The following is a 64280-nucleotide window of genomic DNA, read 5'->3' on the forward strand; positions in this document are numbered from 1 at the left end:
TTCAGATCTACACCGATCATAAGAGTTTGAAGCACATCTTCACTCAGAAGGATCTCAACATGCGTCAGAGAAGGTGGATGGAACTCCTCAAGGACTATGATTGTGACATCCTATACCATCCAGGTAAGGGCAACGTAGTAGCCGATGCCCTCAGTAGGAAGAGTGCAGGCACCCTAGCCCATCTGATGGTTTCGGAATGCAGGTCCATTGGGGCTACGCAGCAGGTTCGACTGCAAGATCTGAAGAGGGCCACATGTTTGAGCCACCTAGCAGTCCAACCCGAGTTAATCCAAAGAATAAAGGAAGCCCAGTCAGTCGACCCCGCCCTAGTAAACCGCAAGAAGGATGCAGAACAAGGAGTAAACTCAGAATTTCAGATCTCTGCCGACGGATTGATTCGTTTCAAGGACAGAATGTGTGTCCCAGACGACAATGAATTAAAAAGAGACATCATGACAGAGTCCCATAGTTCAAGGTTCGCCATGCATCCAGGAAGTACAAAAATGTACCAAACTATGCGACCCCGATTCTGGTGGAATGGGATGAAGAGAGATATAGCCGACTTTGTATCTAAGTGCTTGGTATGTCAGCAGGTCAAGGCAGAACATCAACGCCCAGGGGGGTTGCTTCAGCCTTTACCGATTCCAGAATGGAAGTGGGAACACATCACCATGGACTTCGTATCGGGACTACCCAAGGCACGATCGGGACACGATGCCATATGGGTAATTGTTGATCGACTCACTAAGTCTTCCCACTTCCTGGCCATCAGAATGACTGATTCGTTGGACAAGTTGGCAAAAATGTATGTCCAGGAAATAGTCAGACTGCATGGGGTCCCAGTAACAGTGGTGTCCGACAGGGATCCCAGATTCACTTCTCGGTTCTGGAATAGTTTCCAGCAAGCTATGGGAACAAAGCTGTCCCTTAGTACTGCCTTCCACCCCCAAACCGATGGACAATCAGAGAGGACAATCCGTACGCTGGAGGATATGCTCCGAGCTTGTGTCCTTGACTCCGGAGGCCATTGGGACGACCATCTACCCCTGATAGAGTTTGCCTACAACAACAGTTACCAAGCAAGCATCGGCATGGCCCCATACGAGGCGCTATACGGTCGTCCGTGCAGGTCACCGATTTGTTGGGAGGAAGTGGGCGATAGAAGATTGTTTGGCCCGGATTTGGTGGAAGAAACCACGTCCAAGATAGTTAAGATCAAGAAGAACATCCAGACGGCTCAGAGTAGGCAAAAGAGTTATGCTGATACCCGGAGGAGAGACCTGGCCTTTGAGAAAGGTGACCGGGTGTTTCTTAAAGTCACCCCCTTCAAGGGAATTAGTAGGTTCGGCAGAAGGGGAAAATTAAACCCCAGATACATTGGACCCTTTGAAATCTTAGACAAGATTGGTACCACTGCCTACAGACTTGCACTGCCCCCTGAGCTCTCCCGGGTTCACAATGTGTTTCATGTATCTATGCTGCGCAAGTACAATCCGGACCCTTCTCATGTCGTGGCTCATGAACCGCTTTCACTCCGAGAGGACTTGTCTTATGAAGAAGTACCGGTCAGTATCACAGACCGAGAAAGCAGAATACTCCGTAACCGGAAAATATCATTTGTAAAAGTCTTGTGGCAGAACCACACGCCTAGGGAGGCGACTTGGGAGCTGGAATCAGAATTTAGGGCCCAATATCCTCATCTGTTTGATCAAGAGTAATGAGGCAAATTTGGGGACCAAATTTCTTTATGGGGGGGAGAGTTGTAGCACCCGGAAAGGAGGAGGAAAAAAAAAAAAAAAAAAAAAAAAAAAAAAAAAAGGGGGGGGGCCACGTCAGCAGCCGCGTCAGCAGCCACGTTAGCAGTCCCGGCCAACCAGGGCCTGCCACGTGGCAAGATCGCGTCACTCCGAAAGGAGCCACGTTGGCGATCCGCGTGGGTGCGATCCGACGGCCCAGATCAATCACGCGATCGGACGGCCCAGATTCAATCGCACGGACAGCCCAGATTCAATCAAAAACGAACGGCCCAGATTAAAACAAAATGAACGGCTGTGATCAAAAGGCAAGGGGTTATAAATAGAACCCCCACACCAGACCACAAACCCTAGCCGCCAGCCGCTCGCCGGAGAAGACGAACCAGAGGCCGACCGCCGCCACCCGCCGCCACTCGCCGCCGCACCGGGGAAATTTCCGACCGCCGATCGAGGTAAATTTCATACCCCCGACTCGTTTTTCCCCACTGATTCCTCCTATGGCCAAATCGAAGCCGAAATCCCGGCCAAACGGCCGGAACACGCGGCCGAAGCCCAGCGGCGCCGCCGCGCCCCCTCTCGGTTTTTGCCTCCGACGAGGCCCTTCCCGGCCTCCGTTCGATGCAATTTTTATATCACCGTGATCACCATTCTTTTCTCTACAGGTTGACCGGAGCCGAATCACCAAAACACGAACCTCGCCGGAGAGCCGCTGCACCCGAGAGCGCCGCCGCCGGTAAGCTCCGTTTTTCCGTGATTTTTTGGCCCCCCGAGGGCCCTAGGGTTGTTTTCTGACAAGGACCAATGCGAGTGTGGCCGAATTCGGCCGAAAACGGCCGAAAACAGTCAACCCGAGGCGACTCGCCGCCGTGCCGGAGTTGCGATTTGGGCCGAAAGAGGCCCTGGGCCTAATTTGGATTTTTTTTGGAACACGTGCAGGTACTGTTAGTGTGTTTCAGTTCCCCGGGAAAAATTCAGGGAAAATTAGGGACGGCCTGCAGGCGCACTGTGAATCATATTCGGATCCCAAAAACAAGTAAGGACCCCTCACCCTATTTCCTATCACGGTATTAAAGTTCAAAATGATAAAACGGTATTTCTTGAATTAACGCATGTGTGAAATTGCTTAAGGTTGCTAAGGGAGCCCGAGTCTAGTGTAATTGATGATTTACTGTTATTTGGCCTGTTTACAGCTTTAAATGCAAAATGAGGTTTGATGTGTTCATTTTACAGATTTATGTGCATGTACTACGTTTTTATTAATTATGGGTTGAATGACTGAAAAACTGATATTGTATGTTGTCTGTTGGTATGAATTACGATTTGCTTGTTTAAATGTGAATTGATGATGTTGATTGAGGAAAAGGAAAATGAAAGATTGTATAGACTGATAATTGTATTATGGGGGTCAGCCTGACTAGATATCCTGGGAGATGGTGGACGGACCGGGTCCGTAGGGAACCCTACCGGGATTGTGGTCTCACATGCCGGACGGGGTATGGAGATCTTATGGTTTTGGCGCCCATACCGGACGGGGTATGGGGACGGCCCGTTTCACCCTCATACCGGACGGGGTATTGAGGTTTATGGTTTTGGCGCCCATACCGGACGGGGTATGGGGACGGCCCGTTTCACCCTCATACCGGACGGGGTATTGAGGTTCATGGTTTTGGCGCCCATACCGGACGGGGTATGGGGACGGCCCTGGAAACTGATTATGAATGTTAAAGGTTAACGGGTAGCGGAACCCCTATGGACCCCCACGGATACTAGTAGGCTGGTAAATGAGAAAAAAAGGATATGTTGTACAATGATTGAATTACAGGAGGCGTGATAAGTGTTATGTTTTACAGCTTAGATTATTCAATGATTATGATAATGTTATTGTTTTTCTCATATTGTTTTTATAAATTCCACCAAGGTAAGTGGATGGTAAAAGTTTTATTATTGATAAAAGGTTTTGTTGTAAATTATGCTCCATTGGTCTTTTTTGTGTTTTTCTACCCACCTTTATCTCCGTGACGGTGAGATATCGTGATGTTCTTACTGGGCTAGTGTAGCTCACTCCTTAATTAACCATTTCAGATCAGGAAGACATGGTTCCCGAGCCCGTTCCGCAGGAGGACGACGAAGGGGATGCCTAGAGACTCTGTAGTCATACGCATAGTTTATTTTCGAGTTTTCTTTCTTAGTTAGTTTAACCTTTTATATTTTAAGTACGTTTTTGGTTTTTCGTGTAAGGGATGTTAACTGAAATTTTGATCTCGCTTCCGCATTTGATATATTTAAATACTCATTTCATTTTAATATTTACGGGGCCGTTACACTAACAGCTCCGATCTTGTTGCTCGCACTCTCACAACTCCAACTCTAATCTCACCTCTCCTCTCATCACCACTCATCTCCTACTGTAGTAGCAATATGTAACGCCCCGTTTTTTTTTTCTTAACGGCGTAATCTAAACAATTTCATGACCAAATACAAAAGTCTCATTCCAAATCAATCACACACACAGAAACCTTCACACAGTCCATTATTTCAAATCAAGATAAACTTGCAACCCTACATACACTGTAACACCCTAATCCTATTTTTTTATTTTTATTATTGGAATTATTTTTATTTTTATTTTTATTTTTATAATTGATTTTTTAAGTAATAATATATGATTTTAATTTAGTTTAATTTAATTTAATGGAAATAAAAACAATAATAATGATAAAAATAGGTAAAATTATTTTTTGGGTTTAATTAAAAATAATTTTAGAAAAAAGGAGTGAAAATTTAGATTATGTGGGTATTTTTGAAAAGAAAATCAGAAACCGGAGGTCAAAATACAATTTAAAAAAATTGCACTACGTCAGCAGCCACATCAGCAGCCCCGTCAGCAGCTCCGGCCAACCAGGACACGTCGCGTGGCAGAGACGCTGATGCGGGAGGCCACACGGAACGGAGCCACGTGGGCGATCCGTGTGCGCGCGATCGGACGGTTGAGATCTGTTCCCGCACACACGGATGACCCAGATCAAACGCGCATGCGGACGGTCCAGATTGCACGTGTGTGGACGGTCCAGATTGAATCACACACGGACGCCCCAGATCGCATCGTGATGGACGGTCCAGATTCATTTCTAATTTAATCGCGATCGGACGGCCTAGATTAAATCATGATGGACGGCTCATATTAAAAGGAAAATGTTATAAATAATCTCATCCACACCCAACCCTAAACCCTAGCCGCCAGAGCCCTCGCCGGAGAAGACAGCCTGGCCACCGGAAGAATCGACCTCCGCCACCCGCCGCCGCACCAGAGCACTTTCCGGCCTCCAAACGAGATAAAATTTCTCTCATTGGCTTGAATTTCGATGCTGAACCCACCTGTGGCCAAATCGAAGCCAAACCACCAGCCAATTGGTCGAAAAACGCCGCTGAAGCCCAGCAGCGCCACCACCAGTTTTTTTAATTTTTGCCTCCGATGAGGCCCTTCTCGATTCCGGTTCGATGTAATTTTTACACCACTGTGACCACCGTCCTTTCCTCTACAGGTTGACCGGAGCAACATGCCAAACCGCGACTCGCGCCGGAGGAGCCGTCGCACTCAAGAGCTTCGTTGCCGGTAAGTCTCAATTTTCTGTATTTTTTTGCCCACCGAAGGTCCTAAGTGTGTTTTCTCGCAGGAACTGGTGCTAGTTTGGCTGAATTCGGCCGGAAACAGCCGAAAACAGCCAACCCGAGGCAGATCGTCACTGTGGGCGGTGGTGCCATCGCCAGACACGGCAGAGCCGCCGTGCTGGAATTTTGAAATTGGCCGAGGAGGCCATAGGTCTAATTTGGAGTTTTTTGGGGACATGTGCAGGTACCGGAAGTGTGTTTCAGTTCCTAGAAAAAAATTTAGGGAATCTAAGAACTGCCCGTAGGCACAATGAAAAACCGATGTTAGACTTCGAATAAGGTAAAGATCTCTCATCCTATTTCATATCACGACATTAAAGCTTAATAAATGATAAAACGATATTTATGAATTAATAGATATGTATTGTAACAGCCCAGAAATTTAAAATGAAATATGTGTATTAAAAAAAATGTCAATGCGGAAGCGAAGCCAAAATTCGATTAACATCCCTTACACTAAAACCAAAAACGTGCTCAAAATATAAAAGATCAAACTAACTAAAAGAGAAATTCGAAAGTAAAGCTATGAATATGACTTTGGAGTCTTTAGGCGTCCCTTTCGTCGTCTTCTTGCGGAACGGGCTCGGGAACAATGTCTTCCTGATCTGAAATGATTAAATAAGGAATGAGCTACACTAGCCTAGTAAGGACATCACGATATCTCACCGTCACGGAGGTAAAGATGGGTAGAAAACACAAAAAAACCAATGGAGCATAATTTACAATAACTCATTTATCAGTAATAAAACCTTTTACCATTCACTTACCCCGGTGAAATTCATAAAACAATATACGAAAGCAATAACATTATCATCATCATGAAATCATATAAACTGTGTAACATAATACTTATCACACCTTTGCAATTCAATCATTTCACAATTACTTTTCCTCATTCACCAGCCTACTAGTATCCATGGGGATCCATAGGGGTCCCGCTACCCGTTACCCTTAATACTTGTAATCAGATTCCAGGGCCGTCCCCATACCCCGTCCGGTATAGGTGCCAAAACTGTAAACCTCAATACCCCGTCCGGTATGAGGGTGAAACGGGCCGTCCCTATACCCCGTCCGATATGGGCGCCAAAACACATAAGATCTCCATACCCCGTCCGATATGAGAGACCACAATCCCGGTAGGGTCCCCTACGGACCCGGTCCCTCCACCATCTCCCAGGATATCTAGTCAGGCTGAGCACATCATACCATTATCAATCTACACAATCTTTCATTTTTCCTTTCCTCAATTAGCATCATCAATTCACATTTAAACAAGCAAACAGCAGTTTATGCCAAACAGACAACATACAGCATCGGTATCTCAGTCATCCAGTTCATAATCAATAAAACAGTAAAATATGCACACAAACAAAGAAATGAAAACATCGGGCCTCATACTGCATTTAAAACTGTAAAATATGCCAAGTAACAGTTAACTAACAAACACACAAGACTCGGGCTCCATTAGCGACCTTAAGCAATTTCACACATTCGTTGATTCAAGAATTACCGTTTTATCATTATTGAACTTTAATACCGTGATAGGAAATAGGGTGAGGGGTCCTTACTCGTTTAGGGGTCCGAACACGGCTTCACAGTGCGCCTACAAGCTGTCCCCAATTTTCTCTGAATTTTTCCTGGGGAACTGAAACGCACTACTGGTACCTGCACGTGTTCCAAAAAAAATCCCAAGTTAGGTCCAGGGCCCCTTTCGGCCAATATCGCAACTCCGGCACGGCGGCTCCGCCGTGCTCCGGCGACGGCGCTGCCACTTGCGGCGGCGGTTCGCCTCAGGTTGGCCGTTTTCGGCCAAATTTGGCCACACTCGCATTGGTTTCTGTGAATAAACAAACCCACGGCCCTCAGGGGGCCAAAAAATTACGGAAAACCGAAGCTTACCGGCAGCGGTGCTCTCGGATGCGGCGGCTCTCCAGTGAGATTCGTCTTTTGGTGATTCGGCTCCGGTCAACCTGTAGAGAAAAGAATGGTGATCACGGTGATATAAAAATTGCATCAAACGGAGGCCAGGAAGGGCCTCATCGGAGGCAAAAACTGAGGATGGGCGCGGCGACGCCGCTGGCTTTCGGCCGAGTTTTCCGGCCGTTTGGCCGGGATTTTGGCTCCGATTTGGCCATTAGGGAAATCAGCGTGGAAAAACGAGTCGGGGGTATGAAATTTACCTCGATCGGCGGTCAGAAATCTCCCTGGTGTGGCAGCGGGTAGCGGCGGCCGGCTTCTAGTTCGTCTTCTCCGGCGAGGGCAAGCGGCTAGGGTTTTGTGGTCTGGTGTGGGGGTTCTATTTATACCATTTTGCCTTTTGATCTTAACCATCCATTTTGATTAAATCTGGGCCGTCCGTGCGTGCGATTGATCTGGGCCGTCCGATCGCGCGCACGCGGATCGCCAACGTGGCCCGTCTGAGGTCGACGTGGTTTTGCCACGTGGCAGGTCCTGGTTGGCCAGGATTGCTGACTGGGTCTGCTGACGTGACTGCTGACGTGGCGCGCCTTTTTTTTTTTCTCCCTCTTTCCGGGCATTACATGTATAATTAATTAAGGTTGCTAATGGGGCCCGAATCTGATATATTTTCGATCAATTGCTATTTTAGTTATTTTACATAAAGGCATCATGTTGTCTGATCTATTTATTTTATGGTTTTGAATGCATGAATCACTGTTTACTTCACTACTGCTTAATTTTGTGAATCCGATGATATGCCTGCATTGTTGAATGCTCGTTACTGGTGTAAATATTCATGATTATGTGAGAAACAAAAAATTAAGAAAAGAATAGAAAATGTATGTGAATTGATAAATGGATAAGTCGACACCCTCACTAGATATCCTATAAGATGGTGGACGGACCAAGTCCATAGGGAACCTTACTGGGAACGTTGTCTCTCATACCGGACGGGTAGAGAGACTTTAAATGTTTTGGCGCTCATACCGGACGGGGTATTGAGGTTTATGGTTTTGGCGCCCATACCGGATGGGATATGGGGACGGTTCTGGAGTTAAGTTATTAAGGTGAATGGTTCACGTGTAGCGGAGACCCCTATGGATCCCCATGGATACTGGTAGGCTGGTAAAAGAGGGAATTTGTTGCCTGATGATTGAAATATTAAAAGTATGACATGTATTATGTTACAGAGTGCGTATGATTTCATGAAATTATAATGTTATTGTTTTCATAAGTTGTTTTCATGAATCTCATAGAGATAAGTGGACAGTAAATGGTTTTATTATTGATAAATGAATTTGTTATAAATTATTATCTATTAGTCGTTTTTGTTTTCTACCAACATTTACTTCTGTGACAGTGAGATAGTGTAACATCTTTACTAGGTTAGTGTAGCTCATTCCTTACTTGTAGCACCCGGAAAGGAGGATGAGGAAAAAAAAAAAAAAAGAAAGCCACGTCAGCAGGCACGTCAGCAGGCCCGGTCAACAGTCCCGGCCAACCGGGGCCTGCCACGTGGCAAGACCACGTCACTCCGAAAGGTAGCCACGTTGGCGATCCGCGTGGGTGAAATCCGACGGCCCAGATCAATCGCGCGATCAGACGGCCCAGATACAATCAAAAACGAACGGCCCAGATTAAAACAAAATGGACGGCTGAGATCAAAAGGCAAGGGGTTATAAATAGAACCCCCACACCAGACCACAAACCCTAGCCGCCTGCCGCTCACCGGAGAAGACGAACCAGAGGCCGACCGCCGCCACCCGCCGCCGCACCGGGGAAATTTTCGACCGCCGATCGAGGTAAATTTCATACCCCCGACTCGTTTTTCCACGCTGATTCCTCCTATGGCCAAATCGAAGCCAAAATCCTGGCCAAACGGCCGGAATACGCGGTCGAAGACCAGCGCAGGTACCAGTAGTGCGTTTCAGTTCCCCGAGGAAAATTCAGGGAAAATTATGGACAGCCTGCAAGCGCACTGTGAAGCCGTGTTCGGACCCCGAAACGAGTAAGGACCCCTCACCCTATTTCCTATCACGGTATTAAAGTTCAAAATGATAAAACGGTATTTCTTGAATTAACGAATGTGTGAAATTGCTTAAGGTGGCTAATGGAGCCCGAGTCTAGTGTGATTGGTGATTTACTGTTATTTGGCCTGTTTACAGCTTTAAATGCAAAATGAGGTTTGATGTGTTCATTTTACAGATTTGTGTGCATATACTACGTTTTTATTAATCATGGGTTGAATGACTGAAAAACTAATACTGTATGTTGTCTGTTTGGCATGAATTACTGTTTTGCTTGTTTGTATGTGAATTGATGATGCTGACTGAGGAAAAGGAAAATGAAAGATTGTGTAGACTGATAATTATATTATGGGGGTCAGCCTGACTAGATATCCTGGGAGATGGTGGACGGACCGGGTCCGTAGGGAACCCTACCGGGATTGTGGTCTCACATGTCGGACGGGGTATGGAGATCTTATGGTTTTGGCGCCTATACCGGACGGGGTATGGGGACGGCCCGTTTCACCCTCATACCGGACGGGGTATTGAGGTTTATGGTTTTGGCGCCCATACCGGACGGGGTATGGGGACGGCCCGTTTCACCCTCATACCGGACGGGGTATTGAGGTTCATGGTTTTGGCGCCCATACCGGACGGGGTATGGGGACGGCCCTGGAAACTGATTATGAATGTTAAAGGTTAACGGGTAGCGAAACTCCTATGGACCCCCACGGATACTAGTAGGCTGGTAAATGAGAAAAAGATATGTTGTACAATGATTGAATTACAAGAGACGCGATAAGTGTTATGTTTTACAGCTTATATTATTCCATGATTATGATAATGTTATTGTTTTTCTTATATTGTTTTCATAAATTCCACCGAGGTAAGTGGATGGTAAAGGTTTTCATGTTAATAAACGAGTTTGTTGTAAATTATGCTCCATTGGTCTTTTTGTGTTTTTCTACCCACCTTTACCTCCGTGACGGTGAGATATCGTGATGTTCTTACTGGGCTAGTGTAGCTCACTCCTTATTTAACCATTTCAGATCAGGAAGACATGGTTCCCGAGCCCGTTCCGCAGGAGGACGACGAAGGGGATGCCTAGAGACTCTGTAGTCATACTCATAGTTTTATTTTCGAGTTTCTCTCTTAGTTAGTTTAATCTTTTATATTTTAAGTACGTTTTTGGTTTTTCGTGTAAGGGATGTTAACTGAAATTTTGATATCGCTTCCGCATTTGATATATTTAAATACTCATTTCATTTTAATATTTCCGGGGCCGTTACATTACTTAACCATTTCAGATCATGAGTACTTGGTTCCCGAGCCCGTTCCGCAGGAAGACGGCAAGTAGATGCCTAAAGATTTTATAGTTTTCCTTATAGTATCCATTTCTAATATTTACTTTAGTTAGCTTATTCTTTTATACGTTTAATACGTTTTGGTTATTGTGTAAGGGATGTTAATCAAAATATTTTATTTCGCTTCCGCATTTAGAATTTTTATATATACATTTCCTTTTAATTTCTGGGGCCGTTACATATACATCACAGAGAAATACAAACTCATACACTTCCAACAATCACTATCTATACTATTACTAATTTTTACACACTTTATTCCGCCCACAAAAAGAATCATTGCTCTGTTGTGCTATATGCTATGCTCGGAAACCAGCAACTCCGATCCCGGCTCTATCCCTACTTCATCTGTAAATGATAAAGAATGAGTACATATAACTCAATATAGTAAAAATTAAGTTACAAGTATCATATGCAACAATAGGAAACCTAGTATTTCTATATGTGCTCTATCTACACAACCTAAGCTCAAGCAATTCAGGCAACAGGCAATTAAACTCGCCTCTTTTCGCACCTCAAACAGTTAGGCCCTCATTGCCGGTTGTGACTCACCCCTCGTATGAGTCCTCTCTTCACTCCTCCTCTCGTCGTACTCCAGTCTCCAGCTTTAGTGTCGCCGACAATTAGCTCCAACAACGACTTTCACTCGTTTGCTCTCACTCTCGAACTTTAATAGCTCTAGTCTCCAACCTCTCACCTTAAGTAATCAGTATAAGTTTAAGGTAAATTAAATTAAAAGAAATGTATATGGTCTTCAGTTCAGTCTTAAGGTTAGAAATTTTTTATCCTGAATTCCAGATTAGTCCACTCTAACTCGATCTCAAACTGACACACACCTCCTGTCAAATCTACAACATTTTATGGAGGAAAAATACCAATCATACAGGCAACTATAGAAAACTATCAATCTCGTGGTCTTAAGTTACTTAATCCATATATATGTATCTATATATTAATATATATATATATATATATATATGCATATATAGAGAATACAGGAAATTTGGTAGGAGTGCAATCATGACTATGGAATAAATCATATATATATATACAGAAATCACAGGAAATTTATGAGAAGATGAATTACAATTGGTTGTTGTTATATAATTATTTGTGAGTATGACAAACACAGTGTTACAGAGTTGGTTGAACAATCACCATCTTGAAAAGCTTGGGGGAAGAAGGAGATACATATAACTCACTGCATGCCCCCAAGTCCTTTTCCTTCTTTTACTTTCACACCACCCCTTTTTTCATTTCTCTACATTTCAAAACTTAAACTCCAACGTGTGTGTATATATATATATATATACGCACACACACATATACCTATATATGTATTTATACACACACACACTCTCTCTCTCTCTCTCTATATATATATATATATATATCTCTCGCGCACACAATATATAATATAGTTTATTAATTTCATGTTTTAGTTTTAATTTGTACGTTAATCTTAAACTTTTTATAAGTACATTTTTTTTTCTTAATTTAATCGAAAAATAATAATGATTAAACAAGAGTTTTAAAATGTTTAAAAAATTTGGTCAAAGAATTTTAATTATAAAAAAAAAAACTTTAATGTACTTTATAATTATTAAAAGTTAAATGAACTTTTAATAATAAGATAAAATTATCTAAAGTATTTTATTTTATTTTTTTTTTCATTTTTCAAGTGCAAAATTTTAAATTTCTTTGACCATAATATTTTAAATTAATCCAAAGAAAAAGTATGATATTATTACATTTATTTTTTAATTAAAAAAGCAATTAATCATCATTTTAGATTAGTCTAAGGCTCTTATTTACTAAATATTTTACAATATTTTAAAATCTAAAATCATAAAAAGGTGATATATACATATATATATATATATTTTGCAATTTAGATGGTATTAAATTTCTTTTAATCCTTTCATACTACTAATTTGATCGATTAATGCCAATGACCCTTTACCCATTTTGAAGGTTAAAAATTATGTGACTTTTCTACCATAATAATGCATATATATATATATATATATACCATATACATATACATATACATATATATGCATTATGGGTTCATATTTTTATTTTTCACGTGTTATATGCCATAATTTAGCTTGATGGTTAGATCATTATTACAAAAAAAAAGTCTCAATTTTTTAAAAATCACGATATGGAAATTGGAAAGGTGAAGATATATAATAAGGTTTAAGATAAGGGAATTATCCTCAAAATCTATGCATCAATTGGTCCATTATCTAATTCTTGAAAAAAATATATTTCTTATTATTATATATTCAGTGAATTTCATAATTAAAAATATATCTATATGTGTAAGTAATTACATAACTTGATTTAACATCAAAGTCATCATAGCGTACATCACAATTCAATTACAAATGAATCGATATTCACATTTTTATTATTTATATTTTCAATACATACTACTATTTTTCATGTGATAATATAGTTATTCAAAAATATAAATATAAATATATATAAATTTTGGTTATACCATGTAAATTATTAAATTTTTTAAACAATTTTATATACTTAGATATGCTCTAAAAAAATTTATATTTTTATATAAAATAATTAAAAAATTAAATCATAAAGTAGTAATTTTTTTTTTCCTTAAAAAATATACAATATTGGAATTATAACAAACTAAAAGAAAAAAAAAAAGGTGAATAAATGGACCCGTTCCCGCTTGATTGGGTCGGGCTCAATCCAAGAAACCGCCTGCTCATATATGACCCGGACCCGAGCCCAGTAAGGAGTATTGGGCCTCTGTAATGGGCCTGTTTGGACAAAAGCCCAAAAGCTCTCTTCGTTTTCCTTCGTCCGTCTCCGCATTCTCTCCTTTTTTAACTTTCGACCCTCAGCAGCTCTTCTAAACTCCTCAGTTTCACAGTAATGGCTTCCCCTTTAATGATTTTCACATGATTATCAGGTAACTAATTACGTTTTTTTTTTTTTTTCTCTCTTTTCATTTTCCCTCCTATTTCGATCTCAAAACATCACATTTTTGTTCTTGATTTTTTAAAAATCCGTATCTGATCGATTAACTTCAAGCTATGCTTCTTCCTCTTTTGTTGATTGTTTTTTTTTTTCTTTCTATTGATTTTTCGGTTTAAGTTGTGATGAAATTGAGGGCTGAATGTTGATTGGGAAGAAATAACAATGACGCAACCGTTGGTGATACTCGCAACTGCCAGCTATGATCACACCATTCGCTTTTGGGAAGCCAAGAGTGGACGTTGTTATCGTACAATTCAATATCCAGACTCTGTTAGTCCACTTTTTTTTTTCTTCTTTTTTCTTTTTTCTACTTCTCATAGTTTGGTAAAGTTTCCATCTTTATGTGTAAAACATGTGTGTATATGTATGTGTGTGTGTGTTTGTTTCTATATATGTGTATGACTTCCAATGAAAATTTAACTGTTGGATCTAGTTTCAATATGGTGTCTCTCGCCATATTTTTTTTCTTCTTTTTCACTGAGGAGATTGAGATACTGTCTAGAATAGGTAAAAATTTAAGCATAGAAACTTTTGCAGTGATTAGTAGATATGATCATTATGAGCAAGGAATGCGGTTCGGTTTGATCCCCGTTGAACGGCTTGTTTTTTTATTTGAGATTCCTCTTTAATTACTATCCACCTTATCAGATTTTAGTTCTTTTAAGTTGTGGGTATGGGGATGAGTAGTGGCCAATATTAGAGATTCTAGATGAATCCTGTTCAGATGAGAAGAATGGAAGAGTGAAGAACACATTGGGGAGCTTATGAGAGAAGACAAGAAGTAATTTACTTTACCTAAAATATGAGACTCTTACTCTGTAGTAGCTTAATTCGGTGAAGTGAGCTTATCTACGTTTGATTCTTGTCCATTACATTCTTAGATTTTAATATTTGATATGTAGAATCTGGTCAAGTAACACATGTTTGGTTCATTCTATTATCATTCTATTATTAGATTCTAACTTTTTGGCATAGAAATTCTGATCACAATTTATAAATTTGATGCATGCTCAACTCATATATTTAATTCCACGATGATGGATATGTATTTACTCTTGTTAAGAGATGAGCTACAAGAACAATTAACTTGAACTGGACATGAAATTGATTTAGAATTAGAATGTTATTTTTATTCTATTACTTAAAATTGAAATTTGAACTAAACTTACCCTTATATACAATAGCATTTGACTTCCAAGGTTAGTATTAATCTCATTGATGCATGCATGTTTTATGCAAGTTTGCTTGAAGTCTGGTTCCATGCTTAAATTGTTCGTAAAATGATTCAATTAGTGTACAATGTTATGTTCTATGAGTTACTAAATTATTGGAATAGAACTAAATGAAATCGAAATTAACATGAATTACTCTCTTGTTGGGATAGGAAGACAGAAATGAGAGTAAACTAATTTGCCTTGTTTAGACAGGAGTTGAAAAGGAGGAGAATGCAAATTAGTAATTTTAACAGACTAATAATATGTTTATTCCTTATAAATGAAGGGCATAATAAAAAGAGACTAGTCATTGAATTTTTTTGAAAGAGAGCGAGGCATTTTATCCCTAGAACATAGTATTTTTTACTCTTATTTTCATTCCTTCCATATCCTTTGAAAGAAAATAAGGTTGGAATATTCACTCTCATTTTCCTTCCATTTCATTTAAAAATATTTTCCAAACATAGTCTCCCTCTTCCTAAATATAGTCTTTCTCTCTTTTTAGCTACTAAGAAATAAGACGGAAACTGGGTCTATTGCTTTCATATTTCAAAAGGAATGAAAATGGGAGAAAGAGGGTATCAAAGAAATGAAAATGAAAATTCACCCAATCTAACAAAGTTTGTATTCTGATGCTTACAGCAAGTTAATCGACTTGAGATAACCCCACATAAAAGGTTCCTGGCAGCAGCAGGCAATCCTCATATCCGTCTGTTTGATATTAACTCCAGTAGTCCTCAGCCGGTATGTGCCTGTTTTATTTTGCTTTGTTTTTATATGTCAGTGAGGCACCTTCTCTGTTGGCTAATAATGACATTATTTTTCCTCCCCCATTTTCTTAACATGGCAGGTGATGAGCTATGATTCTCATACTAGTAACGTTATGGCAGTGGGCTTTCAGTGTGATGGAAACTGGATGTATTCAGGATCTGAAGATGGCACAGTGAGAATTTGGGACTTGAGGTAAGTCCAATTACCCAAAATATGGGTGACATGGTGCCATTACATACTTGTAAGATTATAGGTTGGTGACCTTTTGAATATTATCTAGACTAATTTTATCTATTACATGTGCAGGGCTCCAGGCTGTCAAAGGGAGTACGAAAGTCGTGCTGCTGTTAACACTGTTGTCTTACACCCAAATCAGGTCAAATAAACAGTTTCAGCCACGATTATAATATGCTATCATATGTTGGAGGAAAAACTCTTCCTGTTCCTTCCAGCTTGTTAGCAATAAAGTTTGGCTTAGATTCTCTTCTGGATTTGGTTTATTAGTTTAGTACATTTGACCTTCTAATATTTGGGTTATAGACTTCTTTGTCACTACATATAATTTGAGTTTTGAAACCAGAATATGATCAATATAGCTGACCTAATTTGGGAGGTTTCTGATGAAATTTGTGGATTTATGATATCCTTGCCATTTCGAGCTGCAAAGATCAAATGTTAAAATGTGAGAGCCAAAATCGAAATCTTAATCTGCAAAAATGAAAACAGGCTCATGGAAAAAAAACAAAAAAAACTGTGACATCTGGTGGCTCCTGTGGGTGACTCATATCTTCAATCTGCTGTAGAGACAAGAAGTTTCAATACCACATGGTGAAGACAGTTGTGATTTTGATGCTTATGTTGACAATTGGAAATTCCTGCTGCTAATGACAATGGTGTCAAACAGGCTGTTGAGTATATTAAAATAATATCGTTGTAAAAATGAGAGATGCAAAGATCAAATGCTACATATTTTTCTTGTTTTTTCATTCACATCTTATTTGTATAAACTTTCTAGATGTGTAGATCATTGGCATCTTTTCAGATATTTGGAAAGCTTAGTAGCGGCTTTAACAAACTACCTAAGGAAAATTGGCTTGGTTTTGTGCTGATTAGTTCCTTCACTTTGATAATGATGCTCCGACTCTCCTGAAAAGTCTTTAGGAAACTCTGTTACTTTTCATGTTGTAGTATCTCCCATAAAATTTTTGCATATTACATGCATGACAGTATTAATTTCAGTTGTTCAATAACTTATTCATCTCTTTTATCTGTGACTTTGCAGACAGAGCTGATATCTGGAGACCAAAATGGTAATATTCGTGTGTGGGACTTGACAGCAAATTCATGCAGCTGTGAATTGGTATTTTTCACTTTTTACCGTATCTTCTGATATAAGCTTTACTCTTAAACTTCAGATAAAAAAAAGGATAGTATCATTTCAATATAGGCTTCAATTATTTCCATGAGAAAACTGGTGGACACATTGACTTTGAGATTTCAAAGCTTTATACTCTTTCTCTCTCTCTCTCTCTCTCTCTCTCTCTTTCCCATTCAAATCCCATCAGTTCATCAAAAATATCTGACAGGGGTTTCACTTTCCTAATCAAGACTCTCGCTCACATTAACAGAGAAGCCAAATCATGAAAAGATAGCTACATGTACTTAGCAATTTAAATTAGTTGGTAGCCATGTGCATGGAATATAAAAATCGAAAAAGTTTTTGCATAGAATTGGAAATATTTTGTTTTGATTATCATGCTGTAAACCCAAAGCACATCATATTCTATTGAACAAAACCTAGGTGCCTGAAGTGGATACAGCAGTAAGATCTCTGACAGTTATGTGGGATGGCAGTTTGGTAGTTGCTGCAAATAATCGTGGAACATGTTATGTTTGGCGTTTGTTGCGTGGGACTCAGGTAGCTTTTTGTTGCATCTAATTGTCTGGTATTACCATGTTTATTACATTTTACTGGTTCTTGCATTGTTTTCGTTTTTGTCGTTCTCATATTATATGTTTTTGTTTCAGACAATGACCAACTTTGAGCCCCTTCATAAACTGCAAGCACATAATGGATACATCCTCAAATGTCTTCTTTCGCCAGAGTTATGTGAACCACATAGGTTCCCTCCCTTTGTTGTCTTCATATTCTTTCTTCTTGGTATCAAGTATATTTCATCTGTCTATGTTCTTCCCTTTGGTCCAGCATATTGTTGTTAATTTGCTACTATACGTTGTATGTTCCAGATATCTCGCCACTGCATCTTCTGACCACACAGTGAAGATATGGAACGTTGATGGTTTCACGTTAGATAAAACACTAACAGGTATCCAAGTCATTTTCCTTCCTGTGTTTAATTACTTCTCAAATGATCATATGAAGCCAGCCATGGCATTTGATTAACTGTTCTTGTTTGATTCAGGACATCAGCGCTGGGTATGGGACTGTGTTTTCTCAGTTGATGGAGCCTATCTCATAACAGGTATTTGCTATTGAAAATGAAAGAATTTTGGACTTGATTATGTTAGAACAGTGCTTTGGTGGAAGATTGTTATGTGGTGACAAGATACCTTCAGACCAATAAATTATTGTCCGAACCATTTTAGCCTGTAGCAAGCTTGCTGCCATTCCATATTGTCTGGTGTTGCTGAAATCTGAAACCATGTCATTCGAGACAATCAAATTTCACAAAGCTAATCTAATCATCTAGTCTGTTCTCCTACTACTGCAAATTAGAACATTTACTTACAAGGGTATCCACTTGAGGCTCATGCATAGAGGGGCAGTGCTTTCGTTTAGTATATTAATTAGACTAATGCTTTACCAATTGTCTCGTTAGAATTTTGTTCGGTTAAAATTTTCACACTGAAGAGAAATGGGATAAAAAAACTTGATTCAAGAGATTCTATTAACTCTAACATTATAAGATAGAGAAACTTTTTATACACTTACATATTTGACTAATATGGCTGTCTAGACTCTGGGCAAGTGTTCATGTAGAGGATTAGATTACCTTTTGACACTTACAAACCTATTTTTGTTCAATGATACAATATTCGTTTTTCATGACGTGTTGGTATATCTCCATTATGGATGCAGCTTCTTCGGATACAACAGCGAGGCTGTGGTCGTTGTCGACAGGTGAAGATATCAAGATATATCAAGGGCATCACAAAGCAACTATTTGTTGTGCGCTTCATGATGGCGCCGAGCCGTCATCTTGAAATTTAGTGCAGATGCTGTCTTGATTTTGTTGATCTTGCCTTCCATCCTCCTAGTGTTACACAGGGATGAAGGAAGCCAATCTTTTAGTGTTGTGATTACCAACTCTCTTGTATAATTTGTTCTGTAACTTTTTAATTTAATTATAATTTCTATATTTAATACATACATTATGAGAAGTTCATAAATATAAACACCCACAAAAAAGTTCCCTAAGAAAAAACAACATAAAAGTAAGATTAGTCAATGTAATTGAAAATCATGACATAATCCTACGAATCAACTGTGAAGATTGACCTGAACCACTATGAGACAAAATATCAGGACTGTATCATTATACCTCAAAATGCTATACAATGCTTTCCCTTAATTTCCTCAACATAGAGTCGATTCTGAAGATCTATTAAAAGAATACATGCCAAGGCCAAAATTTTTTTTTCAATAGAGGCACAAAATTTTACAATTTCAGTATGCATTAGACTTCCAATTTTTGCATCAAGTCGAAACATCCAGTGCCCATTTTCACTGGCAACCCGAGACAGATTCTGGCTGAAGGAGTCTCCAAGTTGTCTGCCTCCCCATACTGAGATGCATGGAGGATGAACTTGGATGCGGTCTCAAAAGACATTTTAGCAAATGGTGATGTAGAATCTGCTATGCCCCCAAGTCTACTCATGGGACGATAACCCCCTGTGTGCGTCATGTAGTCAGCAATGAGCGTCAGGTGCCGGATATTCACAGAAATCCCGTAAGACTTGAAAACGTGATTTATCTCCCTGATGATGGTCTCTCTAGCCGCTTCCACCCCATATGTATTTAGCATAGCATGTACGCTGTTGCAATATATGTACCTGACATCAAGGTGATCTTGCAATTGCCAGAAGGAAACTAAATCTATTCCGGCTGCATTCAGTGCCGGAATTGATTTCTTGTCTTCGGTCTTGATATCTTTTCTATCCTTTGGATCTTTTCCATAGTAAATCACCTGACCATCACTGCAATCGCCCACTTGACATCGCTCAATTCTTCCAGAGTTCTGTATGTAAACCTTCTTTGCTGTCTTCTGAGCAATCTGCAGGACGTCAAGAAACACAGATGTGGATTAGAAAAAACACATTCTGTTTACTTAATAAATATAATAAATTCTAATATTCACTTCATCAGTTTAACCTGATGCTCCAGCGAGTTATTTTAAGAGAGTTGAGCTAAAATTTTCCTCTTCAACCTAAAGCCTAAGGCCAAACTTTTGCTTTTCCATAGTTAAAAGCTTTACCATCTGGAAGCCAACTGATGGCTCAATGTAAAAGACAGCCAGAGAAGTTCACAATTCATATGAAAAATTTTCCATAGTTAAAGCTTTACCATCTGGAAACCAACTGATGGCTCAATGTAAAAGACAACCAGAGAAGTTCACAATTCATATGATGCAAAGCAGGTAATGGTATTTACTACAGAACTTTTCTTCTTTAAGAAAAGTGCAACCTTGGTGAAGGAAATAAGCAAAAAACATCCTGTTTGCCAGAAGGAATGACAAGATAAATGACAACGAGAAAGTACCTGAGCTAGCAGAATATGAGGTTCGTTGACAAATTTAAAATGGACCTCAAACTCTAATCCCTTGGCTTCTATAAAAACTGCACGATCTGTTTCCTTCTTGAAAAATTTGGCTTTGACTTTCTTTGTTCTTTTGGTTTCTGATTTGGTCTTTTCAGCTCGTGACTTTGACTTGGAGGGTTTTTCAGACAGTTGACTTTCAAAGGCATCATCCTTTGATGGTTTTACTGAACTTTTAGAGACCTCACCCTTACCATCCCGTAACTCGATGATATCATCCTTGCTAATTTCAATCTCATCCTCGTTCTCAATGTCAGAATTGTCGCCTTCAACTCTAACATGAGAGAATTCTTCATTAATTTCCTCTTCAGAACCATCTTCATAGTCCATCTCATCTGTAGTTTGTTTTTTCCGCTTTTGTGCATCTGAACCAAGGTCCTCAACGTCTTGACCATCGTCATCACCAGAATCATCATCATCTTCCACACGCCGTGATTCACTGGCAGAAAAATCTTCATCAGTCTCATTTGAAGCCTTTGGTCGTGAGTCTGGCATAAAATTCTTTATACCACTGATTCTAGAGAGCAAAACCAGATGATTTTGTATGGCATCCTCCAGCTCCCTCAAGTACGAAATCTGCAAGGTATCTTCCCAGTCTTCAACTGAAATATCTGTGTACTCTGGATAGTGTTCAGGTTTGTACAGTTTCATCTTAAGCTTATGAATACTGCATATTTGGTTGTCTTGAATGGCAAAAGGTACAACAGATACTTCCATCCTCTCTATTATGTCTGCTACCGCAATTTTTCTCAATCTATCAGCAAGACGGTTTGCGTCCTCCCTGCACATAGAAAATATATCACATTATTGAAACTTGTATCTCAAAATAAGAGGTCATGTGAACTTGTGGAGCTGAACCCAGAAAGATTCCTTAAGAGAGAAAGAGCCACGGTCCTCAGCCGACAAGGCACTGAGTTGGACAAGCATCCCAACCATAAAATTCTCCTATGTGTTGCCCCGTTAAAAGTTGAATATAATTTTGGCAGCAAGTCAGACAACTTGCAAACACAGAAGAAATTAAGCCAACATCTAACCCAATATTTTTCACTACAGCAATAGAACCTCAATACAAACATCTCACTTGAAGAACTTTCTTTCTGAGAATATTAATTTTTACCACTTTTCGTTGGGATGAATGCAGAACGAACTCTAAATGACAAAAAAAAAAGAAGAAAAAGCAGTTAATAGATAGCAGAATAAACTATTGAATAGCAAGGTACTCACTTTGTTCTCCCCTCTCGCAAAGGGCATGTCATTATTGGAGTTTTGAGATCATTCGAAGCAGTCATCAAGATTTCCTGTAGGCGAGGAATTCCCAGTGTGACATTCATTTCACCTCGTCCAGCAAGATGGAAAGTGTTCAACCTGAAAATAAATCCCAATTTCAATAAGCAAAGAAAAAATTAGGTACATATGATTTGCATTATAAGATACTAATGTCATCTGAGTATAAGAATATAGAATCAAGCCATAAAACCAATCAAGTAAATCTCATCGCAGATTTACATTAAGGTACAGAAAAATCTAATACGTGTCTTGCTACTTTACACAGTAACGAAAACTGGTATCAAATAATTTATCTACAAATCATCTAGCTGGGAAACTGAAGAAAACACACCTCTCTCAGACCAAATAAAATGAAAAAGATGCAACTCTTACTATGCAGTAAATTTCCAATTATCTAATTATTAGTGGTCCTCCAGTTAATACACCATCTCCAAATTAATGCATGTAGAGAACAAATAAATGGGAGAAAAAAGAGAGAGAATATACCCACTGATCTCGTCCATGTTAAAGTAAAAATGAGAAAAGGAGAGAGATAATACAGAAAGTTCATTCAAAAATGCAGAAAATTTAACATGCCTTAATATTGTGCCACATTCATGGAGCCACCTGTGAAATTTTCACTACAAAAACTAAATCATAGAACTAGTTTCTTTTTTTGTAAAAGAACAAAGAACTAGGTATTTCCTTTTCTATGGTGGATTAAGAAGAGAAATCAAAATATTAAAAAGATGCAGATCCTAAATATTAAGATTGAAATATGGATACGAATTTGAGGCCCCGGTAAAAAGTACATTACATTGTTATGGTTTTTACCTGACAAGGCACTGGCTAGCATTGATCTAGAAATAATCTGTAAAAAAAAATTTCTTACGTCATTTGCGTCGAAGGTTCCCCTACAGACTGGGCAGCAAGTACACCAACTGGCTCCCCTGGCTGGGCAAGACTTGAGAGGAATCTGGACTTCAATAACTTCAAGAGTTCCTCTTGTTTGACTAAATTCAGAGCAACTCGGTCATTTAAGGGGAGTTCCTTCACAAATTTCTCAGCTTTCTTCTTAAGAGCAGAGGGCAATTCCGTTATATAATGATTCGAAGTATCAAAGGTCGTCCCCCGACCACATGCTTCGAGGATCATATCTTGATTCTAAATAAGTAGTAAAATAATTAGAACAAGTTTTCAGAAAATTCCAAATAAAAAAATCAAGAACAAGTTCTTACAGCTGTCAGTTCTTTGAACTTTGCAATAAAGCTTGTCCGATGAACATCCACACCATCTTCTCCATATTGGAATTGAATTATCGAACCATCAGCATCACGGACTGTATAATCATAACTCACCTTCAGGCTCTCAAGATTTTTTATTAAGCATCTTTGTAGGTATCCACTGCGGGATGTTTTGACAGCAGTGTCAACTAACCTACAATAGAAGAATAATTTTGGAAAGTGATTGATAATATAATGAAAGACCATATGCCTCAAATTCAGAAACATAAATATAGACTTAATGGTGTGGAGCCAGACAGTAGCCAGAACAACCCCGAATACAAAGTCAATATTATTATAGACCTATAGTTCATATGGAAGCACTGTTTCAGGCAGATGGATAAAATACCATAATGCATGTATGTTAAACATGTTTCAAAATGATTCTGGCTCCGAGCCAGTTCTACCTTTCAGATATGATCTGATCTAACAAAAACCTTCACCAAATTTGGTCATTCAGCAGCTAGAACCGATCATGACATGCCCTTTTGACATTTTTTAGTTGTATCCCGACTAAGTAGGTCCTCATGCTGGTTCGCTGGTGGTAATATCGATTTTGACATAATGTGTTTAAAGAAAAATGGAATTACATATTCTTAGAGCCAGTAATGATAGTTCTTACTTGGATCCTGAATTGCAATTAAATGACTTGAGGGGATGCTATCCTTTGTCAAGGGAATTTCCTCGTGCTTAAAAACCAACCAAATAAAGGAAATTGCACATTTGTGTCGATTCCATTGAAGCCTTAATCACCCAATATTCTTTTAAGTAAACATTGTTTAGTTTAATGTAAGAATATAATGCAGATCTTGCAACTTGAGACTCGGAACAAGTGCCCAAATCTCGTAACAAACACAACAACTTTGACTACTCATCTAGCGCACAATGGTTTTTTCGAATGCAATTCCTACTTAATAAAGTTTAAAAAAGATATTATCATATAAATACAACATTCACTTCTTCTAAATAAAGAAAAAATGAACTAAAGATGAAGTTTAGTACCCTTCACGCCCAGCCATGCAATGGAAATAATATTCTTGAGGACGAAGACCAGTAAGAAAGCGATCACTAATAAACCCCCCAGCTCTTGGGGCCCAATCCCAAGGATGGAAGCAGGGTAATGTCTTTCCAGAAACCATTCGAGGGACTCGCTTTCCTTCCAATTCTTGCTGTCCCAAATGTGAAGATATTTGTTGGAAATTAACCTGCTCAGAGTACCATGCAAATGGTGAAAAATGTCAAAACTCGCAACATTAAAGTATTAATCAAGAGACTATCTTCGCCATATTTAGTTTTAAGCAGTTATGATAAATGCTCATACATAGAACCAGAAGATAAATTTTATTTAACATGTAAGAGCACAGGAGTATCCAACATAATCTAAACAAAATTTATGATTAACCTCTTCGCTAAACAAAGAACAATTTTCAAAGAATCAGAATGCAAGTTCACGACAGAATCCTTTCTGTGAAACAATATTCGAATCTGCAGTTCAAACAATATTTAAATTTAGAGAGGGGCAGTTTCTGCATGTTTCTCCATTGGTATTGTGGTTGGAGAGAAATCCAAGGATTTTTAAGGACTATTCTCGACCTCTTCTGGTTCTGTCTATCTGGGCTAACCAGCTAAGGTGCATAGGCTTCATAAGGACAACGCTTTACCTGTCTTGCAAAGAAATTAGATAGCATTGATGTATTTGTTTTTGTTCCTCCTCTCCTTTTTCTTTCTCATTAAGACCTCTTATCTTCTGTATTTTCTTCACTTCTCTATAATAACACTTTTTACTATTAAAAAATATCCTCAGAACACTAAAATATTGACTAATGGATTAGGTAGAATTTTCCAAAACCACTCTTGATGAGTTAAGAACCTTATTACTGACAAAATATCCAAGAACTGAAAGAAAAAGCAGGTCCTTTCTAAAAATAACAATAATAATAGGACCTATTTCAAAAGTATTCCTGATTTCTTTTTAACAGTCATAAAAATATAATTGCTAAGTACCAATAAACTTCAGTACACCCATATGCAAGTAGTTGCTGCTCTTTTTTTTTCCTTTTCTTTTTAATAACAAAAGAAGACTACAGAAGAAAGATATTATGAGGAGGGAGGAGAAAATGTCCCCCTATAATAAACAAAAACAGAAAATTCAAACAGGAATATCGATAAAATAAAGAAGCTCTATCCCTTCGAAAAATACGGGAACCCCCCATGAAAAGGCATGAGCAACGATCCACACATAAGATAGGACCACCACCCGATCCCAATGGACGTGTTTGCTGAAAGCATTAACGAAAACATTCCAGCCTTAATCACGAAGCACCACAAAATATTGTACCTCTACACAAAGCCCTATATGCCATACCCCTCATACTACAAAGATGGGAAGATGTAAAAATTTCTAGGATAGCAAAACAGACACAAAACTATTAAAATATCAAAGAGGTTGTTCATCAGCTTCCAGGCTGCATCAGAATGGTTTTTTTTTTTTAATAGAAAGAGTATACATCAGAATATTTGTTACTCCCTAAATAAAAATCAGGAAAAAACTCGAGCTCTTCACTCTATTCTTTCCCTTTTTCCGGGTTTCAAAGTTGTCAAAACCTTTCTTCTCTTTATTACAAAAGATCAACAATAATGTCAAGGCCCTAAAAGAACACTTGAGTTTCTAAAAGCTCAAACCAATCTACCATTATGCCTTTGCGCTATGTGACACCAATCCCAGATTATCCAAACAAAAGGAAAAAAAAACCATCAAGATGAGCCAAAAGCCACCACAGGCTTATTATTTTGCAAGAACCATGAGCATAACAGAAGCGTGTATTTAAAGAAAAAATACTTATTAAAAAAAAAGTAATACAAGAAACTTACCTTACTACCTTTAGCCCCTGATGTAGTCATAAGAGATATCCAGTTCTTTCCAGTGGGCTTCAACAACCCCTCAGATAACAACTCATTCATAATACCCTTGCTTGTACATTGATTCAGTTCATTCACAATGCTCCTATCCAAGGATGTCAAGGCAGCATCGCCATCACTACATATAGTTCTTTCAATTTTTGATTTTAATTCCTTTGGGTCTGCAAAGCCGAAAGGAACAAGATATTACAGACTCATTAAGAAGATATGTTAAACAAAGAACAATCAACAAATCTTTCTACATAATGCTGGCAGGTTCCAACAGATGCCTACAGAATAAGTTTACTATATTTAACATGCTATTCAATGTGTTGTGAACTAGAACAACAAGATGGGTGTACCTACACCCCATTGCTTGCTTGATAAAAAGAGAGTAGTAGATGAAGTAATACTGAAATTTTATACAGATATAGACATAAAATGAAGTGCTGCAAAGATTTTGTATAATTTATCAGCTATTAAGGAAACAACGGACCTATTTTAGCTTCAGCTTTAATTCCAAGAGCTTTACAAAGTACTTTCTCACCAATATGATCACACTCTTCTAGTTGCCTTGTTCTTGCATCGTCCTTATCTTTCTTTATCAAAAGATCATCTAATCCACAAGTGAGTCCATGCCGCATCTAAATTATGAACAATATTCAATAGGTTTTATAAACACCAAAAAAAAAAAATCTTGAATACAATACAAGACTTATATCGCAGTAAGGAAAGAAACCTGACCTGCAGGAAAACAGTGGACAGACGACTCAATGCAGAGAGAAAAAGTCCTGCAGTATTTGAGCCATAGAGCTCTTGTACCGTATGAACCAGACCATAATCAGCAAACTGAGCCTTATCAATCACACCTCGCACAAAATCGTTTTTATAGATTAACAGCTTATCTTCATTATCCACTAACTTCTCTGATTCATTTTCGTCTGCACACTCTCTTTCCTTGCTGAGTGTATACACAGATTTCTGTTTCTTTTTCATCACTTTATCTTTGTCATTCCATTTTCTCTTGCTCATCACATTTTCAATTGATTTACTTTTGAAAAAGTCCCGTGGAAGTTTCCCAGCTTTCTCAACAGTGAATGGCGGGCACCCTTTAGTTATGTGATTTAGCACAGCAGTAATAACCTAGAATAAACACCAAAGAAAAACATTACCATTAACAAAGAAATTTTCTTGTTGAAACTAAGGGCCCACTGAAAAAGACAACAAAGAATGGCAAAAACCATGCATCCAAGACAAATACAGAAGCACCAGAAGAAAATATCAGATTTATGTAGAAGAAAATTCCTTTTCACATATACCGATGCAATTTAAAAGCATTTGCATGTTCAAGTACTAAACTGCTCCATATATGCAGAACTAACCTGCTTTCCTGTCCACAGAGGCTTTGGCTTCCAGATTGCAGGAAGAATAGGAAGCATGTCTCCTTCTGAGCTCCATATAGAAACTTTCTTGCCAGGTTTTCCAGAAGCAGAACCTAATCCAACAACAGACACACCTGAGCTGTACAAAAGCTGATTAAATTCTTCTCGATTTAAGAAAGTGTCCTTCTTAGTCAGGAGAGCAGCACTTACGATATGATCCTGATAAAATGTTATTTTAACATCAACTAAACCATGCAAGCAAAAAAGCTGTCTGGAAGAAATAAAATCTATTGGAAACCATTAAAATAAAACAAAACAGAAACCTGAATTAACGCTCTAAGTGGTTCACCACTGGAAGGCCTGACATACTGATTATTTGCATTAACAATGTTATAGGCCTCAGCACGAGAAATTTCATCTTGTGGGAAATGAACATTCATTTCGTCGCCATCAAAATCAGCATTATATGTGCTGGCATGAAAACAACCAAATTTAATAATGGTAGAACTTGTTAGGGAAACCCCTGCACTTGATCATGAAGTTCGAATAATTGATTCTGTGCATGCACGTGGAATATGTGTACATTTGTGGACATATTTTTCTCTTAAAAACAGTGAAATATCAACCTGCAATTTGCATAGTGCATACGTATTGTCTTTTCCCCCTTTAAAACACGAACCACATGTGCCATTATACTGGGTTTATGAAGTGTGGGCTGCCAACCAAAAAGGAAAGAAATAGCACATCAATTACACAAACTATGAACAGTGCAAGGAAAAAAGAAATCAATAACTTCAATTTTCAGCATAACCAAATATCATATACATTCGTCACCAACACTCCTAAAAATGGTTTGTTATGTTACAAGATGTATCCAATTGGTGGCTTTGCACATATACGAGAAAGCCAGTTCTCTGTTTCTTATGTTACTTGTGAAAAAAGACAGCAAAGTGAGTGATTTCAGCATAGGTTCAAAAACAATTTGCATATCCAATACCTGACGATTGACAAGAACAACATCTCCATCTTGCAAGTGCCGATAAACAATTTTGCCTTCGAGTTCATTATCTAAACTCTTCCCAGATTGTACTAAAGCCCCTTTTGATGATGGTAATTTTCTTGATATGGCAATTCGCATTTTTTGGTTTAGCGGCAACCTCATCGTGGTCAACTTATCACTATAATGTGTTGCTCCAGGATGAATATCAGAGCCATTGATAATAGCTTCCCTCAATTTTCCAAGATTCCAAGGAGTCACCCTCTGCAATAATAACAACAGTAATAACAGAAAAGAATAGAAAAAATCAATATCAGAGAAATTAGGATATCTATAAAGACATAAACAGAAGCCACAAACTAAACTCCAGAATATCAGGAATATTTTAAAAAAAAAAAAGAGCACAAACATGCAAGAGTAAATTGCCTTAGATGTGCCTGAAGTTTAGGTGGACAACAACTTCGCATGCTACATTGTCAAAAACTGACATTCCAAGGATATAAGTGCAATCAACAAAACCAGAGCCATGAAAGCTCGTAGATATTTTTAAAGGAAATTAAGTACCACTACAATCTACTAAAATTAAATAAGCTAATAATCAATGTTTTCAAAGGCAAGGCATTTAACCCTTTGTGAAGCTAGCAAAGCATTTTACATCATATGCTTCTAGAACTTTTGAGTCTAAGCCTTATTGATATGAATATAATTAATCAAGAAAATTTGCTTTCTATAGTAAGGAAAAAGTACCACATCTTTGTTCTTAACACTTTTTTGGCAATTAATAACTTGGTAAAGTTTATTCCCACTACTCTCAAGAGAATCTTACTTTTTTTTCTGAAATAACAAATAGTATATGTCATTAAATAGAACCACCTAAGGGGTGCCAACCAGTATACAAAATTATTGACATGACAATCAAAAATGTCAATATGATCCCTGAAATTCTGCAAAGGATATAGAGGATGACTTATAACTAAAAAACCCAAAGTCTGGAACCACCTGTTTCTAACTCTATCTATAATATCCTTCTCCACCCTATCGAAAGCCCTCCTATTTCTTTCTTTCCACACAATCCAAAAAATAGCAAGGGGAGTAGAGCCACACGTCTTTTTCCACCACAACTACCCTTGTAGGTCCATATATCCTCCTTTACCATACCATCATAACCCAACTAATCCCAGGAACCCGTAAGTCATAGTCCAAAGGTTGTACAAGATTGGACACCCAAATAAACACGATTACAAGTCTCTTCTAACCTCCTACAAAGAAAACAACCATTCATCATATTGCCCCTCATTATTAACTTGTCGATAGTGAGAACATAATCTCGCCCAGCCTCCCAAGTGAAGAAGGCTACTCTATGAGAGGCATGTACCTTCCAGATTTACAGATAAGGGAACTTGGTCTCAATGAGATCAGTCCTGGTTAGAAAATTATAGAAGTCCTAATCATGAAGTTATAGAGCTGAGGCTCTAAACTGGTTGGTCATCACTCCCATTCAAGGATACAAAGGCAAGTGAATTCAGGAGAGTTTCATATTCATCAACAAAGACTCCTTCTCAACCTCAAATCTGACCCAAGCTTCTCCACGGCTGTCGGATCTCCGGAGTCCAGATACGCCTTCTCTTTACCTGTTTCAATCACGGGTACTTTCGAAACCGTCTAGGTAACAAGTTGTCAGACCCATTTCAACCAATAACCCAATCTTTTGGCCCTTTCCCGGATCCAGCCCACATGGCCCATTTACATTTCTTGCCACTAACACTATCGCTCACAGCCACCAACACCATTGTTGCCTGAAAACCACCGCATTCCAGTCGGATTCACCTCCACCACACTGTCGTCTCTCGCCTGGGGAATCAACCTCTCGCCACTCTATCAGACACCTTTGACGTGGTGACTGATCTGAGATAAAGAAGAAGAAAAAGAAGAAAGAGAGGAGGAACAGATAAATCTCAGTAGTTTTATTTCTTTTTCGTCGTGATTACAAAACAAAAAATAGAGTCTTTTATAGGTGTTAAGTAAATAAATCAAGCAGCCTCTATGGCCGGGAATCTGCAGCCGTTTCGTGTTGCAGCGACGGCTACGGAATTTACTGATTAGGCTGGAATCTGCAAGATCTGATGGCATGGTTTAGGGTTTGGCAACCCTAACCCTAGCTGACTCAGGTTTATTACAAGTTTGCCACTCAGTAGGAAAAATTCTATTTTTACCCTTCTCTCTGTATTAGGGTTTCCTGACACACTCATCCCCACGCATTGTCCCTCGCCACTCGTTGTCGCAGGAAACCCTTGAATGCCCCACCGTTGCCACTTATCATTACAAGAAACCCTAGAAACCAAAGGCCTTAGATTCAAGTTCCTCTTCTTCCCCCTTTTCAAAAGAATTTTACTTCAAAATTCATTTTCAAACCTAATAAAATTATACAACCAAAATCTGTCCCTATTTGTTTCCCTCAATTTGTTCCGCATGTTCCGAATGCTGTCATTTGATGTACAAGGTTTTTTGGGCAGCTTTGTCTTTCACTATTAAGCACTGAGCAGGTTACATGTTCATGCCCACACTTCACCAAAACCATTGTTGACCTCTAATTCTAATGTCTAACACTTAACATCTTACACATGGAAGCCATGCAGGATTAGTTCACACGGCTCATTTAACAGATCATGCCGATTTTGGAGAAAAGAAAAAGGAATGGAAAAACACATTCTTTATTTCAATAAAATTCTCACCATGTTTAAAGTTAAAAATTTACTCAAGCCACCTTAATATCTGCTTGGATGCATTTAACACCACCGTAGAGTATTTTGAAAGTTTGCATTCTAAAACACTGATAACAATAAGGGGTAAATTTCCTAAGCCTTGATCGGCTAGTACCACTTTAAAATTCAGTACAAAGTTTTTTCAGAAAATCAATATTGCAGCCACCAAAGACAACCAGCTTGTTGAGTCCTTTAATGAATATTTAACACATTATGTTGACACTCCATGTTCAACAATTTGTACAAGTAGCATCAATCTCAAAGCATTTACACAAAGATATAATCAAACATATTTTAAATTCAATCAGGTACTATTCAATATATCTTCTATACTTTTATTTCAAAAAAAATTCAATCAAGTACTAGTCAATTATGAAGGTACCTATCCAGTAAAGTCTCCAGCATCTAAGTTAATATGTGACATTTTATAAATAATAAACAAATATTTCAAACTATGAAGTATTCTGATCTGCCCTTACCTCAGGATAAGTTAGTTTCAGTGCAAAACATGGAGGAATACCAATCTCATTAACTGCCAAATATGGATCTGGGGATATGACAGACCGGCAAGCAAAATTAACCCTCTTTCCCATCATTTTCTGGCGAAACAAGCCTTCTTTTTTCTCCAGCAACTGACATATCCCAGTTCCCATCTCTCTTTGACCTTGACCTATCATTAAGAATGAAAAGACAACTGCTTAGCTGCTAGAGGAAGTGCTTATTCAACTGCATCATTTCTTTGATAAACGAAGAAGAATAATTCAATGAACAGAAAACTGCAACTGAAGTGACACAATTACAAGATGTCCCAATATAACCCAAGAAAATGGGATTAAAAGGAGTTATGTATGAAGGGAAAATCACTGCAAATAAACAAAGTGTTAATTCATTCAATTAAATTTCAAACGAACTTATTCTTATTTGGACCAATAAATAGAACTGAAATCACAGTTAAAACCTACTGGTAGAAAATCAAATGCAACTAATACCATGTGATAACCATTAACACATCCAAGTTTGTTTGCATTTCATACCTAAAGAGTTCCTTTCCAGCTTATTCATCCCATGCCCATTAAATTTTTACAGCCCAAAGCAAGCAACACCAAATCAAGCAAACCCAACCGGCACACAGGTACTAATACATGTAAATCCAACTGGATCTTCATCAAGAACATGCAGTCTCAAAAGAGATCATGGAACACTTAGGTAGAATTCATATAGGACACTACACAACCCTCCCCCTCCCCCCCCCAAAACAAACACACAAACACAAACAAAGGGCGCTGTATCTTACTGGTCAGAAGAGTCACAATTCAGTTAATGTGAATGAATTGGGTAAAAGGGCCCAGTTGCGAATTAGAGACATTAGAGATCTGTAAAGGGCAGCCTAAAACCCATCCTTTCCCAATGCTGTAAGAGCAGTAGGGTTGCCAGTGGGACAAAGGAGATTGACGTATCCAATGGCATATGATTTAATATTTCACCTGTTACCTAAAATAATACCAATGACATATCTATACTAATTGATTAGCCTCTTGTCTAAAAAATGACATAAAATACTTCAAAACAAAACAATGGAACTAACCAGCAGCACTTTTGCCATCATATAGTATGTTGATAGACTGCTGAAGATCCATCCACCTGCTAACTATCTTCGACTGGTCTACATTGTTAGCACGAGCATTTCCCAGTGATATATTGGACTGTAACACCTTACCTAGCAAAACAGTTTGGGGATGTTCCATTACCTATAAAAGAAATCAAACAGCAAAACTATTGATCACTCCAGTGTCGCTGATTGCAACTATCCAGATCAGAAAACACAAACCTAGTAGACCCAGAAGCATCCACCACGAAAAAACAAAAAGACAAATTGAAATGAGATGTCAGTCATAGTAAAGAAACTCATTTAACTCATTTGAACCAAAGAAATTACGTCGAATTATTTAAACCGAGTTTGACTGACTTTGACAAAAGAGTTTGCAGGCGTGATGAACTATTGATGTAACTTCCATCAGAACTACATTATATTTTACCATGCATATTGCTCTTCTACACTGTTAAAGAAGAAGTTGCAGAGAGATGAAGTGGGATGGCTATATCTCAAGTTGTTAGTCTGCATCCAACAACTTGCCATCTATATTTGTCCATCAAATCAATAGTTGCAGAAGTAAGTTTCCCATTGACTATATTACCCCTCAGTTCTTTGAGTTCCTTTTTTGAAGGAAATAAACATTGTTTCTTTATGAAATTGAATGAGTATTAGATGTATACGGTGTCAGTTCAGTACAGTTTATAATTGAAACCAATAAAAAGGTACCAAGAAATATTAAAGATAATCAAGAAAATGAATACAGGAAAAGATTAAAAAGTTCCTTAAATCATAGGACAGCTGCAAAGCCTTTCAGGGGAAAAATATATCATTGGACAAAAAATATAGTTTAAGTGTCAAGAAAAGCTCTCTATATGTAGAAGGTAAGAAATCCAATCCACTAAAAAAGTACTCACACTATCACCTCCCTTGGTCGGGGCACGGAATTTAGTTGGCGGCACAAGTACACTCTCCAAGAAAAACATAGAATAATCCACTTTCTTTTCAAATCCATACTGCTGAAGATTACCGATGAACAAGCAAATTTCAGGCTCATTTTGCCATAAAAGTTTTACGATCTCTTTAACCTGCAATTTCAAGTATTAGAAGTATTACCAAACTAGAGTAAGCTTATTCAGGAAAACTAAATGGTTATTGATGCACTTCACTATCAAAAGATTTAGGCAGACCCAAACACTAAGGCCACAAATGTCGAAAATTTTCAGGAATGTACCTCAGTTGGCAACAAATGTCTAGAATTCTTCTGCTTAGTGAACTCAAGATGTAGCTTCTCAGATTTTTTTCCACTTTTTTTGGTAGCATCATTTTCATGTCCATAGGAGGCACAACCAGGGGTATTTCCCTCTTGAGTGATATCATTACAATCTTCTACACTACCAAGTGGATCTCCCATCTCGTGCCCTTGAATAACATTTGCTCGAATACTGGCCCCTGACATACCAGCCTGGATTTCAACCAAAACAATTATTGATTTCCCTTGTAGCCAAAATCTTATGTTATATTACAGTAAAAATATGGCATCATGTGCAGGCTTAGAAAGTTTCAGATATAGTGAATACCAAGTAACATCACAAGCAACCAAATTAAAATGCAAGCTAGTAGTGGGATCACAAAGCATATTGAGAATAACTGTTTAATTATCCAAAACCTCATGCATGTTAAAAAACTTTTATTGGAACAAAGATTGGCATGACTCTCCCTCCAGATAACGTATTATTAAATTGATGAGCACCAATAAATATTTAGTTTTAACTTTATTTTTTGATAAATAGTTTATTTTAACTTTGCTACATTATAAGAAGCAATGTTGCCAAATAAATCCTTCTTTAAAAAAATCAAATCATTGTGAAAACAAATGCCACCAAAAAGGACAAATAGAAAGTACATAAGAGGTTTCAAGAACCAAGCAAACCTAAAAATGAATGTTCATGTTAATAGCATGGCAGCAACATTTCTCCTCAGCTAAACAAACAAAAAGAGGTCTGGCGCGGATGAGTTCTCGATGGATCATTTGGTCAAGTGGGAGCTATGCTATCTCCCTGAAAAAAGGATGGGAGTACAGACACTGGGAACCTTATGGGTAAAAACCTCTGGTTAAATGATAATAAACCCTTGAAACATCTTCTCCTATGGTGCTCTTAGGGTGAAAAGCTTATGGGATTTGGCTCTTAATATTTTGGGGATTTCTTGGGCTGTCAACAGGTTAATTCAAGCAGAACTGTTGGCTTGTGATGGTTTCTTTTGTCGCAAGAGCAATAAAACGTTTCTCAGCCTTATCCCCTATGATATTTTTTGGTTCACATGGAAAGAACGAAGCAGGAGATTGTTAGAGGGTGTTTTTTGCTACTTTTAGAGACCATTGATTTCGAGCTCCATGTACTTTAGTTGGAGGACTTCCATTCCTTAGAAGGGAAGAGCTTGGGATAACCTTCATTTTTGTCTGATTTCCCTGTTTAAGTTTGGTTTTCGGTTGTACCTATGGGAAACTCCTTGGTCCCTCTCTTCAATATTTCTTCTCTCTCTAAAATTGACTAAATGGTTATAATGTTTTCCAATAAAACTTTAGAATATTTCTTCTCTCTACAAAAATTGACCGAATGGTTATTGATGATTTCCAATAAAACCTCACTCTTTGTGACACGGTGCGCAAGAGTAAATTTGGGCTGCATTGGAACAGTTTGGATACTAAATTCAGAAACTCGTTTCGGTTCTCTTTTTCTTCAAAACAAAAATATGAAGTCTATATCTCACAAGACTCCTGTAAATCAATTTGATGAATCTTTTTCATCTTCTATCAGGTTGAAGGTGGGAATGATTCTCATGGATTGTTCTGGGACTCCTGCTTGTTCTTTAGTATAGCCTTTCCCTTCACCATAAAAATCCTATTTTTGCCTTTCTGATTTACAATGAGGCCATCTTTCTTGGAACTTTTCTTCACAGAAATCTTAATCATCGTGAAGCAGATGACATACTTTCTTTGCTTCAGCTTCTTGAGCCTACCAATTTTTCTTCTAACCAAATTTGGTAAGTTTTGCCATTGGTAACTCCCTTTGGAAGGTTTTCTCTCCCTCTAAGGACGAGTATTTGCTTCAAAAGTGATCCTTAGAATCAATACTAACAGTCTTCTTCAAGTTTGCTTGCTGAATCATGCTTTATCCTCAAGTGTATGTTTCCAGCTTCACTTTCTTACAACACATGAGTTCTATAAGGACATTTCTTTATCTATTTCATAGACCAGCTCTTCCTTATTGATTTTACTTTGTTGTTTCAGCCTTCTAGTGATTTTGGTTTTTCTTCTACTTTTGGAGGGTGCACAGTCCTCTCTTGTTGGAACCATCCTCTTCTCTTATAATAATTTTTTTACATAAAACATATAAACATTGAGAAACTCTGACAAACTAATTAACATGAGAGCAGAATTCCCAATTCATTAAATAAGGCTGGTAAAGTAACGCCTAAGAAAGTGTTCAAAATAGGGTCATTCTAACATAATTTTCTGCTGAACAACACAAAATTTGGATTAATGTAAGACCATAGTGGCTTCCCACCGACATACCATTTCTTAGAAGCTGAAAATTGTCATATTTTTCCCTCAGTTCCGTATCCAGATCAGGTCAAGAAAGACATATTTCATAAGAAAATAAAGAAGCAATAAAACAAGCTAGCAACATATACTCTTTTGCATACAATTGCAAACCTCTCTCATTTTTCCCTCTTTGTTTATCCAATTCTATTAGATATTTACAGATAAAATTGTCACAAAGCATATCTTGCCATCAAAAGTTCAAAATCAATATTCACGCAAAGCTTGCTTAATAAGAATGTAGAACCTAGAAATAAACAACCCACACAAGTACAATTCCTAGCATAAACCCATAGCCATGATATCTAAAATCTTCTAACAATTTGTCCGGTTCAATTCTTATTAATTTTTATCTTATTCCTCGACTTATTCTAGACTAATCCTGATAAGTAAATGAATGTACCACATCCACTGTCACTTTCAAATCTTTGCAGGCGGATTTTCAATTCCTATTTAGCTAGAAATTAAAAAGTCCACCCCCAATGAATTCATGAAAATAGAGGTGGTTCAACCACTAAACTATAGTGTAATTCTACATATTAAGATGATCCAGTGATTAGATGAAGGAATAAGGTACAAATTGATAAGCAACTAAACCAGATGGACCTATATTTTTCAAGAGAGAGTTAAACAAAATAACATACCATTTGGAACCATCCAAAGACAGGCTTGTTCACTGAAGGATTTTTTGCTTTGCACCTCTTACACTTAGCAGTTTTTAACTTCATAAATTTATTCAAAACAGCATTTGCTTCAGCAAACTGAAGAGAGGTCCACTGTCGGAATTTTGGTTGCCCGGCATCTTGATCATGTGCACCTGAAAGAACAGTTGAACAAGTTTCGTGGCTCCAATCACTATCCTCTGAGTATGAGGATACACTTGGTGAGTCTGAACTTAATTCTTTGGCCCCAACAACATCACCTTTTATGATGAGTTTGAGTCTAGAAACACAACTCTCAACCTTAAATTGACAGCAAGGGAAAAAAAAAGAAAATTATGAGAAGAAAGGCCAATCAGAACCTCCTTCGAGTTGATGCAAAGTAATAGAATAATTACCTCGTTCCTCTCTATCCTGAAATGATGGCAGAAGAAACAAGTTTTTTGTATAAGGCTATGAAGGAAATTGAAAAGCAAGGGATTGTAAACTGGATAAACAAGCTCGATATGACCACAATGACCCGGACAATTCAGTCTGAGATGTCCACATGTTTTGCATCTGCATTGAAGTGATTAAAAAGTGATATGATTGAAGCATTTACCAACATCAAAATCACCTTAAAAGAAGAAACCGTGAAATTCAAAATCACCCACTAGACATGATGTATGGCATATCATATTAATCCTCTGTTTCCATACTCATTAAGTGGAAAGAGGAAACCAGACAGACTAACCAAAGAAGTACTACCAATCCATCATGCAGGCAATTTAAACATGAAAACAAAATGTTAAAGAGTGAAACTTTTGGTGAAGAGTAACAGAAAATGAAATTGATGAAAACTTATAAACAGTTGAGGAGAACTTACGGTGCCCTCTCATCCAGAGGACCCAATATGGGATCATAGAGACCACCAGGCACAGGCCTGTCCACGGTGTCAAGCAAAATTGGATTTGTAAGTTTGAGAAAACTATGCTTCCGAACTTCCTCATCCGTCATGAAACTGAACCTTACTGCATCAATTATCTCCGTCGCGCCCTGGAATTTAGCTTCAAAACTTTAGGAGAAAAAAAAAAAGAACTCAAAGAATAGAGTGTATAAACCAAAACCATATCCTTCCCCTTCATTGACTTTTACTCTTTTTATCCTCATTCTTCCTCCTATTATAGCATTACTATCGACATGTAATCAAAGTAAAAAGACTTTTAAGCTTAAAAAGAAGTTCACTCGCAGCAACAAGTTAGCCAAACTCGGTACCAAATTATTTGGAAAAACAAATACAAAATCAATACCGCTAAACCCGAGTAAATACATATATACATATACTGCGTACATAACACATGTACAGAAGCGACACAATAATATCTACGTATTATATATCTAGTGAGAGATAGAGAGAGAACGAGAGAGAGAGAGAGACCTCTGTGGTTTGAGCTTGAGCCATGGCGGCGTTGCCTGGAGGATGTACACTCTAGAATGACGAAAGATGAAGAGAAAACAACGAGAAAGCGGTAAGGAAAGCGTTAATGTAGGGTTTAGCCGGAGTTGCAGGACGCTGGTCTGCGGCAGGGATTTCGTTTGATGGGGCTTAAAGAAAAGTGGAAAGTCTCTTTCCGCTTCCATTGAGGAGTTCTTCTCTCGCGAACTCAAAGCGCTCTGTCACGTGAGTAGCATATCACACGTGCGAGGAAAAGAGGAGTTGTGTATTTTGTTGAAATCTCAAAATTGCCCCCATAAGCACAATTCTCTTTTTTGCATATTCCTAATTTTAATTTTACAGTAAATTAAATAAATATCATATATTCTAAATTAAATTTTAATTTTAAAATATGTATATTGATTAGTTAAAAAAAATTTTAAAAAAATTTTAATAATTTTGAAAATTTTATTGATAATTTAAACCTTGTAGATACTCATACAATATCTCTTATTCATAAATGTGTGATATAATTTATTATAGATATTTATATAATATCTATTATTCATAAATATGTTATATAATTTATTTTACTTATTTTTATATAAGACTTTGTTCTTCCATTTTTTAGTGATAAATACTATTAAATTATTTTAGTAAACAACATAATAATTAAAAAAACATTTGAATAAAAAATATTGGAGTACGATATTTAACTTAGTTTTTTAGTTTTTATGGAGAAAATAAGTCAAATGTAGAGCATTAGATGAACTTGTTGGGTATCTAATATAGTGTATATAGTAGTAATTATTAATGTTGTTTATCAACATAGATTTTAAAATTTTTAAGCCATGTGTGTAAAGATACGGAACTTAAAGTAAACGAATTCATACTTTAAATGCGAAAGCAAACAATAATGTTAGAGTTTACATTTCTTACACAATAATTATGGGTGCCTAATAAAATTACATGAATGTCTATTTTATAGCGGTTTGTAAAAAAAATAAAATAAATCACTAAAAATAGTAAATAAATGTCTTAAGAGGTTAACCTCCACTAGCATTTGATGTGGTACGGGAGGAAACCTACTAACAACTCTCATGTTGATCAGGATCTTGATCTTGGTCTTCTTGATCTACAATTGTTAATATGAGGGTAACGTACACTAGCTCAGTAAGAATATGACACTAATCACTAATATAGAAAACCGAATGCTGATAAAAAAATACAAAACAACTAATGGAATATTTTTTTTAAGTAAATTCATTTAATATAAAGAAAACTGTTCATTCCATACTTACCCTTACGAGTTTTTCAAACTCAACCTATAAAGACAATTACTCAGATAATATTATGATTTCATTTACAAGTGAGCAAGAGCTGCAATTTTCCTTTTTTTTTACCTGATTATTGGAACTCCTAGGGGTCCATAGGGATATTTTCCTACTCGTGAACCCAATATCTAAATTTTTCAATTAACCTACTTGTCTTCATACCCCGTCCGGTAATGAGCGTCAAACACACCATCGCCTCGATATCCTGTCCGGTATGAGGGTGAACTATATCTCTCAAACTCTTATAGTATGAGACTTCTCAGCCCCGTCCATCTAAGATAATGTCCGCAATAAGGTTCCCTATGTACCGGGTCCGTCTATTATTTTTTAAGGTATTCAATAAGTCTTTTTTACATAGATTCAAAGTATAAACCGATTAACAGTTACATACCAATAACTTATATTTGCATATCAATAATAGGTCATGCAAATAGGCGATACGTATATCAGAAAATATAATCGAAATATTTATTGTAAACTGAACCAACAAATGGGGAATATGCAGTGAGGTAAACCAAATAACTGAGAGAGCAATTAAGTCTATCAATTTAATTCACATAATATAATAATAAGCATTTTAAGCAATACATGAAAAATAAACAGTAAACCAGGACAAATATAAACTGACCGGTTTCGTCTCTATTAATGACCTATAATTATTTTGAGGATTTTTTAATTTTTACAAAATACAGTATTATCGATTATTAATCTTTAGTTTACCGTAAGAGGGAAAACGGTGAGGGATTCTTACCCCGCATCGGTGTTTGAAATACAATGTAACACCCAATCTTTCTGTTTTTTTTAAATTATTATTATTTTTTATATAAATATAATAAATAATTTTAATTTAATTTATTTATTTTTAATTTAATTTAATAATAATAATAATAATAATGGTAAAAATTAGTTAGGGATTTAATTGAAAATAATTTTAGGAAAAATGGTTGAAAATTTGGGTTGTAGAAATATTTTTGAAAAGAAAATCGAAAATCGGAGGTCAAAATATAATTTAGAAAAGTTACAACACGTCAGCTGCCCGGTCAGCAACCATGACCAACCAAGACGCGTCAGATGGCAGAGGCGCTGACGCGGGAGGGCACGCGGGGAGAGCCACGTGGGCAATCCACGTGGGCGCGATCGAACGGCTGAAATCTGTTCCCGCACGCACGGAAGACCCAGATTGCATCGCGCATGAACGACCCAGATTGAATCGCATACGAACGGTGCAGATTGAATCACGATGAACGATCCAGATTCACTACTTATTTAATCGCGATCGGACGGTTCAAATTAAAAGTGATGGACGACCCAAATCAAAAGTGGATGAGTATAAATAACCTCATCCGCACCCAAACCCTAACCCTAACAGCCAGAGCCCCTCGCCAGAGAAGACAGCCCAGCCGCCAGGGAGCCGACCGACGCCACCCGCCGCAGTACCGGAGTAATTTTCGACCGCCAAACAAGGTAAAAATTTATCTTCTTGCACGAAATTCAATTTTAAACCCACGCATGACCAAATCGGAGTGAAAGAACTAGCCAATTGGCTGGAAAACGCCGTCGAAGCTCGGTGGCGCCGCGAGGTGTTTCAGAAAATGTGTCCGATGAGGCCCTTCCCGATTCTCATTCGATGTTATTTTTCCACCGTTGTGACCACCGTTTCCTTCTCTACAGGTTGACCAAAGCAAAACACCCAATCGCAACGTGAGCCGAAGGAGCCGCCGCACCGGAGAGCCCCACCGCCAGTGAGTTTTAGTTTTCTGCATTTTTTCAGGCCACCGAGGGCCCGAAGTGTGTTTTCTCGTATGAGCCGGTGTAAGTTCGATTGAATTTGGTCGAAAACGACCGAAAACAACCAAAAATAGCCAACCCGATGTGGATCGCCGCCGCAGGCGGTGGCACCGTCGCCGAAGTACGGCGGAGCCGCCGTGCAGGAATTTCAAAATTGGCCGAGTAGGCCCTGGGTCTGATTTTTGGGTTATTTGGGATATTTGTAGGTACCGTAAGCGCGTTTCAGTTCCCGAAGGCAAATTCAATGAACTCAGAGATCGCTCATAGGTGCAGTAACCATCTAGTTTTCAACGTCGAATCAAATAAGGACTCATCACCTTATTTCCTATCATAGAATTAAAGTTCAAATAAATAATAATATGGTCTTTTGTATAAATTAAATGGATGTGCTTGATTAATTACAAATTGCTAATGGAGCCTAAAATCGGACATTATTTTCTGTCGATTACTATTGATTTATTGTACATTGTAAAAGCATGATGATATCTGGTTTGTATATTATATGGTTTAAATGCATGTATTACTGTCTTACTTGACTACTGTTTGATTTTGGAAATCTAAGATATGATTGCATTATTAGATGCACGTTACTTGTTTATATATTTATGTTGATTTGGTGATGGAGACTAAGTACAAATAGGAATGGGATATGATCTCATAAATGGATAAGATGACAGTCTCACTAGATATCCTAGGAGATGGTGGACGGATCGGGTTCATAGGGAACCCTACCGTGAACGTTGTCTCATACCGGACGGGGTATGCAAACTTGATCATTTGACACTCATACCGGACGGGGTATGGGGGCGGCCCGCTTCACCCTCATACCGAACGGAGTATTGATGTTTAATGTCTTTGCACTTATATCGAACGGGGTATGGGAACGACCATGGAATTAAGATTGTTAAGAAAAATAGTTCATGTGTAACGAGAACACCCTTATGGATCCCCATGGATACTAGTAGACTAGTAAAACGAGAAGTGTTGATGATCAATTATTGTTAATGAATACGAATTCATGATATGTTCTATGTTACTGATTATGCATGAAATTGTTATCCATATGATATTATTGCTTTTATAAATTGTTTCCATAAATTCCACAATAGTAAGTGAACGGTAAATGATTTCATTTATGATAAACGAATCTATTTGAATCTACTTCTCCATTGGTTGTTTTGATTTTTTACCAACCTTTATTTTTGTGACAGTGATATAGTGTGATGTTCTTACTGGGCTAGTGTAGCCCACCCCTTATTTAACTATTTTAGATCAGGAGGACCCGATTCCCGAGCCCAATCCACAAGAAGGCTACGAATAGATGCTAGATACTTTATAGTTTCCTTTATTTTTTTCTATTTTTCGTATTTTTTTCAAAGAATTTGTTCTGTAATGTTTGTTAGTACTTTTGAGTTATTGTATAAAAGATGTTAACTTTAACCTTTATTTCGCTTCCGTACTCAAATTATTATTATATGCCAGAATAGGCATTTTAAAACCCTTTCGGCAAATTTTAGGGTTTCGACACGATGGCACCGCCGTGCTCTCGTGCCAGCTCCGCCACCCATGGCAGTGGTTCACATCGGTCTGGCCGGTTTCAGCCAATTTTAGCCAGTTTTGGTCGATTTCATGCATAAACTTATGAAAAAATGGGTTAGAAAGACTCGATTTGCTGGGAAAGGCAAAAAATCGAAACTTATTGGCGGGGGATCCTCGGGTGCAACGGCTTCGCTAGTTCTCCTTCGCGGCTGGGGTTCTTCTTCGATTAACCTGCACCAGAAAAGGAAGGTGGACACGGTAGTCATAAAATCATGCAAAACGGAAAACGAAAAAGGGGTCATCAGAGAGGATTTTGGGTTTTGGCTACGGTAGCTCGACCGAAATTTACCCACGATTTTAGGTTCATCTATTGATCCTTTGGCTCTGATATAGATATAAGGAGGCTCAAGATTGAATTTCAAGCAGGAAGAGGAAAAAAAAACTGTTTTGACGTCGGCAGTGAGTCCGATCGATGACGGTGGTCGGCCTCCTTCTCCGATGTCTGGTTCCTTCCTCGACTGCCTTTCTTTTTCTTCTCTAGTCACCCATTTGTCGACTAGAGTTTTGATTCTTTGCGAAGAGAAGTCAATCTAAGACACCCGTTTAAGTCGACATGGAGTGAGGAAGACCGTTGATAATTTTCCATTTAGGTTGATTGCGTGGACGAATATGGACCGTCCATCACGATCAACCTCATCCATTCGATTGCGCATGTAGAGGAAATGCATTTGGGTCATTCGTGCGCGTGAAATTTGATCTGAATTGTCGGATCAATAGGCACGCGGATCGCCTACGTGGCCTCTCGCATGGTGCCGATGTCAGTGTTTTTGTCACGCGCCATGCTCTGATTTGTCGTGGCTGTTGACTGAACTGTTTCACGTGGCCAAACTTTTTTTTTACGATTTTACCCTTTATTTTTAAATTTTCTTTCAAAAACACCCTTTTTATTTTCAATTTCACTATTTTTTTTCAAAATTGTTTTCATTTTCGTCTCTAATTCATTTTTTCTCAATAATTTAAATAAAATTAAATTTTTTAATTATTTATATAGATATTTTATAAATAGAAAAATTATTTTGGACCAAATTTCCGAGCACGGGTGTTACAATGTATCAGTAATTTAGGATTAATCCCTTTTTTACAATAAAAAAATACTTATATTTTATTAAATTATCTTTTTTGTGGTATAAAAATAACTCAATTTCTGAATATATCTTATGAGTAAAATATTTATTTTAATTTTGGAAAATAAAAATACTTTTAGTTAGATTTTGTACATCATAATTTTTTATTATAAACAATTTTAAAAATATATTTATCATACTATATTTAATAATCTATTCTCTTAATATTTTAATAAGAGTAAGTTAGCAAAGGCTATTCTTATCATTCCTTCCCTTAATCTGACAATGCTAAGTAAGAAGGGCCTAAATAACATTACCAGTAATTCGAGGCAAGCGCATAAAAGAGCTAGCTTGTATAAGAGTCATAAGAGAACTATGAATAAGAAAGGTCTAAGTTGTACTAAGACTATCAGTACTACTCTTCCTAACGTGGATAAGGTTTCTCCTATGTTTACCATGTCTAACAGTAAGACCAACTCTCCCCTTAATCTAAATAGCTAGATAATCTCCCAGCCAATGGGCAAGTTAGTTCTTTAGCAAAATCAATATTCTTTCAAGCAAGCTATGGATAAGAGGGATGAGTCAAAGGTAAAGGGCCTAAGCTCTTTTATTTGAGATTTTAAGCCAGTTTAATTCCTTTTCCCATTGATCTTCTTGGAGAAGAGAAGCTAAACTCAAATAGCTCTAGTAGTAAGCGCATCGAGTGAGCGAGCAAACCCAATGTTCATTCTAAGCTAAGCCCCTTATTTCAATGTCATGCCAGTCGAGCCAATAGACATCTTAAGTTAAGCTCTCCCTGTTGCAGCCTTTCCAATTGCATTGCTAGACCAGAAAGTGTTTTGCCCACTATTTACATTATAGGAAAATTGGATAGTGCTTTTGTCCCCAGTCCTATTGTGGGAGTCGAAGTCTTTCCTCTAGCTGTTGAAAGTTCAGCCATTATAGTGCTGGTAGGCAGTGCTTTATCTTAGTTTAAAGGCTCTAGAGCAAGAAAAGAGGTAGGCAAGCATATCTTATTGAAAAAGGCTAGTTTTCAAGCTCTTAGATTTCTTCTTTATTTCGGCAATGAATGAAGTGAATAAGTAAATGATAGAGCTTAGGCTGACTAATAGTTCTTTTTTACAAATAAGATATCATTATACCAATTTTTAACAAATAAAAACTAAAACTTTCACTAAACAATTCAAGAATATGTTTCATTAAATCAATTTGTATATTTAATAACTCTTTTTATAAGAATGTTATTTCGTATATTACTCCATTATGTCTTTTCTAATTAAGATAATCTAATCATAATGAAATATTTTTTTCATTATATTCGTAATAGCTTGGTAAGAGAAAAATCAATTTGGTTACTGTAATCTCCACCAACACACTAATAAGCTAAATGTTAAATTCGCTAAATCAAATATTATAAATCAGTCACCGTCAACTCATATACACTCACAAAATGACGAATTCTACGGTATTGGTAAGTTTGAACTCGTAATTAATCGAGTTAAAGATCAAAATCTTAACTAGTACATCAGTGTGTTGGTGTTTGTATGCTCAAAAATTTCAATTCTAAAATATAATCGACAATAACAAAATTGAAATCAAATGTACACAAAATTTTCTACTAAATCAAGAAAATATGAAAAACATTATGTTTATTACACATCAAATAAGGAACAAAACGAGAAACGAAAAGCACAAATACATACTGCAAGCACATTGATACCATGTACCAGGCCGAACAAGCTATATAACATAGAAAAAACCAGAAAGACCAAGTCAATACACAATACTATGATTTTAATCATCAACATTTGATTCATCATCTTCTCCATTCTCACTTAGATTTGGTAAATAGTTTATGTATGAGCTAATATCTCGAGTTAAAGCGGCAAAATCTGGAATTGGCTCCGGAATTGTGATTTCCCTAAAATTCAGTGTAGCCACTGGCACTGATCTCATTAAACTCTCTGATGATGACGATGATGGGTTTGATTCTTGCCTTTCTTGTTTAACATCATCGTTTTTTTCCTTCATTGTTTCTGAAGAAACGATCGGAAATTTAAAAGACGATAAAAGATTCTCTCTCAAACGAGTTGCCCTCGATTTGCTCCTCGGTTTTTTAGCCACAGGATTAGGGAAAATAGTAGACAAAGGCAGAAGAAACCTACCATAAGAATTCATCGGATGCTTTCCTCCACGGCAATTTGGACGCTCCATTGAAAGATTTTAGGTTAGACCAGAAGCTATTGTTTTCAAGGTGCAGCCCTCTTGGTGCAGGGCTTGGGATAACTTGTGAGGGAAAACCCAATGGAAGTCACATGTAAATAGCCCCAAATCCAAAGCCTTGAAAGGAAAGTGGTTTTCTTTCCAGTACTGTCATTAATTCTACACCACTAATCCTCTTATAATAATTTCTATTACATATCCTGCCAAAAACGCCAGATTCTGCACCCAAAATGGCCTCTCAGCAATAAGAGCCAAGTAAATCTGCATTTTGGATTTTGACCTGCCCCTAAGAAAAAGCACTACAAAATCAACTCATTAAATACACTCCAAATAACCAAATTAACATTAAGAAGTTCCCAAAAAAAGGCCACTTTACAATTAAGAGAAAATCCACACCTACCCCCAAAAAGTCAGTTTTACAATTAAGAGAAAATCCACACCTACATGGGCGCACAAACAAGAGAAAATATTTTAGAAAAAAGGGGGTGGGAAAGGGAGGGTAACGTCGAGAAGACAATCAAAAGAGAGAGACCCAAAAAATTTAATTGTATTTGAGATTTCACCTTCAAAAAAGTGTACACGGTCTAAAGGAAATCAACTAACCTAGTCGAACATTGCTCCTACAACCACTTTAGATAGAGTCTATACAAGGATTATCCTAATTTCACATGCATATAGAATGCTAAAATATGAATAGAACACATAACTAGAGAGAAGTTCAAAATGAAAACATAGGTAATTGAAGGTGGCACACATTACACGAACCATAGCTCACAAAATTACGACCTTATCTATCATGGATGCAATGACCTGGGAATAGAACAAGCAGCAACCTATTGCTCTTTGTTTTGTCTTGTCTCTGATGGTTCTCCACCATTCTTGGGCTTTGCTGGAGCAACCTTGGCAGGCGTTGAACGCTCTGACTGGGAGAAACGAATTAGGATTTGCATAAGCACGGTAACAACGGCCAAACCAATTGCTGATAATGCAATGCCCTTCCATGATGACAACAGTGCTGACCAATGGAGAAATTTCAAAGCTCCCAAACTAACTAGGATTGCCCAAGATGTAACCACCTGAATGTAAGCAAAAAATTCATAAAAATGTAGCTCTCAGATTGACAGAGCAATTGCACATTAAGGGGCTGCCATCTAGATAATCAAGCAGACTGCTAGATTTGTAACAGTTAGCTCACCAAAAGAGACTTCACTGGTCGACGAATTTCCTGTAATTCTTTGTCACTGAAGGTATCCTCCAATGCATGTTTGTCCAATAATCCATCCTAATTTCCCGAAACAGACACAAAAAACATCAAATGTTAACTGATATGTGAATAAACTAGAAGTAATATACGTTGGAACATATTTATTAATGCTTTCATTCTCATGAGCACTGTAGTTGTTTTGCATCTATAATTGCAAAGCCATATAACTAGAGCATGAAGAAAAAGTAAAACTTACCTTGACAACAAACTGATCTCTACACCATTGTGCAACAGCATCATCTGTTTCAGGTAATTCCTTCATCAAATGTCGTCTAAGGTGCACATGCACCTGAAAAGGAGTAACCATAGATATCCTTTAAGTGAACAAACCGAAGATAATTGAGCAGTGTGTTATAATTGAGCAAAGTATTACACCTACTTTTTTCTTTATGAAGAGAAGGCATAAAAATTTTCATCAATGAAGATTATAGGAGAGAAAAATAAATGAAGGGAGGACTGGTTATCCTCCAAAAAGAAGGAAAAAGCCAAAAAAGTCAGCCAATTTCTATGTAACATAGACAAAAAAAATATCTTTACGGAGGCTAAGTCATGCACCTTAGTCTAAAAAGACATTGGAAAAGGCATCCTATCCCAAAGAAGCAAAGGTGAGAAATGACCCTTAAAAACATTTCATCTCTCCAACCACGAAAGCCACAACCTAACAAACAAAGCCCCTCTTAGCAACAAGCTATCCTCCTTTCCAACACCACAAAGAGAAGAGGTAATAAAGTGCTCAAGGAACGGAGAACAAACCCGTAATGTACTAAATCTCAAATAGAAATGCCCAAAATCTCCAAGCCATCACAATACAGAAAGTTGATTATGATAATCAGCACCACAAGAACACCACATGTACCACACTAGCGAGAATGCAGTACTCGACTTGCAAATTTGAGAGGGAAATCATTAGCATTAAGACTATTAAAAACCATATCTAAACAGAAAACAAATCACTAGAGTCACAACCCTAGCTGATTCTAGCAGACTTCCAACCCATGCCATCGAACCCGTATTTGCAAATAACCACCTCTCTCCACAAACCAGCACCACATGACATAAACTTCCAAAGCCACTTGGCCAGCAAAGCTTTCTTCAGAACGGGCAAAGATCTTATTCCAAGACCTCCCGTTGCAATTGGTCTTTTCACAACATCCCAAGCCACAAGATGGTACCGTCTCAGCTCTTCAGTGTCTCCTTCAAAGAAAGTGAAATTGAACAATTCCAACCTCTTAACAACACTGTCATGCATAAGAAAGAGGGAGGGCAGTAGGGGGGCAGACTGGAGAGAACACTTTTATTAGAGTAATCCTACCTCCTTTGGAAAGGTAAATTTTCTTCCACAAAAATAATATCTTCTCTGCCTTGCCAACAATGGGATCTCAAGTAGTAGTTGGATTTAGAACCGAGGGAGAAGTCAAGATATTTGATAGGGAGCGTTAAGACCCGACATCCTAAGATATTAGTGAATTCCTTCACCCCCAAATCAGTACCAAAAGAGACCAGTTCCGATTTATCCAAATTAATATGAAGGCCGGAAAAAGCTTCAAAACAAGTAAGAATTATCTAATATTCATAGAAAATTAGTGTCATGCCGGCAAAACCATAGAGTGTCATCCGTAAAAAGCAACTGCATGATCTCTTCTCTAGAGTCCCTGCTCCCAACACCTAAACTTCAACGAGATTGCAAGCTCTAGCTTGAAGAAGCAACTATGAAAAACCTCCATGACCAAGATGGATAGGGAAGGAGGCAAAGGATCTTTAGAATAGTCGAAGAAGTCCAAAGTTCTCCCCCTTCATGAGTACAGCAAACCAGGCAGTAGGAGTACAACTTTCAATCAATTGGTACCATCTAAACTGAAATCCATTCTATGTTTCAAAAAAAAAAAAAACTGAAATCCATCCTCCTCAACAAGTACAATAGGAATGATCAGGAAACAAGATCATAAGCTTTCTCAGTGTGTGGCTTCCACAAAGACACCTTTCTCCAAATCCATTAATAAAATACACTACTTCGTTCACGACAAGAAGAGCGTTAAGAATTTAACGCCGCTCCGCAAAGGCATATTGGGCTTCCTACACAACCTTATCAATCACTCTACAGAGCAAGAATCTCTCCTATTCGATGACAATTAAGGAACTTCGTAAATATTTTTTTTTGGCCAAAATTGGTGAAGTTCATTCTCTACTTGGAGATCACCACCTAAGTGCCCTACATATATGATTTTTTTTATTCAGAAAGAAAGATAGGTTCTTTTTCTTTCTTCTTAAAAAAAATCCCAAGGATACAGGAAACAAAAGGCCATCTGTACAGATAGTAAATCATGCAGTGAATTATCTATAAAGTTGCTTTGTCTTTAAAACTGTTTCCTAACGAAGCCGAGCATGCAATCAAAACAGATCAAAAAGATAAAAAAGCCAAAAACTTTCTGGTTCTTCTTTCTCTGATTTTAGTCTACAAGAAGCCATAACTAATCCATGACATTGAATCAGATATTAATCCATTGCAAAACTTATTAAACTCATGAAAAAAGGAAAAGATAAGTGTCATCAACAAATTGAAGATAAGAAATCTCTACCTCATCATACCCCATAAAAGAGTCCTTTAACACTCCACTCTTTGGTACGGGATAACATACAACTGAAAGACTAGCATAGTGAAGAATAGGAAAAAAGAGTCCCTGTCTTAACCATCTCTGCTACAAAAACGAGATACAGGCTTACCATACAATAGAATAAGAAGGAAATTGAAAAAGGGCAACACAAGATCCCTCTCTCCCACCTCCAAGACCTTTTTTCATCATGATTCATTACATACCTTCTTTCTCAATCTCTTAACTTCCTTCACCACTTCATTATTTATCACTATATAATTAAGAATTAAACAAAGATAATTTTAAATCTATAAGAAGAAATTTTCTGTAGAAAAAAAAAAGATTTTTATTAGAAGGAAAGAGATTACAAAGAATGAGAACAATGCTAAGGTATAAAAGATATTTTTAAAAAATTAACAAAAAGTTTTAAAAAAATGAAAATCTTCTTATAAAGAGCCTAGCAACCCTGGCCACTGGTGCCAGTACCATGTACCGAAGATGTTGGCACCACTAAGCCAGCCATAGGCAGTCATGTTGCATGACTTGGCCAGTTGCACAACATTACTTAGCTGGTCTCCACAAGCAACTCGATGAGTCAAGCTAGTTCCCTTCTTGGCCAAAATACATTGGCTGACGGCCTCGAGTCAGAAAGAACTCTTGTGCAATCAAGCCTAACAATAGAGACTAAGTATGGCCAGATCAAACTACATCTTAAGTGGACCGGGAAAGACTGACCTGATTCCCTATCTGATGTTTTCCAACAGGGTCAAGCAATTGCACAGCAGTCCCTCTGGATGATGTCTAGCATGATGCAACTCAGGACGCTTGTAATTTTCAAAGAATAAACTTAGCATTTTCTAATAAAACATAGGGGAAAAGAATGACCATCACAATTCAGGCTATCGTTAAATTGTTATCCATGGGACAGATCTTAAGATTTCCTATTTGTTATCGAGAAATGAATCCACTCCACTAAGCAAATATAGTAATGGCTACTGCATATGTAATAGCATTTCATACTCATGGCTTCAAGCCAGCCAAATAGCCCTAGCAAAATTTAAATGACTGTAATGCTTGGGATGTACATCCTAAAACTTTAGGAAGAGATTGTTGAATTTCATAATGATGTATCAAAATCCAGGCGTAAATGCAACATAAATGCAATACTTTCAGTAAAATAATATGCTAATACAAAGAAAACAACATAGAACAAGGAGACATGTTAAATGCAGTTGACTGGAAATCTGAAATTTCTTTTGGCTTACCACAGAAGGTTCTCCCTTGAAGAGTCTGAGCATTGTCGGTGGAGGGGAAGTTTTAGGAATAGCTACTGTGACATCATAAATGGCAGGGACAAACGAGCGCATATGGGCGACTGCTGAAACAAATCCCTGAAAGCAACAAAAATCGAGTTTGATATTTGGATTACTCTAGAAAATGTAATAATCAAGAAAAACATAGATGGCCATGCAAATATGAACATGTTATAGTAAGAGAATTAACATGCGTTCATACACTAACTCCATTAACACTGAAAATCAAAAAGAACTTCAGCAGCTTGGGACCAAAAATTCTCCAAAACACTAAAGAAATATTTGGGCTTAATCACCCCAGCCCCTTTCCTTCCCCCCCTCCTCCCCCCAAGAGGAGGAAAAAAATCACTCGCACACTCTTCAGTATAGCAGGAAAACCAGAATCAAGCTTAATTGACAAAGCAGAATGAGTTAACTACAAAGGGAAAACTGGCACCCCTCAAGAATATATATTTGACTAAATCTGCCTAACCATGCAGAAACATTGCATGTTTTATGATCAACTTTGTGTATGCCAGGCAAAGCAAGCATGAATTCTCACTGATGGTAGAAGCCAAAAACTCAAAGCTGCCGTCTCTCTCTTCATAATCCCTCAAAAATAAAGTAAAAGAACCTGTGGATATTTAGGTCAATGTACCTCTCAGGCCTTAGTATGGCTGACCACATGCATCTAACAAATAGCTAGATAGATTCTCACCAGCAAACAAAGTTTCAGAATTTGTTTAGTCAATCTTTTTAGAGGGAATAAAGTTTCTTTAGGTTGCAGGACAATATGGATAGGACAAATCATTATCCACATGTATTCCAAGTCTCATGTGGCTCAATAGTCTCATAGGTTTAAAACAGAAAAGATTGAAGGAAGTTTGAAAATTTATTACCTACGTTATAAACAAGAAATATTATTACAAGTAATTCATCCAAGTAGACAAACATAAAAAAACTAATATGACAAACCTGAAGTTCCAATAACCTATGTGTTGTAGAACCATCCATAAAACCTTTGCATTCAGCATGAAAAAGGATTTCTAAGAAAATTTGACAGTTGACACATGCATGCAAAGTGAGAACATTAACAATTGATAAATGTTTAGGCCCCAAACCGACTGATGTGTTTTTGGGATTAAAACAAAAGGAAAAAAATAACTTTTATCATGCAACCACACCAGAGAAGTGCCATTGATGTACAAGTTATACAAATTATATATTCTTTTTTGAAGCCAAAGCAAATGCATATATTTTACGAGACCAGCAAGATTTTTATCGAAAATGAGAGGGAATGCTAATCCTGAAATGACAAATGCTGAGCAAAGTTATTCACATCATTTAATCTTGCATCCATCAGAAAAAAATATGTTGTAAGACCATGGCATTTGTAAGAAGCACTTAAATTGCCAATAATATGCTGTATAACTAAAAGATCAGAAATCTATTTTTAGAGAAAAGAGAGAGAGAGAGAGAGAGAGAGAGAGAGTATACTTCAAGACGTCTGAATCAATCAAAATACAAAAAGGAAGGAAAACTACTTGTAGAACCTGAACCAAGAACATGCCACTTAGTGAGCAACAAAAGTTCAAATTTTCAATTAAGCTAGAGTAAAATACTTGTAAAGAAATAACAGTTCGGGCATGGTTGACCATAACACAAAGAATGCTTCCTCTTTTTTTTTGTTTTTGTCTGTTTATTTGCTTTCTCCAATTCCTACCCTTGTCTGGTTCAGGAAGGTGGGTAAACACAAAATGAGCCAGAAAAAAGAAATAATGACATGCAAGATGAGGTGTGCATTTATATAGAAAATAGAGAAGGGACAAACAGTTTACCTTGGTGCGAGGAATCAAAACATTTCGAGGGATAGGCAATCCTGTAGAGGCTGCATATTCCTGAGCAGCTAAAAGCTTCGCCTGTGTGAAGCGGGTTCCTTCTACAAAAAGGGCCAACCAAAAGGGCTGGGGAAAGTCCTTTAACCGCTGAAGACCTGACTGCAGATAGTTACACAAGATTTAATTCGACCAACAAGGAAAATAATACCAGAGAATATATACACAGATAAAAACATAAAAGTGCGCATTACACGGATGATATTATGAACTCATACACTGATGATATTATGGACTCACACATAAAAGCATATGTCCAGCAGAATTTTACACACACATACCTTTAATGTGCTTTCATCCTTGGCCCAGCTTCTTTCCAGAAAAAGATACTCCGAAAACCACATTGACCAGCCTATGACCTACAGACGTACAAAATGTTTTCTAACAAGAACAACTAGTAAAAGGGAAGAAATGAATATAAACAAATACAACAAGACAGCAACCTTTCCTGCATATTTTACAGCGAAGTAAACTAACCTCCAAGCTTTGATAATTTAAGATCTAAGAACGGGGATGCTGATCACCATGTTTAACTAAGAAGTTATAATATTATGAATAACTGTAAACAGAAGCCCAGATGATACTTTTTTTATTATAGTAGAAAACAAAATATTCAACAACATCAAAGGGATGCAACCTGTAAACAAAAGTATTTACAGCTCTAGCAAAATGACTATAGGTCCCCCAGATCCTCACTAGAATAAAATGGATAGCACATAATTAGAAAGCTTAGGGTATTTAACCAAACATCTTTAGATCTATCAAAATTAGGCCCTCTAGCCTCAGAAGCTCTTATGTTTCTCTCCTCCAAATAACCCAAAAGGTCACCGAAAAAATAAGCCTTAGCGAACGATTATCACTTTTGATATTTCCAAGCTGGCAATTCCTCCCTTACTGAACCAGCTATCTCCCAATTTAAACCCACTAGATCATATGTCAAATACCATAACCAATAAGCAGATGAATACCAAAGGAGAATAGGACTACAAGACTTTGCATCGCCCTTGCACAAGTAGCACTCATTCACCAAGATCTTTCCCCTTTTTATCAGCTTATCCAGTGCTAGTATCCGCTCTGTCACCACTTCCCAAGCAAAGAAAAAAAAACCGACCCTAGGTATTGCCCAGAGGATAATAACCAAAGAATCAACTTCTCAAGGGTTCAAATGATGCTAGTATTCATTGTGAAATTTAATGTTCCATCCTACTTCCAAAGTTAGAAAAAGAGAATAAAAATGAGAAGATTTCAATCTCGCGTTGCAACTGACAACAGCAATGTTAATGGTAAAAACATTAATTTGAAATTGAAGATTGACTCTATATGCTAACCAAATTAATTTTCATTAAAGTACCGGAAGGAATTTTGACGACTTCTTCATTACAGCCAATGCACTCCCGAGGCAACCTGATCGCTGTCATAAAAAATTTCAATCGTAAGAAAGCATGTTGTAAGCGAAGAATCAAACAAAAGAAGATTTACTTAGAGTGTACACATGTTTAATTCTACACATACATAATGGACAAAGAAATGGACATAAGTAAATGCAATGTATTCACTCAGGCATAAAAACATACAGAAAGAGTTATCTACAAATATAGCATATATACATAGTGTGCATATCAATATTCACATGCATGTGCATGTCCATCTCTCTGTGGTGTTTATAATGGCGCATTTAAGATATTACTTGTCTGCAAAAAATGAAATAAAGCTGCTCTATATAATTAAAGCACTACGCACCTGTGCTAAAACCCATCCAACAAGCCAATCAATGTCACTTTTGTGGTTGCATATTACAAGTGCATGTTCTTTACCTGAAAAAGTTCACCATAAAACAGTAAATAAGTTACTTGGAAGAAGTTTGGATAGGGAAAAGTCGAGTTCCCTGATAATGCTAACGAACAGCAAGAATAGGTCTATTGCTTAGTAAGAGCTTAAGCAATGTGGCCCTTACCCATTTGATTCAAGGTTTCCCTATCAGTGAATAGTTGGATCTGCAGCCAAAAGGACCCGAATGAATTTGATAGATTAACCATGCTTCGCATGGTATTTGACGATAACAATAGATTGTGATTATAATGACTAAATCGCTTTAATAATATGAACATTTTTTAAAAATAATTAGTTTTTGGAAATAAACTTTAATACTACAAACATAAAAAAAAGGCAGTGAGTATCATCTAAACAAATTTAACACCGCCATTCCTCAGCAATGGCATGATTCAGAAAACAGAAAAGTCACTCTGAAGAATTACTAGAAATCAGTAACCAAACATTACTACTGTATGGGAATTTGGTAAAAAAATAAGTATCATCTAAACAAATTTAACACCGCATTCGTCTGCAATAGCATGATTCACAAAACAGAGAAGTCGCCCTGAAGAATTACTAGAATCTGTAATCAAACATTATTACTGTATGCGAATTTGGTAAAAAATCACTTTTCATCCACGAACCAGCTGATTAAAAAAAATAGGGAGTTGATCACAAAGCATCCTGCAAGTTTAGTTGTCAAATAGGACCTTACATGTTTCAATCACATGTAGTAGCACCTTACCAATATTCCGCGATAATTTAACAGGAAACTCGGATTCACAAACGTCATTTCTATAATTGTATAAACACGTTGCATATATTGAACCCGTCACAAGATCCATGTTATATGCCAGAAGTACCCCTGGAACTATTTCTAATTTTTATCCTAACAAAATTAATCTTATTTTCCATTTCCAACCAAAATCAAATTTAAAAATTTGAAACTAAATAAAAAGAGAAAGAAAAATAAAATAAGGTAACATTTTACAGTTTTGCATACATCAGTAAATCACGTGCAGTCACGTGTTACACATGCAATGCACTAATACGGGTAAAATTCATTAATTTGAGTGTCGCATTTCACAAATACCTAATTGGATTATAACAAGTAATATAAGGTGCTACCAAAAGCAACTGAAATTTTGTAGTGCACTCTGAGATGCACCCTTAAACGCAGGTCGCTGTGAAGCAGGAAAAAAGAAAAGGAAAGGTAAATTGTAGACATATATGGAGAATGCTACTAACTCATTTAGTTTAAGCAACATTATGGTTTCTCGTATCACAAACATACAGATAATCCTTCAAGGCCATAGAAGTCACAACAGCTGTTCATGGTGTTAGTAAATATGCATTCATCAATTAAGCAGGCAAGATTTTAGGCATGCACTCATTCAACGAAGAAAGATGCTCATCTAGTAGAAAAAGATTTTTACAACATAGCCACTGTATCTAAAAAATGCCACCTTAAGTAACAAGAATTATGCGCTGAATCATAATCATTTAGCTAATTTAGTTAATTTAATTGGAAGTCTTTGAACGAATGACTGAAATTGGTAGTAAAGGGCTTTTGTTAACACCTTCACTCCTGCCCACCAATCGATAAGCCATACAAGTTCCAGCCACAATAATTCTGCCACTAACCGATTGATTCGCCTGTGTATGTTCTTAGACAAGGGCCGAATAAGGATATAGCAAATTGCCTGAAAGAAATGGATAAAGATGTTAACTAGACTGATAACGAATTATGAAATGTTCCTAGTAAACAGTTTCTTTTTTGGGAGAAAGAATTAAACAGCTTTTGAGCCGACACTAAAAATTTTCCCAGCAAAATCACCTTAATAAAGTCATTTTAGGCTTAATTGAATTGTCCAATGAGCTTAAGCTTTTCTAATTCATTTGCTGTCCCCACATTCTCACGACAAAGGAGCTTAGCAGAAATTACAAAAAAAAAAAACAACCAAGGGAGCAACATATTTAAGTGGACTGAGACTGTAGATGCGATCAAAAAGCACAACGATGAATATTGAAACCTAGATTTACATCTTGAGTTCTCTAACAAAACCCTACTGTCACAGAAGAAAACAATCAAGACTACCCTAAATACCAACATTCTCCATGAATAACTCGCTAATCCCGAACCACACACACAGCGAACAACGCAATGCAGAATCACAAACGATAAACCTCCAAAACCAACAGTTCCCTCAACATAAAAACCAAAAATGGGGACACCACCGAGCATCCGAATCGGTGAAACTTCACACTCGAAAATAACAATTTTATCTCAAACAAAAAACAACATATATAAAAACGAAACCTGATCAACTTCGCAGTCACTCTGTACCTGAATGAGATTGACAACGAGGCCCGATAAGAAGAAGAGCAGCCCCAATGGCACGATGACAGCTGCGGCTGCAATCGCCATGACCAACAAAACTCACGGTCCTCTCGAGGGAGACAACAAACAGTGTTGTGATTTCGAAGAACAGAAGAAGATTATTTATAGAAAAGTAGAGTAAGAGAGAATTTTTGAGATTCAAAACAAAAAAAAATAAATAAATAAACAGCAGGATTTAATGAAAGCAATATGTAAATAAATTATCGGATACGAATTCTAAAATAATTAAAATATTGAAGAATCGAAAGATAATCTGTGAGGACGAAGCTAGTATCTGTCTGTGTAATCATCTGCAGTGATGAAGATAGAGAGCCTTAAAAGCAGTTTCTCATTTCAAGAAAAAAAAAAAAAAAAAAGACGACAGTAGCTCATGGCAATCAGGTCTCTGCAAAGAATCGTCTCATTTACACCTCAAGTCGGCGACGGGTCGGGTCCTGGTGATTTCGGTACAAATCAGTGGCGCTCTCGGGTAGGATCCGATCCGTTTGAGTGAAGTACTGTTAATATTTTTTACACACATAATAATATTATTTATATATTTATAACTAAACTTTTTCACTAAATTCTTCTTACTATATATTTATATATGTAAATCACTTTTTCTTTATTTACAATTCAGTGCGTAGTCTAATTACTTGTTTTAAAATTTTAATATTTTAAAAATCAATTTTTGGTTACCAACTTTTATGGTTAATTATAAATAATTAATTCCGTGTAAGGCATATATTTGTGTACTTAATGTTTTAATTAATGCCCACGAAATGTATTTGTTACATTAAAAAAAATTAAATAATTAATTTTAATTTCCAAAATTTTTAATATTTTTTTGTTATAATTTAATTCCTAATATTTTTATTTTATTAATTAATTAAATTAATTATAATGATACAATAAAATTAATAATATTGTTATAATTAATTATTTAAACTGTACATATTTTCTATTATATGATATATATTCATGCACCAAAACACTTTGGTCAAATCCACATTTACGCATATAATTAGACGTGCGAAAATTAGTCATCCCCACAATCATTACAAAAATTAAAACACAAATGAAAAATTAAAAAATTAAAAATAACGTGATACTACCACGTATGTTGAACTTATCGGTTATATAATTTGAACTGAAAAATTATCCAAAGGGGAAATTACTAATTTAGTCATTAAACTATTAATTATATCGCTAATCACTTTTAAATTTTTTATTACAACTTAATTTATATTTAATTGAAGTGTAAATAATTATATTTAATTTAAAAAAACAGTAAAAACAAAATAATAAACAATAAACAGTACACGCTGGCATATTTATTAGAGTGAAGCCACGCTGGCACGGGCGTTACAATCTAGGCAATCTTGATTATGAGGTAGATGGCTCTATTTAATTTCGTGCATAATTATTTTTATTTATATATATATATATATTTTGTCTCCTAAGATATTTTTTTAAAAAAAATTATATATTTTAATTTTTATGTTAGATAATAATTAAATTTTAAATATTTATCTTAAATTAAAATTTGAATAACCATTAAATTAAATTAAAGCTTGTTAATTCTTCAAAAAAACATATTAGGCATGTAACAACACTCCGAATTTGAGACGTAACCTTTTAATTTTGAATGGATAAAAATATTTTGATTCGTTTAAATTCATGGATTTCTACTCATTTGTCTCAATTTGATTTCTATTTTATCATAAAAAGAGTTGATAAAAATTAATTTATCACCAAATGATAGATAAATAATTAAAGGGTTAATTTTGGATATTTTTGAAAATAAATTCAGACGTCTGGGTACAATTATAAATAAAAGGGGATCAATGTGAAAAGAAATTCAGAATGTAGGGGTCAATTCGCGAAAAGGGAAGAAATGAGCTACGTGGACACCCAGTCAGCAGCACGACGAATCGTCGCACGCCGCATGACGGTCACGCCAACATGGCTCCACACGGGAAGCCCACGCTGGCAATCTGCATACCAGGCTGATCGAATGGCTCGGGGCCACTCCTACATGAGTGAACGGTCCATATCGACTTCCTAAAAGGGTTTGTTCAGATGGTCTGCATGCCTCCAAGTCTCCCAGATCAGACGGACCCAATAAATTTCCCAAATAGACTAATTGGACAGTCTACGTGCCTCCACGCCTCCCGAATGGACGACCCAGATTTATCAAAGAGAAGTGTTTAAACCTCTTTTCAGTCAACCCCCAAAATCCTAGCCGACACAGGTGATTGGAAAAGAAGAAGAACAGCGACCGGAGGAGAGCTCAGCCACCAAAACATTCCAGTAAGCCTAATTTTTTGTTTCGTTCTTCCTGTTTCTCTGTCCTTAACTATCTGAACCATTCTCGTTTGTAGGATAATCGAGAGAAGCCATAAACCACGAGAGAGGGACAGCGGAGCTTGACTGAGCCGCCACATCAGAGAGCGAAAATTGCCGATAAGGCCAAAACTTTCCCCTCCATTCTCCGTAAAACACCCATTTTTCACGATTTAAACTAATTTCCACCAGGAACTGGCCAAAAACGGTTTGATCGAAAGGGAGAAGTATTGAAAAATGAGAACCGGACGGCGCAGCTCGGCAACACCGCCACACCAGAACCCCAACCCAACCCTTGGTGAGTTTTTTTGCCTTTTTCACATTCTCTACGTATTTGCATGCCCTTTTATGTGCATTTTTAAATTTTACCAAGAAACTCAATAAATTCAAAAACCGAAAATTGTCACGAACAGTAATAAAAAAGGTAGTGTCCTAGACTCCGACCCAATGTAAGAATCCCTCAATATTTTATTTGTTACGGTAAATTAAAGTTGAATTGATAACAAATGGTTGTACTAAACAGTCTTATGATTCCTTGATAATTAAATACAGGTTGTCGATGGAGCCAGTAACTAACTTATTTATGTTTATCACTAGTTTAATTATGTTATCTATTCGATATTCTATTATCATTTTATTTTATCTATTTATTTTTATTTTGTTCTACTTAATTTATTTTATCTTATTTTACTATAATCTATATTCTCTCGTTCGGGCTAATATGTTTTTTCATTTTTCTTTAGCTATATTTATCTAGAATCAATATGTAATACCCTATATATATGTGGGAGGGTGGAATGAACGATTGGGATGGGATGGGCAAAATCAACGGTCAGGATGTGAAGTTGGGATGGGTATAAAAGGGCGTCGAACAGAGAGAGGAAAGAAAGAAGATGGAAAGAAGGGAAAAGGTAAAACGTAGAGTGCATGAGAGAGAGAGGAGACAATTGTGAGAGGCGTTAATCAGCGGCAAGTGTGGAAGGAGAACTGCTCAGAAGTTCGAGAATAAGTGAGGTTGCAGTAGCTTTGGGAGATAGAGGAGTATGGAAGCAAGAGGTAAAAGGAATTTAAAATTATAAACTAATTTAGGGCAAACCATGGTGAAATTGTATGTGCAGGTTAATGGAAATGCTCCATGTCAATGAGACAAAAGTATAGGAGTTGTGATAGCTCAAGAAGTGTAAGAGAAGCTGAGGTATGTGAAGGGAGAGGGAACACACTATAGAGAGATGTGTACGGTTTGGTAGTCGAGTGTGTGACGGAGATAAGTGAACTTGAGGTGTTGTGGGAACAGGACAAAGCTTTTGGATGAGAAATTTGTGTGTACTCGATAGGTGAGGTAAATGTGAGATTGGGATACATTATTGTATAAGTATAAGTATAGGCGATGGGTGACTTATGGTGGGTGTAGGTTCAGGTGTGGGGGTGTGTAAGGTTGTTTGGTCGAGGGAGACACCTTCTGTTATGCAGGGATGGTGGTCCGTAGTCTGTGTGTGTGTAGTTGTAAGTGGGTGGGGGTTTGTTAGGGTTTACATGTTATAGTGTGTAGGCTGTGGGAAATATATGGTGTGTGTATGTATATGTACTTGGGTGTGGGAGGCCTATTGGCCAGTGTTTATAGATTCTGATATGTTGGTGTGGCAATTAGTGGCATACTGTGTGTGTGTGTGTGTAAATTCTTTGGCCGATGCTTGTAGATATGGATGTGCCGATGTGATGAGTAGTGACATGTTGTATTTATGGCCACTTGGCGGTTGATAGAGCACTCACATTGTTAGGTGTGTGTGAGGTCATTAACCGACATTGGTGGAGTTCGGTGGGACCATTCAGTGGTCGTTGTCACGAGAATAGCGGTGTGTATTTGATATTATAGTGTGATGGTGCACGAGGCCATGTAATGGCCGACATGGTGATTGTGGTTACTGTTGGGGTGGGGGCCCAGGATCCAGCGAGGGGGTGTGTGTGTGGTCTTGGTGGGCCGGTATTGGAAAGGATGTGTGAGAGACTGGTGGGGTAGATTGAGAGGCTGTGTGGGTGTAGCGTAGGGACTACTAAAATTGCATTGAATTAGTAAGGTATTATGGTTAAAACAAAGGGGTATAGTGCATTTCTGTTATGTAGTTTGAACATGAAGAGGCTAACGGTAAGGAGTTAGGTGGGATTAAGAGGGAGTAGTTTTGTCATTTATTGATTATCAAGGGAGAAAAACATAATGATAGAAGTAAAGAAATGATAGTAGGGAATGAGGTTATTTAATTGTCATTCGTTAGTTTTTAGTTCTAAAATTCATCTCATTGGGTTATGTATACTCATTACTTTCATTTTCAGATGCTTTGAGACGATAATCAAAAAACGGAGTGCTTAGCAACGAAGCACCGGACCTAAAAGAAATAAGATGTTATCAATTATAATGAGACATAGTAGTATACTCACTGTATTGAAATATTATTAAAACTTCTATGTGTATGGTGATAGTTTGAGAGTTTCTTTAATTATATAGTTTATTATTGTAACGAAAATTGATTTCTTTACGAATTAATGGATATGAGATTTGGTTAGAGGTTCTAAATACTTTGTTCTAGGTAGAATGATGAATAATGTATAATCCTATAACAAAAATAGTAAAAGGGTGTTACACAATATACTAATTATGTATTTTTGAATTGTTATTATTTATTTTATTCCGTTTTATTATCACGTTCTACTATACTTAATCTCGTCTTGATTTATTCGTTTCATTTGTTATTCATCGTATCGTGACATTTAAAGTTCTGATTATACTATCCTATTTTATCATATTTCTATTTACAAATGTATTCTCTTACGCATTTCGAAATCTGAATTTTGTACTCTGGTGTTGTTTGGGATATGGGCATACGTGTTATTAATTTCTAAATAATAATAAAAAGAAAAAGTATGCATAAATTAATGTTATTGAATGAAATGACTTATCAGGTATCGTATAAAATAGTGTACAGACTTGATACATAGGATAAACCCTACTGTGAATATTATCTTCAGTCGTACAAGGCTAGAAAGTCCCATACTGGATAGAGTTAGGAGAAAATTGATTTTGTTCATACCGGACGAGGTATTGAGACAGTTTTTAGTATCGTGATGCATATTATCGGACAAGGTATGAGAACAACCGATAATTTACATGAAAATTTTATGTATTCACGCGTAGTAGGGATCCCTATGGACCCCTAGTGATAATGATAGAAAAAATAAATCGGGTAATACAGGAATGAGTATGATATGAAAACCCAATTTCGGGTAAAACGGTAAAGAACCCAACATTGTATGTTTATTGGAATGTATGCTTATTATGATTAAATCATCATTCTGATTTTATTTATTGTTTTGTGTTTGATATGCTATTAGCCATAAAATGGAATATTAACGTTTTTAGTACATCAGAAAATAAATGCACTAGCATTCAAATTTCATTAAAATTATGCTTTATCGGTCGTTTTATATTTTTTTTACAGTCACTTTATTTTCCATATCAGTGGTAAGGTGTTGATATTCTTATTGAACTAGTATAGTTCACTTCTTTTTTATTAACCATTTCAGATAATGACGACCAATATCAGAATCCTAAACAACAAGAGATCAACTAAACAACTACCTTTTTTTCGTTTCGTAAATTTTGAATAGAGGTTAATTATATTTATTTATTAGTGATTTTCTCGTTTTAAGTTCCGAAACATTCCCATAGCCCATATTTGGAAGTTTTAAGTAAACGCGCAAAAAATATAATTTTTTAACATTTAATTATTACGCTAAATAAAAATTTCAGAATTACTATCAGTATGATTAAGTTAAAACACTTAAAATCCTTAATAGAGAATTTGGGCTTTTACAAGGCATGCTAATTCGAATCTATAATCTATTTTTCAAATGTGATATTTCATATTTGAAATATTTTGAATTTACTTTATATTATCTTAATGTTATATAGTATTTTAACCCACGAATAACTATTTTTAGCTAGTAACAAAATAAATTATTTACCATTATGTTGAAGAATTGAGTAATTGAATTTTTATGAATCATCTATAATTATTAAAGGAGCAAGATCAATAATTACTTGACTTATCATCTTAAAATGCATTATTAAAAATAGTATAAAAATAAATATTTTAACAAAAAACCATTAAAAAAAAATCAAATTCAATTTATAAAAAATATTTTATTTGCCAAAATATACAAATTTGTTGAGTTTAGTTTAATTTAATTACCGT

At 37.0% G+C, this 64280-nt stretch overlaps 3 protein-coding genes across 4 annotated transcripts; 1 reads left to right on the forward strand and 2 right to left on the reverse strand.

The window, feature by feature from the left end:
- The first annotated feature begins 13540 nt into the window (after positions 1–13540).
- Positions 13541–19141, forward strand: LOC110811278 (target of rapamycin complex subunit LST8). 2 transcript variants are annotated; one of them, XM_022037708.2, is made up of 11 exons: positions 13541–13699; positions 13885–14037; positions 15624–15725; positions 15832–15944; positions 16059–16128; positions 17035–17112; positions 17554–17670; positions 17781–17857; positions 18000–18079; positions 18176–18235; positions 18853–19141. In XM_022037708.2, exons 2-11 carry the CDS (start codon positions 13930–13932, stop codon positions 18975–18977), a joined length of 930 nt encoding a protein of 309 aa, XP_021893400.1. In that variant the 5' UTR covers positions 13541–13699; positions 13885–13929; the 3' UTR covers positions 18978–19141. The 2 variants fall into 2 exon arrangements, with proteins under 2 accessions (XP_021893400.1, XP_021893399.1); XM_022037707.2 differs by having other exon boundaries at positions 13542–13699; positions 17781–17875.
- Positions 19142–19188: 47 nt separating this feature from the next.
- NRPA1 (nuclear RNA polymerase A1) lies at positions 19189–38667 on the reverse strand. The gene is made up of 21 exons (XM_088210163.1): positions 38449–38667; positions 37897–38066; positions 37430–37589; positions 37017–37334; positions 34003–34233; positions 33686–33856; positions 32763–32925; positions 31657–31847; positions 28416–28679; positions 28045–28133; positions 27742–27889; positions 27419–27637; positions 26781–27179; positions 26533–26680; positions 26010–26218; positions 24141–24343; positions 23094–23292; positions 22748–23019; positions 21814–21954; positions 20533–21370; positions 19189–20047 (listed from the first exon to the last, which is right to left on the reverse strand). Exons 1-21 carry the CDS (start codon positions 38470–38472, stop codon positions 19451–19453), a joined length of 5154 nt encoding a protein of 1717 aa, XP_088066289.1. The 5' UTR covers positions 38473–38667; the 3' UTR covers positions 19189–19450.
- Positions 38668–46982: 8315 nt separating this feature from the next.
- LPAT2 (lysophosphatidyl acyltransferase 2) lies at positions 46983–58074 on the reverse strand. The gene is made up of 11 exons (XM_088208884.1): positions 57655–58074; positions 56888–57010; positions 55450–55489; positions 55236–55309; positions 54847–54906; positions 53777–53854; positions 53439–53597; positions 51574–51699; positions 47914–48006; positions 47649–47735; positions 46983–47529 (listed from the first exon to the last, which is right to left on the reverse strand). Exons 1-11 carry the CDS (start codon positions 57733–57735, stop codon positions 47287–47289), a joined length of 1164 nt encoding a protein of 387 aa, XP_088065010.1. The 5' UTR covers positions 57736–58074; the 3' UTR covers positions 46983–47286.
- Positions 58075–64280: the final 6206 nt, after the last annotated feature.

This window comes from Carica papaya, chromosome 8, assembly GCF_054855325.1.
Source record: "Carica papaya isolate Zhongbai chromosome 8, ASM5485532v1, whole genome shotgun sequence".
Taxonomy (NCBI): domain Eukaryota; kingdom Viridiplantae; phylum Streptophyta; class Magnoliopsida; order Brassicales; family Caricaceae; genus Carica; species Carica papaya.

Bases quoted from the DNA above. Each gene is read 5' to 3' on its own strand.
- LOC110811278 (XM_022037707.2), top strand. From the start codon at position 13,930: ATGACGCAACCGTTGGTGATACTCGCAACTGCCAGCTATGATCACACC. The intron at 14,038-15,623 runs GTTAGTCCACTT...TGATGCTTACAG, and splicing joins CAATTCAATATCCAGACTCT to CAAGTTAATCGACTTGAGAT. The intron at 18,236-18,852 runs GTATTTGCTATT...TTATGGATGCAG, and splicing joins TGGAGCCTATCTCATAACAG to CTTCTTCGGATACAACAGCG.
- NRPA1 (XM_088210163.1), bottom strand. From the start codon at position 38,472: ATGGCTCAAGCTCAAACCACAGAG. The intron at 31,848-32,762 runs GTTAGTTCCATT...TCTTAATGATAG, and splicing joins TGATGGCAAAAGTGCTGCTG to GTCAAGGTCAAAGAGAGATG. The intron at 24,344-26,009 runs GTAAGTTTCTTG...TACTCTGAGCAG, and splicing joins CAGGGGCTAAAGGTAGTAAG to GTTAATTTCCAACAAATATC.
- LPAT2 (XM_088208884.1), bottom strand. From the start codon at position 57,735: ATGGCGATTGCAGCCGCAGCTGTCATCGTGCCATTGGGGCTGCTCTTC. The intron at 57,011-57,654 runs GTACAGAGTGAC...CATTTCTTTCAG, and splicing joins TCGTTGTCAATCTCATTCAG to GCAATTTGCTATATCCTTAT. The intron at 55,490-56,887 runs GTGTTAACAAAA...TTTTGGCTGCAG, and splicing joins ATTGGTGGGCAGGAGTGAAG to ATCCAACTATTCACTGATAG.